At 38.5% G+C, this 72,089-nt stretch overlaps 3 protein-coding genes across 4 annotated transcripts; all 3 read right to left on the bottom strand.

Annotated features, from left to right (window-relative positions):
• Positions 1-15,990: 15,990 nt before the first annotated feature.
• Positions 15,991-16,819, bottom strand: LOC113355362 (histone H2A.1-like). The gene is made up of 2 exons (XM_026598198.1): positions 16,538-16,819; positions 15,991-16,407 (listed from the first exon to the last, which is right to left on the bottom strand). Exons 1-2 carry the CDS (start codon positions 16,736-16,738, stop codon positions 16,162-16,164), a joined length of 447 nt encoding a protein of 148 aa, XP_026453983.1. The 5' UTR covers positions 16,739-16,819; the 3' UTR covers positions 15,991-16,161.
• Positions 16,820-47,174: 30,355 nt separating this feature from the next.
• On the bottom strand, positions 47,175-47,992 carry LOC113355361 (probable histone H2A.1). The gene is made up of 2 exons (XM_026598197.1): positions 47,736-47,992; positions 47,175-47,591 (listed from the first exon to the last, which is right to left on the bottom strand). The coding sequence occupies exons 1-2, from the start codon at positions 47,934-47,936 to the stop codon at positions 47,349-47,351; spliced, it is 444 nt and encodes a 147-aa protein (XP_026453982.1). The 5' UTR covers positions 47,937-47,992; the 3' UTR covers positions 47,175-47,348.
• On the bottom strand, positions 47,175-53,893 carry LOC113355360 (probable histone H2A.1). Of its 2 annotated transcripts, XM_026598196.1 has the most exons (3): positions 53,609-53,893; positions 53,209-53,478; positions 47,175-47,321 (listed from the first exon to the last, which is right to left on the bottom strand). In XM_026598196.1, the coding sequence occupies exons 1-2, from the start codon at positions 53,807-53,809 to the stop codon at positions 53,236-53,238; spliced, it is 444 nt and encodes a 147-aa protein (XP_026453981.1). In that variant the 5' UTR covers positions 53,810-53,893; the 3' UTR covers positions 47,175-47,321; positions 53,209-53,235. The 2 variants fall into 2 exon arrangements, with proteins under 2 accessions (XP_026453981.1, XP_026453980.1); XM_026598195.1 differs by lacking the exon at positions 47,175-47,321 and having other exon boundaries at positions 53,033-53,478.
• Between the last annotated feature and the right edge of the window lie 18,196 nt (positions 53,894-72,089).

Raw genomic sequence — 72,089 nt, 5'->3', positions numbered from 1 at the left:
GACTGCCAAGAAAGGAAAAAGGGAATTTTGATGCGATTTGGGAAAGATTCAGTTACCCTTTTGTGTATAAATAGGATGCTTAGGTCCCCTAGAATAAGTACGGAGAGTTTGGGGTCGAGAGGAGAGCTCAGGAGGCGAGAATCAGAGATTACAGGAGGCCCGTCTCTGTTGCTGCTGCTACACGAAGATCCTGAAGAACACGAAGAACAGACTTCCACAGACAGTCGTTCTTCAACTGTGTCAAGGACAGACGCCTGTCATTCTTAAAACAACAGCAACAGACGCACTTATTTTCTATCGTTCTTCTCTGGACGCCTTCTGTGGGTCGCAGAATCACTGCTTTTATTATTTTCACTCTTTTAATCAACTTTTTGAGCAACAAACATGTATTTTGAGCAAGTGATTAATATGAGGAGCTAAACCCCATTACTGGGATGACGGAGGAAGCCCTATTTCACGCATGTGGTAATTCTAATAATTCTTTTATGACTATTTGCATTGATTTTTAATCGATTTATGATTTTTATTGAATGGGTGTGATTTCGTTTGATGGTGTATGCTTGGTCTATGTATTTTTGATACATCATGCTTTTGATTTACAATCATTACTTTTCAAAAATCTACTTTTTGGCAAAGAATAAGAGTCCATATTTTTAATATTTGATCTATAATTGATTGGAATTATTATTTGAATCATATGAATGGAATTTGGTGGAATCCTGAGTCTCAGTCTCTCTCGACATTGTGACAAACCTTTTGTATATATATTTTCTATTTTTATTTTAAGTCTAGAACCTAATCTTATCGAGTCCGAGTTGAACGAACTTTACTACTACTTTCAAAACTACATCAATTTTTGGCGCCGTCGACGCGGATTTGTATTAGGTTTTAGTTTTTAGATTTATTTTATTTATTTTAGAATTTTTGTTCTCTTTTACGCCTTTGGTATTTTTTGATTCTTTTCAGATTTCGAGCGAAGCTACAAGGAAAGAAAAAGTGTTATAAAAGGAAAGCATCGCCAAAGAATGAAAGAAAAGAGGAATCCGAAAGGAGTGAAGAAGAAGATTTTGTATATAGTTATTTTGTTTTATTTTTAGAAACTGTAAATAGGGTATTATTTTTGTAATTTTTCTTTTCCTTTTTGGGACATTTTTATTTTTTGACTTTTTGGACATTCTTGGACATTATTTTTAAACCCTAAGGAAGGATCAAAATTAAATATCAACTGTTTGCAGGGAAGGACGACAGTTACGATACTGTCTCGGCCCCTCGGGTTCGTACACTGACATCGGAGTCGGTGGCCTGAGTCGACTTCAACGGTTCATCGCCCGTCTGGTACGGGAGGTAAGACTCTATTCACCCACGAATTCCCTGTCTGTGGGTTTTATTTTGTGATAACTCACACCCCTGCAAAAGAATATCGAACTGATATCACAATAGCCAATACAACGAATATCCGACTGAGTTTCAAAATGGACGTTACAATTTTAACCATAGTGTGAATAGTGATTGGGAACATCAACCTTTTCAAGGTTACCGCTCATACCATGGTGAGCCCAATTACTATACACACACTGGTCATACGAGCAAGAAAATAAGGATTATTATAGTACTAGTTCCTCATCTTTGGACAATATAATGAAAATGTTGAAAACTAGTTCCTATTATGATCCTTCTGAACCTGTTCTTCCTCTAGAAGAGTCTCTCAAACAATTAACTGAGAATACAAATAGGTTTGTGTTAGAAATGAATTAAAAAAATGCACCCATGAGTGAACCTTCTATACACGATACCATAAGGAAGTCATGTGAGTCGATTCAAAAGCTTTTATTAGAGGCCCAGAACAGAACTGCTCAAGATAGTCTTAATTTCCAATATAGTGTTTCCAATAGTACCCTTGAAAATGAGGATAGTTATTTGCATAATCAAGATGCCGAGGTTAGAATTGGTAACACTACTTTTTTATATGAGGTTCAACCATTTTCATGTTATTATGATGATTATGATGAGGATAGTGCTGATGAAGAATTTGACACATATAGGCATAGTGATCAGGAATCTGTTACTCCAATTGAGCTTTACAATGATACTACTATTTCTAGTTCAAATCCAAATAATTTTAATAATAAATCACCTGTTCAAAAGGACGAGGATTTGACTAGAGATACCCCCGTTTTAGACGATGTAGTATTTCCTTTTGATTACGAAGCCGATAATGGTTTGGAGGAACGAGTTTATTCTGAGAAAAATATTGTAGAGTCTAGCGATTTAGAAACAATAGTCATAGACGAAGAAGATGAACTCGTAGAGCATTTAAACATGTGTGAGGAGGCATCACCTGAGTATAACCTAGAAGAAGCAATTGACCATTTTCATGATTCTGGTGATCTAGAAATTAGGGAAATTGTAGCTAGTCTATCTAGAGACACCCAAAACTCCAATTTTGGGGGTGATTATCATCCTCCATGTGCCTCAACCATTTTACAAGATTATCTTCACACACGTTTTCCTGAACCTAGTGATGTCCATAAGGAAGTTCAGTTGTTAGAAACCCATCCTCTGGTTGATGAGGTTAGACCAGGCTATGATACCAAGATCGACTTTGTTTTCCCACCAAATATTTTTCAACCAATTGTGGGAACGTATAAATTTCAGATGTGTCAATTATTTAGTTTTGAGACTAAACCTAATTACTTTAAGAGATTAGGGTCGATACATTTGCTTAAGATTGACCACCAGTTTCATCATGGTCGATTGTGTGAGTCAAACTGATTGACTTTAAGGATCCTCAAATATTCAGGTTATTATTATGTGCTTTTAAATTTTTACTTGAGTTTCTTCAGACTCTAATACCTGAACCGGATCTTAGCTTTGAGGAATTCCAACCCATGAAAATATTTTATTTGGACCCAGTTATAGAACCTGAACCTAAACCACAGCTAGATGTAGTTGTCTTAAACAGGAAACTAGACAAGGGTGTGCTTTATTTGTTTATTTTCTTGACAGGTTGCAGATTCCTTTTATTTGTGATAGCTCTATTTGGTTTTGATGACCCACAGAAATTTCGGCTATTACTTTATGATTCCATGAGGTGACTAATCCTTTCTTAGTCTGGCTGAAGACTTTAAACTTAACACTTCTTGGGAGGTAACCCAACATTCATGCAACACGGTAATATCTTTCCTTATCTCTTTTGCTTCAAATGGTAACAGTTTCTCCTTGTTCATGCTTTTAATTTCATCTTTAGAACATTGATGACAATGTTAGATTTAAGTTTGGGGGTATGGGAGAAACGTTTTAGTTGCAGTATGAATAAATAAACTCCAGAACCTAGAAATTTATGCCTATTGAGGATTGCACTAACTAATCTAAGTGGATGGAAGCATTTTGATCGTAGGAGTTGAGGAACCAATCTGATTAGATGGAAACATCTAGAAGAGTCTATTCATAAAAGCACAGAGCTCAGGTGTTAGAAATAACATGATAGTTTCACCATATCTCGTTGAGTCCTTTTCACTTCTATTTTTATTTTATTTTGTTTTTAAACTATGTACTCTAAGTGATTAGGTGGGGCTCACGATTCAAGTCGTTACCAATGCTAGGGTGAATTAGAGTGATTGAGATGCCATGAAAAAATGGTAGTTACCAAAAAGTTGAAAAAAAAAAATAAAAAATGAGACCAGACCATTTGACCAAAAGGAATAAATTCAATAAAGTCGACCACTGGTACCCTTGTATATGCCAGTTGTGTTGACCTAGAGTTAGGTTATCGACCTCTGGTTCCCTTGTATATATGCCAGTGTGTTGATATTAGTCAGACTAATATCTCAATCCATTAGGATTGGTTCATTTTGGCTGAGGCCTTCAGACAGATATGGGAAACGCCGTTCACTTAGTAAACATCAAAACCATCTATGTTTTTATATATCCATCTTCTTGATCTATCCATGTGATTAGTTTTGACTCCGGATATTGATGTCCATAGTGCGACTATCTGAGTAGAGCTCTGTCACTTTATATGAATTTTAGTATGCTTGAGTGCAAACTCGTGTACAGCAATTGGAATTTCGCATCAGGGTACTTCCTCCTGTAGTCAATAAGTATGCCAACCAAGGAGATTCTTTAGTGCCTTCCAAGGTTCTGCATAGATAGCTAAGGTCTGGAGTAAAGGTTTTGTGAGTATATCTCTTGTAAGCCCTCCGGAGAAAACACTCCGCCACTAGGGACACTTAGGGGTTTAAAGGCTTATTGCATACGCTAAATGATATCGACGATGCATGCGTCAGTGAGTTAGGATTATATTTTCTATTTGATTTGCTCGAGGACTAGCAAATAATAAGTTTGGGGATATTTGATAGGAACATTTTTGTGTCTTATATAATCTCAATTGTATATATTATTAGTGCTCGATTTTATATTTATTATGGCTTTTTATGTCCCTGTAGGTATTTTTGGAGAAATAAGCTTTTGCGGCGAAATTGGCTAAAAAAGTGGTTTTTGTGCTCGTCGGAGAAAATTACTATACGGACTCTCACTTTGGATAAGGGGTAACCTAATTACTAAGGGGTGACCCAATTCCAGGCATCTGCTAAAGGGAGAACAGCACAGGATAGGGGACACTCACCTTCTTCACGATTTGAATCAAAAAGAATTGGCGGGAAAAGATACCTCACGTCTGCAGATTTTGGACGTGAAGCTTTGGGCAGTTTTAAAGAGATTCAACACCGGAAATTGATTGGTCTAGACTTGATATGACTTAACAAGTTCATTAGAAGCAATTGGACCGATCAAATTGGGCTAGAATAGCCGGGAATTGGAATCAAAGTCAAATAAGGAAACACGGCTTCATGGGTTCAAAATCTGTTATTCAAGGAGATTAAAGGCAAGTAAACTCTTTCCAAAGATACATATATATCTAAGGAAGAGTTTGAGATAAGTGGGAAAGCTCAGAAACGCGTAAAACAAATTTGGGAAGCGATTATTGCCGTGACTGCCAAGAAAGGAAAAAGGGAATTTTGATGCGATTTGGGAAAGATTCAATGACCCTTTTGTGTATAAATAGGATGCTTAGGTCCCCTAGAAGAAGTACGGAGAGTTTGGGGTCGAGAGGAGAGCTCAGGAGGCGAGAATCAGAGATTACAGGAGGCCCGTCTCTGCTGCTGCTACACGAAGATCCTGAAGAACACGAAGAACAGACTTCCACAGACAGTCGTTCTTCAACTGTGACAAGGACAGACGCCTGTCAGTCTTAAAACAACAGCAACAGGCGCACTTATTTTCTATCGTTCTTCTCTAGACGCCTTCTGTGGGTCGCAGAATCACTGATTTTATTATTTTCACTCTTTTAATCAACTTTTTGAGCAACAAACATGTATTTTGAGCAAGCGATTAATATGAGGAGCTAAACCCCATTACTGGGATGACGGAGGAAGCCCTATTTCACGCATGTGGTAATTCTAATAATTCTTTTATGACTATTTGCATTGATTTTTAATCGATTTATGATTTTTATTGAATGGGTGTGATTTCATTTGATGGTGTATGCTTGGTCTATGTATTTTTGATACATCATGCTTTTGATTTACAATCATTACTTTTCAAAAATCTACTTTTTGGCAAAGAATAAGAGTCCATATTTTTAATATTTGATCTATAATTGATTGGAATTATTATTTGAATCACATGAATGGAATTTGGTGGAATCCTGAGTCTCAGTCTCTCTCGACATCGTGACAAACCTTTTGTATATATATTTTCTATTTTTATTTTAAGTCTAGAACCTAATCTTATCGAGTCCGAGTTGAACGAACTTTACTACCACTTTCAAAACTACATCATTCCCCCTAACCAGAGTAGGGGTGCCGATAGCACTACAGTGTAAAATAGAAAACAGGTAGCCCCTTAGCAGCTGGACGCCCCTTATCCAATCTGAGAGTCCAAATAGCAAATGTCTTCCGGGGGTGCCCCGGGCAACTTTTCGAGCCGAATTTTCCAAAAATGTTTATTAGCCAAAAATACCTACAAACACATAAAACACCATAATAAGTACGAAATCGAGTACCAACACTACAGAAAATTGAGGACTACTTAGATACAAAAATGTGTCTATCAACAACAAGGACAACTAGAATAAATCTAAAGATATCTTGTTAAAACTCCTTAAGGAATTTATGAGACACCTTAATTTAAGTTTTCTTTCTAGCCTAGATTTCGACGAACTAGTGTCGGTATACGATCGTGAACAGGAATCTATCAAACCTAGGGTTTATGATCAACAATCCTTGAATGACCTTATATCAAAAGAAAATGACCTTAAAATAGACAAGAATTATTGATTAACCTAGATTACAAGTTGTGTAACAATCAAAGAAGATTATTGCCAACTCGTGCTTTGTGATCCTCAAAACAAAGTCTTATTGTCTCACTCTTATTCACGAAGAACATAAGTAGTGAAAAATAACATTATGAAGGCTACACCAATTTTCCAATGGATGATATGTGGAGTTTACATGAACCCTTTATTTATTGTTAATGGTTGCTTGAGTCATAGTCAAGTTCGTAAGTTATTTTACTTTTTCGAGACTCTCCTTATTTTGAGAGTCTTTCCTAACTTACAACTATTGCATAAAATAATTAAATAAATAATTACTTTCACATAAATTGTATTTTTGTAAAATAAATTACAATTTAACTTAGGAAGGAGTTTAATACATCACACACACTTAAATATGGTAATCAATTGTGTGTTGAAGAATAGTGTCATCTTGCCTAGATAAGAAAACATCAAAAACTTGACCCAAAAAAGGGATCTAGTCATGTTTTCACGCTCAAGCCCGTGAACCGTTACATATAGTTCGTGGAATGTTTCTTATTCACAAATTGCAACATTTAATAACTGTTGTTTTAATAAGTCACTCATAACTATTGAGTGATTCTTGGCTTGTTGAATTCATATGCTCATTCACTACAATATGAGGCCCTTTCCGTGGATAAAGGTCGTTCTCACTAAAGTCGTGGCTCAAATATCCTCGAGTCCATACCTAAATTCATGTTTATTTTCATAGGAATTGCTCCATAGAGTGAGCACTTGTTTCGATAGATTAGAAAGGTAAAATTGAAGAAAAGTCCGAACGAAATCAGTCACCGCTTACCTTTGTTGATGAAGTCCTCGTTGGAGTTTTCGTTTGATCTTCAATCTTCTAGGGTTATTCAGTGATGTCTGATACCCAACTACGCACTTTTAATCCTAGTCCGAGCCTTGACTTTAGTAGACTATAAGTCGATATATAGTTAGTTCATCTAACATAAGCTCTTAATCAGGGACAGATGGGGAAGCGGTAAAAAGAGTTTCAAAATGCGGCTTTAGTTCCTCAGTTATTTGGGATTTTCATCGTCTTCCGGCTGCGGCTCATGAAAGTTAGCGAAGACCCACAAATCATAGTGGTCATGTCCCTTCTAGAAGTTTTTGAGGCTTTAATTGGAAAAAAAAAAAGGAAACACTTTTTCAAGATATCCCATTTTGGTTTAGTGGTCTAGTAAACAGTCTATCATATCTCTTTTTTTTCTTTTAAGTGTTTTTATATGAAAATACTTGGTATTCCTTCCACCTAGGTTGACAAAATTGTCTCTTGAGAGTGGTTTCGAGATTGCTTCTTGCATATCATACAAATATTCTAGTTCAAGGTATTTGTCATCTTCTCTTGTTGTGTACCATACGAATTGCTTTAAAATACCAAAGAGAATCTGTGAAACGCTAACTAAGTTGCAAAGAGATTATTGGTGGGGAAAGAATAAAAATGGAAAGAAGGGGATATACTTAAAAGCATTATGTATCCAAAAAATTGAAAATTTTAATCTTGCAATGATACCAAAAATGGGATGGAGATTGAAAGAAAAGCCAGACTCTCTTGGGGCAAAAATTCTAATGGCAAAATTTTATCCAAATTGTGATATACTTCATATAAACCCTAAAACAAAGATACAGATAGCTGGGTGTGGATAGGGATACATAGTGGAGTTGAGAAGATTAAGAAAAATTGTAGATGAGAAATGGAAAATGGAAAGCTAATTAATATCTGGGAGGATCAGTGGATACCAAATGCCATTGCTCCACTCCAAAATCCAAGCACGGGTACAACAAACTTGAAAAAGGTATGTCAGTTAATCAATAGAAACAAAGAATGGGATGAATACAAACTTAAAAATTGTTTTGATGAAGATACAGTTAATAAAATATCAGAAATATGTATTCCATCTAATGATTCTGAAGATACTGCTCATTGGAATCTAGAAAAGAAAGGTAAGTTTACAGTAAAATCCTTATACAATTCAATAAATAGAAGTAGTAATGATAGCAATACTGACTGGGGTAGGATATGGAGGTTAAAAGTAACACCATCCATAAAGCTTTTCACATGGAAAACAACTCAATCAATACTACCAACAGGTATGAGAGTGTCTGCTATCCTTCATAACATTGATACAAAGTGCAGTCTCTGTAATGAAGAACAAGAATCTTTGACTCATAGTTTGTTTTTCCAACCTATTCAACGTGGGGTACTTATCGAGGATTATTCTCCCAAGTTCCATGTCGCCAAACTCTTCATCGGGATCTTCTCTTGGAGCCGGTTTGAAAGATAGTTGCTTCCAATAAGGATCAATATCTTCAATCGGAATCGGAATCGGAGTTTTATACCTACCAAGCATATGACGACCTCGAAGTCCGATAGCCTTCATTATCCTACACTTACAAGGAGTGCTCGGTTTGTCATACTTTTAATACAACTTGAGATGATTCATCATAAAACGTATTGCCCAATGCGAGACATTGAAATGTATTCCAACAAGAAACCAATTATACTCCTTAAACTCCTTTAACTTCCGGAACCTACTTTCTTCGAATTGCTTTTTTATCTTGTTGATATCATTATTAGTGTACTCGTGGATAGCATGTTGCATCGTCACAATCCCATTTTGACTCGTGAAAATTAGACCTTTTAGTCTCCCATGAGATTGCTCTACCATACTTGTGGACTCAAATTTGAAATGTTTATAGTCGTAAGTAAAAGCATACACAAACCTCTCTTTGTGTGGTGTCAACCATTGTCTCTTGCAATATTACACTACTTTGGGGTAATTAATGCCCCAATCATCCTCGAACTCCTTCAAGTTTATCTCATATCTTGCCACACTCATCGACCAAACCAACTTATCCCACGCTTTTATGAATAACCCAAACTTGATCTCACCTTCTTTCCATTCTTCGTCTTATTTCTTCTTCTCTTCCTCTCTCTCCTCTTTAGTTAGTTTACTAAGACGTTCATCTTCCTCCTTTTCACGTTTAGTACCTTTCTTTGCCTTTGGATTTTGGATATGATTCCTACAATTCTTTCTAAGATTGCATTGTATATGCCAAGCGCAGAGCAAATTTTTTGCATTGGGAAAAACTATCCTCACGGCGTTCATTATTGCTTGCTCATTGTTTGTCACTACAACCCCGGGAGTTTCGTATTCGTGGTAGAGAAGCTTCAAAGTTTCCAATGCCAAAATATAGCTATCATCCTTCTCATGATCCATAAAACACAATGCCACCACGAACGATTTCTTATCCGAGGTTTGTCCTACAATGTTCAACAAAGGCATGTTGTACTTATTTATCTTATAAGTACAATCCATTATCAAAACTTGGTAAAAGCACCGCGCCAATTGAATCATATCGAGATGTGCAAGAAAAATACGATCCACCTTCCCCTCCGATGACTCATGGTATCTCACCGTGTAGTTGTATTTGTATGCCAACTATTGTGATTCTTCCATTACCATTCTTTCATCCCATTCAATTTTTTTGATAGTTTCTTTTGTTAGAGCATTGCTCGGTCGAACTCGCATGCGTTGCTATCTCAAGCATGTTTGTCAATGTTAGTGATCAAAACTATATGTCTTGATTTCTAGTTTACTTATGACTAAGTCTCAGTCTAGGATAGTTAGGTATAGTTGAGCTCCAGACTCCATGGCGATTATCTTACGAAGACGAAGAACTACTCAAGGAACCAGTGGAACTTCATCCGACCAAAAGGTATGTGGAGACTTGAACTCATCTGTCACTTAAAAGTTTATCTACTCTATCTCCTACTCTTGAGACAAAAGTCGAATAAGTATGATAGTTTTCATACATACACATTTGCTATTTAGAGCCGAGTTTACTCGCATATCTTTTTCTCGAAATATGTGTTGGTAAGCTTTTGCTTTAACCATTTTCATATTTACCCGTGACGAAAGTCATGATGACGTTTCAATCTTGAAAATAGCTTTGATGACGATAGTCGATTCTTTTTGTCTAACGACTATTATAACAATATAGAAGAATGTTTGAATGATTGAAATGTGGAGTTGAGATTACGTAACCAACTATGGATATAAGCATATAGTTTGTTCGCACATTAGTGTATAAATCCATGTGCTGGAAACCAAGTGTGTGCATATGTGTGCATGCGGTATTGGTGAAGGGGACAGGTTAGGTACGCGTACGCGTACGCGTACTGGCGGAAGTTTTCATACCAAAAATTTCTGCTGAGTTTGTAAGTTTGCAAACTAGTAAACCAGTCACCTTAGGTACGCATACCCGTACGCGTACCCACGGAAGTTTTCGAACCGAAAATTTCTGCTGAGTTTGTAAACTCAAATCCAGTAGCTAAGTTACGCATACCCGTACGCGTACCCAAGCTGGTTATTTCTCAAATCGGTAGTTTAATGAACTTAAACAATAAATCAATAAGGAATGCAATCTTTGCAAACCGTAGCTATATTGTTCATGAATTGATTCAAGTGAATCAAACCGATTTTATTTCAATTGTGTCTATGTATAAAGACCTAAGCAATTGAACAACTCTTGAACTAGTTCTTATGAGTCATTTGAACTAGTTATGAGAAAGATGAATACGGTTAATATGAAAGTGCTCATATGGATAACCATTGGTTAACTATTCGTGAACCAACCCAATGTACATTTTTAGGTACGGTTACTCAAACATAAATGAATACATTTCATTTGTGTGTGAGACAAGCTAAGTTTCGATCCAACGGTTGAAGGATATTAGCTTGGATAAGTCAGGTTTTTCATCTAACGGTGAATATTGAATGCTTTGTTACCAAGGTAACTAAGATTGCAAACCCTGATTTGAAACTATATAAGGGAGACGTCTAGCAACTGGAAAAACTAATCTCCACACCTCATGTATGATACTAGTTGGTTTTTCTAGAGTCGATTCTCCTTTAACCGTAGGTTTCTTATCGAGACCCTGTCGGTTAACGACTTAAAGACTTCGTTGGGATTGTGAATCCAGATGAAACTACTTCTCTTGTAGTTGAGCGATCTGATCTTCCATTTTCTATCGTACGAGTTCAATTGAAATAATTGACTTGAGATTATATCTCCGATAGGGCAAGATAAAAAGAAATCACAAACATCTTCGTCTCATCGTTTGTGATTCCACAATATCTAGTTTCGCTACCATACGATTTAGATTATTGTGAGGTGATTGATAATACTAGGCTGTTCTTCGGGAATATAAGTCTGGTTTATCAATTGGTTCTTATTCACCTTGATTTATTAAAAGACGGAACAAAACTCATAGGTTTATCTGTGGGAGACAGATTTATCTATCATCATAGACTTTTCTGTGTGATACAGATTTGTTTACTAAAGTCTTCGACTTTGGGTCGTAGAAACTCTTGGTTGTGGGTGAGATCAGCTAAGGGAATCAATATCCTGCTGGGATCATAGACGTAAGGAGCGCAATTGTACCTTGAGTCAGTGTGATATTGATTAGGGTCAACCACAGTCCAGCAAACCGAAGTTAGTTTGTAGTAGGCTAGTGTATGTAGCGGTTTAATACAGTGTGGTGTTCAATCTGGACTAGGTCCCGGGGTTTTTCTGCATTTGCGGTTTCCTCGTTAACAAAATTTATGGTGTCTGTGTTATTTTTATTCCGCATTATATTTTGTTATATAATTGAAATATCACAGGTTGTGAGTTGTATCGATCAATTGTGAAATCCAACCTTTGGTTGTTAATTGGAAATTGATTGATCCTTGGATATTGGTCTTTGGTACCATCCAAGTTTATATCTCTCTTGTATTTGATAAAGACTCGCAGATTTCTATTTGTTTGAGTATAAATCAATTCGATAGATAGAGATATTAACTCCTTGATATACTTTTTATTAAGATTGAGTCTGACTGTCTAGTTGATTCTCTTAAAAGTATATTCGTACAGATTGCTAATCGAAATATTGGATGTGGTTGTTAGACCCCCACTTTTTCAGCCTTGGCCTCATAAATTGTAGACAATGAAGAAAGGTTATGCGGATCGTCCCTCCTGTACTTACTAAGGAGCTTGCTTGGTTTAATTCCCCAACTTGTTCTTACTTGTTCGAACTTGTTCTTACTTGTTCGAACTTGTTCTTACTTGTTCGAACTCGTGTGGTTTCAACTTGGCAGTGCCCAACAAGACTTTCCGGATCTTTATGGTTATGCCAACCAACATCAATTATATTCGTTCTCCACATGTTATCGGTGTCTTTGTTCCTTCAAAAAATAATCTTGAATGGGCATCCACACTTCTTTGACTTCGTCTTGTGCACTCTAGTCGTCTTCTTATCATACACATAAACCTTTCTCTTGTGACTTGCATCCGCCGACCCACTACACTCGTATACCATTTCAAACCGCGAAGATTTTTGTTGGGTGTTTTTAACTAGAACACACATCTTCTCTTTTGCTTTCTCAATAACCCACTTGACCGCATCGTCTTTTTCCTACCATTCCAAATCATTAGCATAATGTGCGGAAGTATCAGGACCCCTAACATTGTGAGCTTGAGGCTGATCCGTTATCTGTACCAATGCAATCTACAAAACAACACAAGTTAGTTGATATGTACTACAATAGTCGGCAGGGTCGATATATAAAACAACACCGACTAAAGAACAGCCGACATAGTAGGAAAATCAAACAGTGCCGACCAAACTATAGTCGGCAGGGTCGACGTAACCACAACAATGCCGGCTTAAGCATGTTTCAAATCACGTCTTCTGTGTTGCAAAAAAAACTTGTAGTCTGCAGGGTTCAAATTTTCGACCTTGCCAACTAAACACTGCTCATGAAAAGTCGGAGCATTTAATATATACCATGCCGACGCTTACAGTCGGCAGGCTGGATAATCGTCGACCTTGCCGATACTGGGCAGCAAAAGTGAAAAAAAAAATCGATCATTTGCATAGAAAAATCACAATCTTCACCACGTAAGTTGTCCACCTGATTAGTTGCAGCTCATTTTTCTTCCTCTTGATCACTAAATTCTACGTTGGGCTCAAGACATTCATCACTTCCATACCCATCTTGAGTTTGAGGAAAATAAAAGTGAGGATCATGCATATAATCCATTTGATCACGATTTGGTAGATCATCATACAAGTACTTATCTGTAGGAGGAAAATTAGAATACTCCCCCACTTCAAAATCAGGATTTGAATCATTCATCTCACTCATATCACAAATTTCTCAAAACCCTAACTTTTCCCCCCCAAAACTTCCTCTACTACTCCATTCTCTTTCTTACTCTCAATTATTTCCAAATTCACTCATATAAATCAACTAACTAATCTAACTAATTTAACTAATCTAATCATTTCAATTAAATTAATGTTAATCATTGCAGAGGCAATTTAACCATTTAGAAAAAAACATGGTTAAGGGATGGCTTCTTTTACTTCACAATGACATAACTTATACCCCAATTAATCTGGGTATACCCCAATCAAGCCAGGAATATATAGTGGCTCGAAAGGATCCTATTAAAAGCAAAAGAACCTCCAAATTCCTAGTGACTATTTCTACAAAATCATATTCCAATGTACTACTGAGTACTGACTTGAACTGCAGGCTTCTCTGTACACACGTCTCTGGTTTCTATTGTGTGTAGATATTAAAGCTTAAAGTACTAAAGCATACAGTTTATAAATTGGTGAATTTTGATCCATTTGTTGTTACGGTCTGTAAAGTGGTGGCGTTCATCACATTGTTCTCTGACCTTTGTCAGTGATAAAATTAGGATTTCCTGGGGTCATTGGACTACTACCATTTCATAGATGCTGTTAGACCTAGTAGAGCCTTAATGTTAGAGTGACTGACGAGGTCACACAAAAGTGGGACTTAATCTTCGTATCTTTGGTAATAAGCTTCACCACTACCATAGTAACCATACACCTACAAAATCCATGGAGTTGTTTCTTTCTTGCCATCTTCACCGTAAAATGCAAGAACCTCATCTGCCATATCTTTATCAACTGCACCCCCACCATTGCTTTTGTTTTTCTCCATAAATTCATCAATAATTGTATCAATAAATCCTCCTGGCCTTAACTAGTCTCGTGCTAAGCCCTTGTGGATCAACCCAGTTTAGCTGAGGGAAGAAATCGGCAAGATTTGATGCACCCAACAGCTTTGGAAATTCTTGTAATATGGATATGAAGTAGTCCTTGTTGCATCAGACTACCCGAAGCAGCTTGGAAGGATATGTTCATTGAGACTTGAGAGTATGAAAACTGATTGTCCAACATTAACAAGTGACGCTGTGACGCGGTTTGACGTAATACTGTTTCAATTGTAGAATCAACTTCTTCCCTTGCAGCATTCATATGATCTGCAAATTATGTCCTTGATTGGTGGCAGGAAAATGAAGTTAAAAGTGGCCAAAGAATGTTATTGGTTTAACCCTGAAGTGAATGAAGTGGTGCTGCTACGGGTAATCCTGGAAATGGTAGATTTGGTTTCATCTGTCAGAACCGTGATTGTCAGGTTTTTGTTGTTGTCCCCGGGGAATTGGCCATTGATAATCACTTCAAGAGGGTGGTCATTAATTCAGATTCTAGTTCGGTTATTTTGGACTTTCAAAATAATAACTATTGTGGGATTTGGCTAGATGGAAAAGTATTTGCACTGTTGGAATATGTTAGATTTGCTCACTGCTTTAGAGAAGTGAACTTTTCTGCAGATTCCTTGACCAAACTGGGTTTCAGTTTATGCAGGGGTAACAGAGAAGGTCACTCTTGCAGGCCTGATTGGATGAACACAATTGAAATGCCTAATGAGGCCTATTGCAAATTTCTGCTGTTTTTTTTTTTTTTTTTGCTCTTTATGTTTTGCCTTTATTCATTTAACTGTTTAAGTTGTGTAAGTGGATTTACATTATAGGCTTTATAGCTGTTGTTTGAATAAAATCTATGATTGAGCAAAAAAAAAATCCCTTACATGAAGCATTCCATGATGCTGGAAGAAACCGATTAGATACCATGGACCTTTGCGTCAGACAATCCGAAAGCAGCTCGGAAGGTTACGTTCATTGAGAGTATAAACACCACTAGTTGGCCAACATTAACAGGTGACCGGCCCGGTTTGACGTAATACAGTTTCAATTTTGGAATCAACTACTTCCTTTGCAGCATTCCATCATTCTTCAAGTTTATACAAGAGTTTCATGACACTGAGTTTGCATAGCAGCCTCAAAAGCAGAGCGTCATTCACAGGTTAGGTACTTGATTGCACCATTTGCAGATCTGTCAGAGAAGATGTTGTACAAGCAATTTCAGATGTGGTAACAGATACCATAAAAGATTATCGATGCAAAGGCAAAGAATTCCACGACACCTCTTACCTAGATCAGCTAAACTTTTTTGAGAAAATGTCAATCCTAGTAAACTGGAGGAAGTCAAGGCACACCATTTTGATCCAGTATCATCAGCTTTAGACTGGGAGTTGGCTTTTAAGACAATGTTTTGTGGTACGGCTACTATAGATGCAGCTGTTGTTGAACAATATGAAGCTAAAATTAGGTGATGTTCATGTTATGTGCTGTGCACCAAGATGTAAAATTTCAAAATGCTTCTGTGAGATTAGATTGAAAAATAGGATTTCAAGCAATTGACAACTGAATCTAAATTTAAAGATTGATTCCATTGATTTGATATGAACATGAAAAACCCACTACAGAAAGAGATTACAAACCCTAAAATCTGAATCATTTAAATCAACAAAATGACTTCATAACCCCAAAAAGTTGAACCCTACATTTCATTACAGATTACTTTCTAGATCTAGAAGATCTTACTTCTTCTTTGGAGATTTAGCAGCAGTAGATTTTGATGGAGATTTTGGAGTACTGGCAGCCTCATCTTTCTTCTTTGGTAACAAAACAGAGTTGATGTTAGGAAGAACACCACCACTAGCAATAGTAACACCAGAAAGCAATTTCCCCAATTCCTGGTCATTCCTAATCGCCAACAACAAATGTCTTGGGATGATTCTTGATTTCTTGTTGTCTCTGGCAGCATTTCCAGCTAATTCCAATACCTAAAAACCCAATTCAAAAAACAAAAACCCAAATCAGAATCAGAATCAAATTCATTGAAAACCCAGATTCAGAATGAAGAAAAACAGTAAAATTAATAAAAACTAGGGCTTGTTTGTTTTATTTTTTTACCTCAGCAGCGAGATACTCAAGAACAGCAGCCAAGTAAACGGGAGCACCAGAACCGAGTCTTTGAGCATAACGACCCTTCTTTAAGAAACGAGTGATTCTTCCAACTGGGAATTGAAGTCCAGCTTTGGCTGATTTTGTTACTGCTTTCTTTCTATCACCACCTTTCCTTCCTCCCTTGCCAACCTTTGCTGTTCCTTCCATTGATAATAACTTAAAATGTTTCTAAAGAAAACTTGAATTCTGAGAATGAGCGAGGATTGCTGGGAATCGTTGAGAGATAGAATTGGATTCGTGAATGAAACTGTGCTTGTTTGCTGGTTATTTATATTGAACCAGCGATCCGTGTGTTTCATTATCAACCAATAAGATTACTCCAATTCGCAGGAAAATCTGACGGCTAAGAGATTAACACGTCATCGATCCGTATGCTTAAAAAGTTCTGGGTTACGAAGGCGGGAATGGATAAAATTTTGTTTTTAAATTTTAAACGTAATGAAAAGACGAAAGAATCCTTATTGTGGTGGTAACATGATATGGCTGAGCAGCCCAAGTTTGTGCCGCCTGCGTGTGGTGGTATCCGTATCCCGTGTTGTACAGCATTGTGTATTTTACATGTGGATGCCTAAAGTTTTCCTGGTAGAGCGAGATTTGGAATTAAAAAAAAAAAAGAAAAATGACCCAAAAATTATGAGGAAATACATGGGTCATGGGTGGAATACTTAACCTGGCATTTTTAGGGGCGACCTCAAAAGAATTAGGGGCGACACAAAAAGACAAAAAAGGTCACCCAAACGTAAATTTAAGCTACCCTTATCTTCGATTTTACAAAATGGCCGATATGCCCTTATATAATCGGTAGCAAACACAACAATCGGTAGTCAATATATACTAATTAGTCTCCGATTATTGTGTGCATATTTCGGCTAATATGCCATTCTATAATCGGTAGCTAAAATAACTTATAAACTTACCGATTATAAGTAGCCCCAGATTCAAACTTGGCCAAATTCCATAGGTTTTGAGGGTACACAGCCAACCATAACCATTTGGTTTCGTGTTTTGGATGTAGCCATAATCGTAAGATAAATTGGTTACAAACACTCCCGATTATGGGTTGCCCCAAAATGAGATTTTGCTTAAATCCTACATTTGATAATTTTTGAAATCTGTCATAATCGGTAGCTAATCTAACTTGTAAACTACCGATTATAAGTGGCCCCAGATTCAACCTTTGCCAAATTGCATAGGTTATGAGGGTACAGAGCCAACCATAACCATATGGTTTATGTTTTGGATGTAGCCATAATCGGAGGTCAAATAGGTTACAAAACCTCTCGATTATAGGTTGCCCCAAAATGAGTTTTTGCTTAAATCCTTTTTTTTTTCAAAATTTTGAAATCTTCCATAGTCGGTAGATGTTCAAACTTATAAACTTACGATTATAAGTGGCCCCAGATTCAACCTTGACAACCATAACCATTTGGTTTGTGTTTTGGATGTAGTTTATGAGTTAAATAAGCGGTAGTTTATTTGGTTAAATAAGCACCCAATTACCATAATCGTAAACTTTATGAGTTAATTTAATTTCCGAATATTATGTTTTTTGGATACAGAAAACAAAAGGACTTTCGATTGTTATAATCGAAAGCCAAAGAGTGATATATGTTTCTGATTATGGTGTTGTTTGGATACAGAAAACAAAGTTTTCTTCACATAAAATAATTGAAGGAAACATATAAAATAAACCTACCGAATTTTATAATCGGAAGTTGAAGAAGTTAACTTCGTTACCGAATATGGTGTTGTTTGGTTACAGAACACAAAGGACTTTAGAGTGTAATAATCGGAAGCTAAGGAATGATGTTAGTTCCCGATTATGGTGTTGTTTGGATACAGAAAACAAAATTTTCTTCACCTAGAACAATCGTAGGAACAATATAAACTAACCCTACCGATGACAATAATCGGCAGTTTAATAAGTTAACTTAGTTCCCGAATATGGTGTGGTTTGGTTACATATCAAAAATTATTTGTTCACAAAGCATAATCGGTAGGCAACGAAATTAACAATCTTCCGAATCTGATTTTTTTTTGCAAAATCCCCAGATTTGGTAGGTACATAATATAAATAGCTCCCGATTCTGACAATAAAATTGCAATATCCACAGAATCGGGAGCTACGTATATAAACTAATCTTCCAATTGTTTGTATAAAATTCAACAGTCTCTGCATGTGATTCGCGTGCGAGTCATCGTTAAATGCATAAATATAGCAATAAAACCATTCATAATTCATAAAACGAACCATTCACAAACCATAAACATAACGTACCAACTTATAATCCGACACAAACTTTAAAAACGACATAATCCGGCATAAACAAAGTTATCCATAAATTTAACGAAACACCGAGAGTTTAGTACATCGAGAGTTTAGTTGTTCCTATTTTCTTTGACTTTGCGACCTTTACTACCTCTACGACTTGGACCAACATCATCATTCGTTTCATCATTTGGGACATCAACTTGAGTGCTCGATGACGCCCGAGTTCTTTTGGTCACCTTCTTTGTAGGTTGCTTTCCTTTTTCCCCGAACTGAGATGCATAATCTTCATTTTCAACGTTTATCAATCAACTCTTAGTGCTTTTTTATCTTCTCAAGTGGCACGGGATCTCCGGCCTTTATGCAATTAGTGCACCATTTGGACAAACTCTTGAACCTGCTCATCTGTTTTAAAACATAGCATACCATCAAACGGTTATTACTCTATTTTGACCCATAATATTAAACTAAATTAACAAAACAATACATATCAATCTATCAAAACCCGCAGGTTTCTCTTTGAGGATACTCTTATACAATGGTGCGGGCTTTGCTTTAAGATCACAGATTACACGAAGATGAGAAACATTCTGGTGCCAATCCATATAGTTGGGAGCAGTTTCAAAATCTTGGTTGACTGGCCTTCCACCATCGATCAAGTAAACTGTCCTTTTATCCCAATGGAATTTACAGGATGGTTGACCCGAGTAAAACACCGTGATAGAATCTTTATCAGACTTGCATTGTTCCAGATCCAAAGAGAAATTTCCATGGATTACCTCCTTTGGTATACCTTGTACATAACCGTGTTGTCGCTTCACCCTTGAGGCATTGTACATCACATATCCTGTGGGGTGCCACAATGGTCCAAAATAAAGGGACAAATCGGACCGACCCGTGATATGTCCATTAGATAGGTCTTCCTTGTATGGATCAAAGCATACGTCTTGGGCTTGCAGTTCATCCAAAATCTCCCTCAAACGAATCAGTTGCTGCTCCTTTGTCCTAGAATGGTTGTCACCGAAGACGTACTTTGTTCCTCTAGGGTTACCTTTCGCCCACGCCGGGTTTTCAATGGCCAATCCCAAGATAGGAAAGTGGTCGTAGATCCATGTCTATATTGTCATTTTTGAAAGTATTAGGAAATTGATTCTTCAATGGTAAAAAATTTAAATATAACCAAGTATGTAGAGTTAATAAACAATACCCGTAGTAGACTCACGTTCCCGTCCACTTGGCCAATTACAAGCCTCGACGCCTTTCTCAACTCTTCCATCAACCACGCATGGTATGTCGTGCCCCAAGAGTACTCATGCACTTTATTTAGAGGATCCAGAAGTTGTAAAAAGCTGGCGTCGACCCGATTGCCACTGGTATTGGGGAAAATGACACATCCCAATACACATAGGAGATATGCGGTGGTCGCGTGGTTGACTTTCTCATCGGTTAAAGTTCCTTTCTCTTCTTTTTCTTTGGTGCCCTTGAACATATCCATCAGAGTACCCATGTTGAACTGTCTAATTCTATACTTCATGCATCTTTTGAAATCAGTTGTTGATGTTTCTTCATCCCAACCCAAACACTTCTTAGTTAGAGAATAAAGTTTGGCCCATTCCAACTGCTTTGTGAACTCAGCCATAACACCTTTGCCATGGAAAGGGAGTCCAACAATCTGCAAAACATCATCTGGGGTAATCTTCATCTCCCTAAACGGCATATGGAAGGTGTCGGTCTCAGGATAAAGTCTCTCCACAAACGCCGATATAGCCACCCGGTCATGTTCCAACATAGAGTTCTCGGCAGCATCAGCCAACCCCGAATTTACAATAATTGTTTTGAACCTTTCACATTCATCCTTCAAAGGCCAATCCAGCATTTTAGTTGGTGAGGCGGTCGGTTTGAGTACACGAACCACATCGGAACGATACTATTAAACACGGGACAAGTTAAATTTTTTTTGGAATAACCGAAAATTTTAACTTTGTAACTATTACGAAGAAAAAGAAAATGGATACGATTATTACCTCGGTTTCATATATTTCTTTGGCCCAGGAGTCTTTGTATCCAAATAAAAATTGTCCTCCATCCTCCAGCATCCCAAGGATTACACCTTCTGGGATATCCTGCACCTTCAGTCTTTGTGGGACAAGGTGTTGCGCTTTCTTTCGAGGAGGATTTTTCTTTTCGGCTTCTCCTTCTTCTTGCGCACCACTAGGTTGTCCTACTTCTGGTACTCTATCTTCGGGTGCTTCTAGTTGAATTTCTGCTTGTGATTGTGGAGCACTTGGTTGAACACCTTCTTGAACTGGTTGTGATTGAGGCACTTGATTGAACACCTTCTTGAACCGGTTCTGATTGAGGGGAACTTGGTTGAACACCTTCTTGACTTGCTTGTTGTGTTCCATCTTGAGAACTTGAAGCGGCTTTAGCAGTCCTAGCTCTCCTTGCACTAGCTGTCAGGTTCTGACGCATTTTCTTCCTTGCACTAGCTGAGACAATTGCATCTTCGACTTTTACCTCGCCTATCCCTAAACAACAAAAGAAAGTACAACAGGTTAGTAAACTATATAATCGTAAGTTAATATAAAACCAACATTCCCGAATATACATATTCGGTTGGTTGAGTTAACCATTAGCCTCCGATTATGTACAATCGAAAGTTTCAGTTCACCAAAAGCTACCGAATACGGATGATCGGAAAAAAAAGAAAAATTTTAGTGTTCAAATACGTTTATCTACACATAATAATCGGATGCTAAATTTCAACATAATCTTCCAAATACGAATAATCGAAAGTCGAAAAAAGTATACCCTTCTGAATGCATCACAATCGAAAGCCTCACAAAAATAATTTCTCCCGAATATGCATCACTTTGTGTCCAGAAATTACTAAAGTGGTTGAGCCTAAACAATCGGAACCAAATTACAAAACATATGACCCGATTATTGCGTCTCTAATACTTGTTCTTCCCTAGTATATTCGGAAGGCAAAAACACAATTAACTTCCGATTATGATCGATTTAGGCCTCAATAATGAAAGACGTTCTACAATCGGTAGGCAACCAAAATATTTACCACCCGAATATGACAAATATTCTTGTAAAATGAAGAATTCGACCATAATCGGAAGTTTAAAACAATAACTAACCTATCGAATCTGGGTAATAACCGAAAACCCTAAAAAAAAACTCATGGATTCGTCGAATTGAAGCAATATAAACCAAATTAATGGTAGAATCTTACCTAAGGCGCCATTTCAAGTTGTCTGAGAGTTTGGCTATCAGTGTCGCCTACATCAGGGACATCATCATCTTCATTTTCTTCCTGTTCTTCGCGTTCTTCAGTTACAATCTCTTTATTACGGGCATGCAGTCCAATATTTGGATCCACACCGCGCACTACGTTTTTGGTTCGATCTTTCTTACGTTCCTTATCTTTCATCTTTATAGAGAATAATCGACGATGATTCGATTCGAAGATTAATGATAACGATGTATTGAAGCGGAGTTCAACGAGGGGGAAGTTTTCCTCTCTGCAATCGGATGGGAAGAGGAGAAGAGAAGTTGAAGTTGAAAATAAATGAAATGAATTTAGGTTGACATTGGTTTTGTAGGTCAAACGGTTATTAATCGGTAGCTAATAACATCTCATTAGCTACCGATTATAAGTATCCCCAAATTACAGTTATTCAAAATTCTAAAAAAACAGAATTTCTCGAAAATAATAATCGTGAGTTTAGACATTTTTTTAACGTCTGATTACATGGCAAAATTCTAAAGATTTCTTATTTCTATACTTTAACAATCGGTAGTCTCGTGAGGTTCTTGGTCCTACCGATTGTGGTAAAATCCAGATACGCGTTTGGAAATCTCGATTTTTTCGAATTTGAGAACTAAAATAATCGGTAGGTAAGTAAGTTAATATGACGTCCGATTATAAAGTTGCCCCAAATTTCTTCTTCGCCGAAATCACCGATATTTGGAATTTAGGAACTACTATAATCAGATGTTAAATAACCTCTGATTATTCAGATGCCCAAAATTTTGTTTTTGTCGAAATTTCAATTTTTTCGAATTTGGGAACTAGAATAATCGGTAGGTTATGAAGTTATTTATGACCTTCACCTATCTACCGATTTCTAGCGACCACATCATTAAGAATACTAATAATTGGTAGGTTATACCACTACTGTAGCTACAGATTGTATGAGGATACAATGGTAATCTCCGCAAATTTGGACATCCCATAACGTTGTCTATGGGTTGGAAATAAAAAAAGTCGCCCCTAATTTTTTTGGGGTCGCCCCTAAAAATGCCAGGATACTTAATTGCGGAAATTGCACCTAAAACTGATGCAAAAAGCATTGTGTATTTTACATATAGTCTTTAATTCAGAGTTGAGAAAATCAAGTTCCCTTGTGTCTTAAACGACATAGAAGTAACATTTCACACGAAATTTATTTGTTTAGAGCACGTTTTGGCTTTTCTCCTATTGTCTAATGGCAGGTTAAACGGTGTTTCCTACTTTCACATGGTTGTCATTCTTGGGAATGAATGTCGTTGAACCATCAGCTTTGTGTTACAGTTCAGAAAAGTGATGCATGTACACTGCAATAAAAGACCTGTAAAGATAAATGAGTTCTTCGAGGGACTCAATCCTCCAACAACACAATTGTGTTTAATAGAATTCCATTTATGATTTATTCCTCCTACTTCTGAACTTATATAATCCAAATATAACAATAACTCCGCATATTTAGGTGCACTACTGACACGCTTGGTAGGCTTTTAAGAGTGTAAAATAAGAGCAAGAAAGAAGCCTACTTGTTATACCTGCAAGTGCACAGGGTCTGTTGTAGTAGATGTGTGCAAGTCAGGGTCGAACCACAGAGACTAGGTGTGTGTGATTGAAGGTTTCCTAGCTAAGCTAGATCTCTAAGTGTAGCAGTGGCAGTGAGCTAATGAAACAAAGGCAATGAGCCTAAGGCAGTGAAGTGACAGCAAAGAAGTAAAGGGAATCAAATAAAAACAAGAAACAGTAAAGGAAAGAGGGATTTTGGGTGAAGACTAGGGATTAGATTCCACCATTTCACCTAGACTAAGTTATCCTAGTTCCACATAAATCTTGTCCCTTGTATAGTTATCAGTGAGCTTCTTGGCTCAACTGACTAACTAGATGGCAGTGGAGGTTCTATGCATGTTGCTCATCAAAGGGTTGGGTTAGAAAGGAAGCTAAAGGCACTAAGATAATTCTAATCCTAGTAGTAGTTGGGGCTCTCACACTGCAACTACCCACAGAGAAGCCACTTAGGTGTTTTAACAACCTAAAGGATGTTCTAATCACAACTAAAGTATTCATCCTAAGTACTAATTGTCTGATTTAGAGTACAACTAGTCAGAGGATTCATAACAGACAATTAAGCATGAGCTGTAGCACAATCACATAGTGGTGTTCTAACTACAATGCATACATGATATGCACTGTGAGAGCAAAATGTAAAGTGCTTTGATTAAGACTATCCTAAACATTTTAAGCACAACAAGAATTATGTTTATAACTGAATGAAACTTAGCAATGGCTCAAAGGGTTTCCTCATCACCCTAGTTATGAGCTTAGAACATGGAAATTACACTTGAAACAACATTGCATTCAAACAAAACATGAACTGAAGATAACACAGTTGAGGAACTGGCTAGTCCAGTCCTCTTGGGTGAAGCTCTGGCTAGCCCAAGCATAAGTTTTACATACACCCAATGTTCTCAATTTATAGTACAATGTTTTCCCCCAAAATTTAGAAACCCTAAATTTTGAAACCCTAATTTTGGTTTTGGGAATTTTCAATTCAACTGACCCACTGTGATTTCTGCTTCGACCCATGCTCGTACTTCTCCTCCTCTGCTAATGCTGCTGCTCTTGTCGTCTCTGAATACTAGCTCGAGATGTTTTACAAATCCCACAACCTAGGGTTCAGAGAAATAGGTGCGAGTTTTGTAAAATGTCTAGGCTATTAGAGGGATGGATTTTGGGGGAAGGACTGAGCTGATGGAGGTGGTGGCAGTGATAGAAATGGTTGCGGCAGAGGAGACAGTGGAGGTGGTGGAGATGGAGACGGTGGAGCAGACATGGCAGTGTCTTCCATGGTCGGGGGAAGAGGAGAAATTTTGGGGAAGTGTATTTGGGGAAGAAGAGAGACTTGGCTTGTTTAGGTCGATGGGTTCGATGGATAGGGTGTTGAGCGGAAACATCTGAAGTTGATGCGCAGCGAGGAGATCCGTTGGATAATCACTTACTAATTGAATCGAACGGCACGATGTAAACAAGCTCTAAGCGACCGTTGGATTAAGTGATACAACGAAGCTGACGGCTCCAGATGGAGTTAGGTGCTGTAGTGTTAGACATGAACTTCAGATTTTGATGCACGGAGATGAAGCGACCGTTAGATGATGGATTGGATCCAATCTGACGGCTAAGGAGAGAGACGGTTTTGGGTATTGAATTTAGGCTTAAGAAATGGGTTTGGATTTATGAAACGGGTTTGGGCTTAGACAATCTTGAACCCACTTCTTCTTTAAGAACAATTCCTTCCTTTTTAATCCCATTTTCATCTTTGATTCTTCCATAACACATTATTCACTTCTTTTCCGCTAGAGTTTCCGTCGGCTTTTTCCCGTGTCTTTGCTCTTTTGGTTCCATAACTCATCTAGTCTTTATTTAGTACCTAAAAATGCAAAATTAATTAAGAAAAGTATTTATTCTTGAAAGCAACGAAAATACAGAATATGGGATAAAATGTAGAATTAATGCACAAAAGATGAGTTAAATGCCAAGAAAAATATATATAAATATGCACTTTTTAGCACTCATCAAATACCCCCAAACCTGAATTTTACTTGTCCTCAAGTAAAACAAAACTAAGGAAATCTTACCTATACCACTGTCGCTGGTATCTCGATTGCATTTAGCGAATGCAATAAGCCTTTTAAACCACTAAGTGTCCCTAGTGGACGAGTGAAGTCTCGTGAAGGTTTGCTTAGAACGTACCTACAAAGTTCTAGGACAAAATATAAGCTCAGATTCCATCAAATGTGACATGTGCAAGACAGTGTAAACTCACAGCAAAATGGAGATGTCAATCTAGCTATCTAAGGCACAATCCTAGCACTGATAACAAATAAAGACATGTGATAAGAGTGTAAAGTGTATCTACACATGTGTAAAGAAAGATCGGATGTTATGACTACTAATCACCAAGAGATAGTTTCTCAGGCTAAGAACCAAGGTCGAAATCTAGCTAGATGTCCGGACTTTACGAGAATTGTGAATGAGTTGGAGGTATTTCACAATTACTCGCGTTGTACATCAATGGCATACACCCTTCCTTGCTTATAAAACAAAAACACAAAAGATGACTCTTTACATGACTCTTATTTACATTGACTACTCTCTTTTATTTTTAGACAAGAGAGAATGGAATTGCTAAATACTTGATTTTTTTGAATTTTTTTTCTGATATTAATTTTTTTTTTTCTGAATATATACATTGTTTTTTTATTTTTTTTTTTATTTTTTTTTTTTTTGAAGAAGGAATTGATTTTTACATATGGTATCTCTTTTGATACATAACAAAAAGAAACAAAAAATTACATGACACTTTACAAGAGGTAGCCCTTTTTGATGCACCCAGTTAAATTCGATGGTTGTCTTTCTTAATGTAACCTCCACCTTCTATCCCAACCAACCAAAGAACAAGCTAGTCAAGTTTCGTTCAGTATTCTAAAGTGATTGGCAATCGTGACTTCCGATAGAACACCTCAAGGATGAGGCTATACATGTATTGGTAGATCGTGCGCGTGCAAGTTTCTTATCACTATGTGAATTGTGCTAGAATCAGGGGTGCCTAAATATCTAGACTAAGAATCCTAATAATTACATATTTGCACAAGAGTCAACATTTCAAGGTAAATGAGCTCCATTTTTATGTTTTTTTTTTTCAATTTTTCAATTTTTTATTTTGATTTTTTTCATTTTTTTCAAAAAGGAAGAGTTCAATTTTTTCAATATAGCATGAGTTCTTGTTTTCAATTATGGCATATTATCATGGTATCTACTTTATACCCCCAAACCTAAACTAAACATTGTCCTCAATGTTTCAAAAGATGAATAAAAAGAATTATAATACAACATATGAAGAGGATCATGTTGAGTAGAGAAAAAGGAAAGAGAATACCTGGATGTCGGCGAAAGCAAGATTAGAACTCCGTTATTCAAGGCAAAAATCCAACATATTTCAGCCGAGATCATATTGGATTAGCAAAATATATACAAAAGGAACAAAAGGGTTTTTAAAATTTTTATCTACTGGATTATATACAAAAAATTCACCATACACTAACAATCTAAAGAGTTGAGGATCAACCCAAAAGAAGAAGTGTATACATTTCAACAGCTTCACACAATAATAATATGATAGGCATGCAAGTGAAGCTGTGAAACAAAATGAGCTACCCCCAAACCTGGATTTTTCAACAGATAAAATTTTGGATACAAAATCTCGCAGTTTTGGGGGTTCATCATGCACAAGGTCTAGCTCGAAATGAAGTTTGCTAGGGACGGGCAAACATGCTAATTCCAACTGTGGCTCCTCAAAGATATTATACTTAGATGCAAAATAGTCCAAAAGGACTTGGGAAGCACACAGTTCCAAACCTAGGTTGGGAATTTTCAGAAAAGTTGGTTTGACAATATCGGTACAAACCAAATCTAGGTTGGGTGGAAGGCCATTAGATTGTGACTCAGGAAGGACGATAGGCACATCATTATTAATAAAATCAATATCTCCTAAGTCTTGTACAAGTGTCATAACATGCTCACATTCATCAAATAAATTAGCAATCCCACAATCATAATCAACATCATCAACAGATTTATTCTCATGCATCGGCAAATCAGGAGAAATATCACAATGTGACCTAGGTGGAGAATCAGACACATCAAATATATTTTCATGCATAATAACATTAGTGTCTACAGAAGATTCAACTATTCTTATGTCATGCTCATCTTCACAGAATAATTGTACGAATCCCATGTCAATATCAAAATCATATGAATTACAATGAGTATTAGAAAAAACAACATTCATGAAGGTCGAGGGCGAGAAGCCATATGTTATTGAACCAACAGGTTCCACAATATTTTCATGTTCTTCTAACATATCATCATAATCATCATCATGGTAGCATGCATATTGGTCATCATTAACAGTGGTGGTGTCATTAGTCAATTCATGTTCCTCTAAATTAGGTTCATATTCAACATCATTTACATGAATGGGACTAGACACTTCATTAGGGACAACATACATTTCCTCATGAATTTCCTCCTTTTGTAGGTGAAGAAAAATCTGATCTAAATATGCCTGAATTTGTGATGTAGATCTATCTAAGTTTTGCTCACTTAGTGCTTCTATGGTGGAGTCTAAATTCATGGGAGTACAAAATTCTTCATGTTCAAATTGTGGTGATTGGTACATGTGTGCATGGTCATTAGGGTTTATAAAAGATTGATCGCAACCCTCAAAGGTTTGATTATGGTCCCAATGACTACCAGCCTCACAATTTATGGGCATTTCATCCTTGGATTTTCTCTAGATTGCTTAAAATTATGCAAAATATGACAATTCTCAACAGGGTGGTCTAAACTACCACATGCGGGACATGCATAGATTTCAGGTTGCCTAAGAAAATTAGATGTGACAGATTCCTCATGTGATTGCATTTCTAAAGCTGCGATTCGAGCTTCTAATTGATCCACAAGAGATGCTTGTGTGAGTGAGGTATTAGAAAAATGTTCATTTTCACGTTGTGATGAATGATGCATGTGTGAATAGTCATTAGGGTTCATGTATTGAGGCTCGGGACTTTGAAAATGTCCATAATAATTCCTATAACTATTGACATCATGGTCTATGGGAGGTTCATAACGTGAAGTATGTCCATACGCAAGTTCTATAAGGGATTTGTTGTATTCCCCAATTGTAGACCAAGATCTAGACATGATTGGGCTCAAAAGCTAAGTAACTATGTTACAAAGCCCAAAATTTGGTTTTTAATGGGTTTGGATTTTTGGGAAAAAATTGGTTTTTATGGGTAACATTTGGTTTTGTCGGGTTTGAAAAAGAAAATGGTTTTTACTGGGTTTTAGAAAATTTGGACTTAATGGGAAAAGAAAACACTTTGGTTTATTGGGTTTTGAAAACTTTGGTTTTATGGGATAAAAGGCCAAGCCCACTGTTGGGTTTTGGAAAAATTGTTGTGAAACAGAGCCCAACTTTCGGCCTAGAGTTTGGGTACACGGCCCACTAACGACTTCAGCAAGCCCAGAAACTAACGAAGCCCAGCTGAGTTGGTAGGTTCAGTTAAACTTATTTAGGTTGTTTGTTGGGTTTTTGAAACCCAAAATTTTGATAGGGACAATCCCACAGTTAAGCTCAAATACAAACCCAAAAGTTAACTTAAATTACAAGCCCAACAAAAAAATGGAAAAAATTATTACAAGCCCACAAATTAAAAATGGAAGCCCACAGGTTGGGTTCTCTTAATGGGTTTAGGCTTACTTGCTTAAGCACAGCCCAGCTGCTCTGTTTTTAGTTGCACAGCCCAGTTGGGCCTTGTTCTTTTCCTTAGCTTGTGTAGCCCAGTTGTGTTTTGGTCTAGCTACAGCAGCAGCGGACAACAACACCAGATCAACTCAGCAACAGCAACAGGCTTGGCCTGGCAGGAAACAGCAGCAGCACCAGGTCAGTTTGTGGCCCTCACAGCAAGGTCACAGCAACAACAGCAGGGGAAACAGCTTCAGCAACAGCAACAGCATGGGCAACAGCATGGGCAACAGCTTCAGCAACAGCAGCTGTTGGCAGCAGCACCACAGGCAGCAGCAGGTAAAGCAGCAACAGGTCCTTGGCAAGCAACAGGTCAGTTGGAGAAGGCACCTGTTGCTCAACAGAGTTATCAGTTAAGAGCAAGCTACAAAGAACAGGAAAATTACACTAAATGCTCATGCAGGAATGCAATGCAAAGATGAATATGCAAGTTATGATGCAGGAATGTAAGCAAGAAAACAACTTCAACACAGCACCAGTCCCCGGCAGCGGCGCCAAAAACTTGGTAGGCTTTTAAGAGTGTAAAATAAGAGCAAGAAAGAAGCCTACTTGTTATACCTGCAAGTGCACATGGTCTGTTGTAGTAGATGTGTGCAAGTCAGGGTCGAACCACAGAGACTAGGTGTGTGTGATTGAAGGTTTCCTAGTTAAGCTAGATCTCTAAGTGTAGCAGTGGCAGTGAGCTAATGAAACAAAGGCAATGAGCCTAAGGCAGTGAAGTGACAGCAAAGAAGTAAAGGGAATCAAATAAAAACAAGAAACAGTAAAGGAAAGAGGGATTTTGGGTGAAGACTAGGGATTAGATTCCACCATTTCACCTAGACTAAGTTATCCTAGTTCCACATAAATCTTGTCCCTTGTATATTTATCAGTGAGCTTCTTGGCTCAACTGACTAACTAGATGGCAGTGGAGGTTCTATGCCTGCTGCTCATCAAAGGGTTGGGTTAGAAAGGAAGCTAAAGGCACTAAGATAATTCTAATCCTAGTAGTAGTTGGGGCTCTCACACTGCAACTACCCACAGAGAAGCCACTTAGGTGTTTTAACAACCTAAAGGATGTTCTAATCACAACTAAAGTATTCATCCTAAGTACTAATTGTCTGATTTAGAGTACAACTAGTCAGAGGATTCATAACAGACAATTAAGCATGAGCTGTAGCACAATCACATAGTGGTGTTCTAACTACAATGCATACATGATATGCACTGTGAGAGCAAAATGTAAAGTGCTTTGATTAAGACTATCCTAAACATTTCAAGCACAACAAGAATTATGTTTATAACTGAATGAAACTTAGCAATGGCTCAAAGGGTTTCCTCATCACCCTAGCTATGAGCTTAGAACATGGAAATTACACTTGAAACAACATTGCATTCAAACAAAACATGAACTTAAGATAACACAGTTGAGGAACTGGCTAGTCCTGTCCTCTTGGGTGAAGCTCTGGCTAGCCCAGGCATAAGTTTTACATACACCCAATGTTCTCAATTTATAGTACAATGTTTTCCCCCAAAATTTAGAAACCCTAAATTTTGAAACCCTAATTTTGATTTTGGGAATTTTCAATTCAACTGACCCAATGTGATTTCTGCTTCGACCCATGCTCGTACTTCTCCTCCTCTGCTAATGTTGTTGCTCTTGTCGTCTCTGAAATACTAGCTCGAGATGTTTTACAAATCCCACACCCTAGGGTTCAGAGAAAGAGGTGCGCGTTTTGTAAAATGTCTAGGCTAGTAGAGGGATGGGTTTAGGGGGAAGGACTGAGCTGATGGAGGTGGTGGCAGTGATAGAAATGGTTGCGGCAGAGGAGACAGTGGAGGTGGTGGAGATGGAGACGGTGGAGCAGACATGGCAGTGTCTGCCATGGTCGGGGGAAGAGGAGAAATTTTGGGGAAGTGTATTTGGGGAAGAAGAGAGACTTGGCTTGTTTAGGTCGATGGGTTCGATGGCTAGGGTGTTGAGCGGAAACATCTGAAGTTGATGCGCAGCGAGGAGATCCGTTGGATAATCACTTACTAATTGAATCGAACGGCACGATGTAAACAAGCTCTAAGCGACCGTTGGATTAAGTGATACAACGAAGCTGACGGCTCCAGATGGAGTTAGTTGCTGTAGTGTTAGACATGAACTTCAGATTTTGATGCACGGAGATGAAGCGACCGTTAGATGATGGATTGGATCCAATCTGACGGCTAAGGAGAGAGACGGTTTTGGGTATTGAATTTAGGCTTAAGAAATGGGTTTGGATTTAGGAAATGGGTTTGGGCTTAGACAATATTGAACCCACTTCTTCTTTAAGAACACTTCCTTCCTTTTTAAGCCCATTTTCATCTTTGATTCTTCCATAACACATTATTCACTTCTTTTCCGCTAGAGTTTCCGTCGGCTTTTTCCCGTGTCTTTGCTCTTTTGGTTTCATAACTCATCTAGTCTTTATTTAGTACCTAAAAATGCAAAATTAATTAAGAAAAGTATTTATTCTTGAAAGCAACGAAAATACAGAATATGGGATAAAATGTAGAATTAATGCACAAAAGATGAGTTAAATGCCAAGAAAAATATATATAAATATGCACTTGTAGCACTCATCAACGCTCCTAACGAATTGAAAACATGACCGAAAATTCAAACTATTATACTAACAACATAACTTATTCAAACTACAACTAAAAAAATCATAAAGTCGCACTCTTATCTTGAATGTAACAGCTCCCTCCTCCTTAAGAAAAACCATTATCCTCAAGTGTTATGTCAGGGTATTGTACCTTCAAAGTTTCATCTTCTTCCCATGTAGCTTCACTTGGTGACAGTCACTGCCAATAAATAAGGACCTCTTGTTTTTCTTCCTTACACATCGATCTAGAATCACCTGACTTCGTCATCCATATTGGTGATGGGTAATTCAGGCTGCACACTAATATTCTTACCAATCTTCTGCTCGGGGAGCGATACATGAAAAACGGAATGAATTTGCGAGCTTGTCGGCAGGTAAAGTATGTAAGCAACAGAACCAATGCGTTGTAAAACCTTGAAAGGACCGTAGTACCTTGCTGACAGTTTCACACTCTTCCTCAATGCAACAGACAGTTTCACCTACAGAAAATTCTCTCTCCTTGTGCTTTGAATCATACACTTTCTTCATTCTTGCTTGAGCTTCTTTAATCTTTTCTCTAACTTCCCTGACTATGGAGTCCCTAGCCAAGAGCTCTTGCTCCACAGACTCTAGCTTAGCAGTTCCATTAATATACGTCGAGAGAACGAGGTTGGCGACCATAATCCACCTCAACTAGTGTGCAACCAATTGTAGTATGCCAACTTGTGTTATAAGAATATTCTGCCCAGGTTAACCACTTTACCTACTGTTTAGGTTGAGAACTGGTAAAACATCATAAATACATTTCAACTGTGTGATTAACCACTTAACTTTGTTCGTCTTTCTGCGGATGACAGGCTGAGATGAAGTTGAATGTAGTACCATTCAGCTGAAATAACTCTCCATAAAGCACTTGTAAAGGCTGGATCTCTATCGCATACAATTGAACGTGGCAATCCATGCAAACGATATATATTATCGAAGAAAATTCTAACTATCCCAACGGCTGTATAGGGATGGGAGATGGCAGTAAAATGCACATACTTTGACAACCGATCAATAACGACAAAAATAGTTGTCTTACCGCTTGATGCTGGCAACCCATCTATGAAGTCCATAGATATGTCCTCTCGTATTTGACAAGGAATAGGTAGAGGTTGGAGAAGTCCGGAAGGTGCAAGTTGCTCCGTTTTATGATGTTGACAAGTATCACAGTTCTTTATGAAGTCTTTGATCCTTGTCCTCATTCCCGTCCAATAAAAATTTGAACGAATTCTCTAAAAAGTTTTGACAAAACCTTCATGAGTGCTGCCATGAAACTGATCTACTATATCCATAATGAGCGGTTAGTTTTCAGCTAAATAAATTATATCCTTAAAGAATAAAACACCATCCACTAATTTCCAGGGACCAATTGCTTCACCTTCTTGAACTAGCTGAACAAGTATTTTAAGGGAAGGATCTGACCTGGTTTCATCTTTCACAACCTCAATCCAGTTAGGTGATGGAAGGGATATGGCATAACTGGCTCCGTCATCTAGTTGACTCCTCCGAGAATGTGCATCTGCGACAATGTTTTCTTTCCCCTTTTCGTATAAAATGGAAAAGTCATACTCTATTAACTTGTAAAGCCGCTTCTGTTGAGCTGGTGTAGTAATCTTTCAGGACCAGAGATGCTTTAAGCTTTGATGATCAGTCATTACAGTGAAATGTCTTCCCAATAGGTGAGGCCGCCACTTTGAACTGCCAACAACACCAAAGCAAGAATCTCTTTTTCATATGTGGACAACAAGAATTTCTAACCATGTAAAGCATGGTTATAGAAAGATATATTGGTTTGTTCTGCCTCGAAACATCTCCAACTCTCGAACCCAAAGCGTCACAATCCATAATGAACCCTTTTGAAAAGTTTGGAAGCGAAAGAACTAGTGCACATATCATAGCCTCCTTGAGTTTCTGAAATGCCTCTTCAGCTAGCAAACTCCCTTGAAACGAATCTTTCTTAAGCATATTCGTAAGTGCAGCTGCAATTTTACTGTAATTCTGGATAAATTTACGGTAATAATCGGTTAAACCCAAGAACCCTTGTAATGCTTTAAGTGATTCCGGCTTCGGTCATTGTTGCATTGCTTCAGTTTTTTCCGAGTTTACTGCTACACTTGCACTTGATATTACATGACCTAGGTACTTGACTCCCCTTTGCGCAAATTCACATTTCTCATATTTAACATACAGTTGGTGAGATTCTAATATAAAAAATATGATTTCTAAATGATCCAAATGTTCAGACCATGACCTATTGTATATATTAAGATGTCATCGAAAAAGACCAAAATAAACTTCCTTAAATGAGCTTTGAATGCCTCATTCATAAGTGCTTGGAATGTTGAAGGCACGTTTGTGAGACCGAAAGGCATCACTAAGAACTCGTAGTACCCATTATGAATTCTAAACGTCGTCTTTTCCACGTCATTAGGATGCATCCTCACTTGATGATAACCGGAACGCAGATCCAACTTCGTAAAAAATTGAGTGTCATTTAATTCATCCAAAAGCTCGTCAATCACTGGTATAGGAAATTTATCCTTAACTATGATATGATTTAGAGCCCTATAGTCGAAAAACATCCGCCAAGAACCATCATGCTTCTTAACTAAGATCACTGGTGATGAGTACGGGATGTTACTCAAACGTATAACCCCCGTAGACAACATTTCATCAACTAACTTCTCTATCTCAGCTTTCTGGAAATAAGGGTAACGATATGGTCTGGTGGAGACAGGTTCATGCCCATGGTACAGTTGGATTTTATGATCTTGATCACGTCTCGGGGGAAGTCTTTGAGGCTTGGTCAACACTATCTGATATTTAGCAAGAATCTCCCACACTTGCGTATTAAGATGATGAGAAGAGTTATTTGAAGAAGCCGTCAATGAGTATAAGCAAAAATATTCCTTCCTTCTTCTTCCTTGCAGGTTGTTGTAGTTTATCCTCGTTAACCACCACATTTTCCGGTGATGATAACCCTTGCAGAAATACCTCTTTTCCATCCACATTAGTTCTCATATGCAGTTTAGAAAAATCACATACAATAGGTCCTAGTGTACTCAACCATTGAGTTCCCAAGACAACATCACAACCCTCTGGAGGTAATTAAAACATAAAAATCAACTAGCATAGGAAATCCTTGTAAGCTTAACCGGGTTTGGAAACACTTACCAGAACTGATTAGCTTCTCACCTGATGCCACCATTACTTCCAATCGACACATGATGCAATCCCACCTTCTGCGCTACCCTTTTACTCATAAAATTGTGAGTACTTCCAGAATCTATGAGTACCGTGATAGCCTTATTACTGATACTTCCTTGCACTCGCATGGTCTGAGGAGCACGAGTTCCAATAATTGCGTGCAAAGATATTTCAGGCGTCTCATTATTTTGGTCGACAACATCATCAACTTCGATCTCCATTTCGACATCATCACCACTGTCTTCATTACAAGCTTGAATCATGAATAATTTCTTGCCTCGGTGACCAGGCCCAAATTTATCATAGCACCTTAAATAAAATCCTTTTATTCTTCGCTCATTAAGATCATCAATAGTCATTCTCTTCACATGGGTGCTGACTGAATTTTGGGTAGTGGAATGACGAGGTACTTGACTGATTTTTGAAGAACTAGGTGTGTGTTTCTTATATGATTCATCTCTAGCCATTAGAGACGTGCTAGACCAATGACATATGCAAGGGTAGTGGGCTTGTTTTCTTTCACATCAATACGAATATTAGGAAACAAACCATTGGTAAACATACTTAACTATTGACTTTGTAGTATTGGCCCTGCCTTAGCCAACAATTTTTCAAACTTGATGCGGAAGTCCTGAATGGTGGTGGTCTGGCTCATATTTGACAATTCCCCTAAGAAATCCATGTACTGATTTAGACCAAATCTTGCATACAAGTTCTCCTTATACTCATCCCAAGAAATATAGATCATCTCTTGTTTCAATAGCTGGTACCAAGACTGTGCATCTCCTTCGAGATGGAAACCCGCCAAAGGAATTTGATCTACTAATGAAGTTTAAACCATTGATCTGCCTTACAAATATATATAGTTGGATCTTCTCCAATCACAAAACGAGGAAAATCTAGTTTTACTCGTGCAGGTCCTAGAGCTTCAGAAACAAAAGTTTTATGAATTTTACCTCCATCATTTGGTCGACCACCTGATGTGCGTTTTTCACTTGTAGAACCTCCAGCCTTCTGATTAGTCTGTAGTTCCATAAACTTTTGAAACTGTTCAATCAACACATTTAACTTATTTGCAATTGAGTTTTGCCCTTGTTCCATAAAAGTTTGAAATGGTATCTCATGCTCATTTGATGAGTTCTTTGATTCATCACTTGGACACATGCCTGGCTCTGATTATACCAAATGTTACGATCCAGAGAAGTGATACCCATATACTGCAATAAAAAACTTGTGAACTAAAATCTAAGAGATCTGGTAATTAAAAGTAAAGATAAATGAGTTCTTGGAGGGACTCAATCCTCCAACAACACAACTGTGTTTAATATAATCTCATTGATAATTTATTCCTCCTACTCCTAAACTTATATAGCCCAAATATAATAATAACTCTGCACATTCAGGTGCACTACTGACACGCTCCTAACGAATTGAAAACATGACTGGCAAATTCAAAATACTACTAACAACATGACTTATCAAACTACAGCTAAGAAAACCATAAATTCATACCCTTATCTTGACTGTAACACTTTGACTAATTCCCTTTTAACTTGAATTAAGGCTTCTGCTTTGCCAATTTTGCTGATAATCTTCATCTAACAGTTTTCGTGTCTTTGTAATAATTACTTGGTCTTTTCTTCCTTCTCCCTTTTCTACACTTCTTAACTTTTAGAACGACGACAATAGATCTTAGGATCAACCCAACTTTATCCCCATTCTCAGAAGGTGGAAACAAATTTTTGTATTGTTGTCAAGAGTAACATGTATACCTCAAGGAAAATGTAGAAAGTTGTCTCAGGTCAGACTGAAGTAAATTCAGTCCCAACTCTCTAAGCTCCGGGAATTTAATGAAAGGTCGAACCTGAATGAAATTCCGAGAATCACAGTTGGCATATATTTTTATGAAAAGCCATACTAGAAGGCTAGAAGACTATTATTGTACCGGATCAATGAGCATTCAATTACTTACCTTGTCAGCCCCTTTTCTTCTAATACGCGAGCAAGACCTTGCCAGTTGCCACCATAACTGATCAGTTGCTGCAAATTTTGGAAATCTCCAAATAAATATCACATCAAAACTTGTCTACTCAAATTTAAAAGTATAAAGTTTTGCTGGCGAAGGATAATATTTACATCCAAAATGTTTCAAGTCTCAATATAAACAAGAGGGAAAATCAAGAGTCATGTACTACATGTTCTCAAGGTACTGACCAATGTCTTGAACTCAATCTCAGATAACATAACATGTCGTGAACATCCATTTAATAAATGTGACTCAAAAAGACCTTGAAATATAAACAATCCTTTACAATAATCTGGCATCAATATACAACTATACATAAGCGTTACATAGGTAGTGTAGGAATCATCTCGTATAAACTAAGGATCCTGGGAACAAGACCCAAAATAAATTAAAAAACGGATAAAAAGGGGTTTCCAAGCGCACACTAAAACAACATCTGGCGCCACAACCGACTCTGACATGTTTCTTACAAGATAGCAGAAGTTTGTGTTTATGTCATATGACTCGCATCAATGATCAACTAACTTAAAAACTACATGGTGCTTTTTGTTTGTATGAATAATAAGATATATATAGTAACAAAACCCAGAGGGAAAATCAAGAGTCGGGAACTACCTGTTACCTTATTGCGCTGACCAATATCCTGAAGTCCAGCTTAACTGTGGGTCTCCATCGACATATTTCATCATCATAAGAGCCATCCCCATACCTTATATGTTCCTAAATTCAATAGATCTCAATCTCAGATGACATGTCATGAACATTCACTTATAATAAATATAACTCAAAAATACCCTAAGATATAAAACAATCATTTGTAATAATTTTGCAAGAATAATATATATGTCATCAATGTACAACCATACATAAGTAATTACATGGTACTCTACGGATCTTTTCTTATGAAATGAAGGATTCTGCGTAAATGATGTTGGTTGCAATAATAAAAACAATGAAAAGTCGAATAAATAAAAGTTATTGATACTTAGTTCCTTTTTAATGGAAGTGATGGATTTGACGATACGAGCGAGTCTTGAGATCTCCGCAACAGTAACATGGTAAAACTTTGAAAAACAGAGTGAGTCACGTGTTCGACACGCTGTCCTTAAGACATTAGCACCCGGATACACCCACAAGTGATGATATAGCCCTCACAGGATGGATATTTCCAGGATAAAACACCCTATACACCTACTACTAGCATATGTAGTAGATGCTCAACTTGAGCTTGGCAACTCCGGAAAAAATCCTTAAGGAAAATCGCGAACGCTTAAGAAAACGATATAAAATATTTTCCCTTTGGGGGTCTCTCTAAAATATAGAGAAACCCCTTTACCATAGATTTTACAAAAGTAGAGAAATTGTTTATATAATGGAATAACCTCCTGGGAAGCCAACTTAGTATGGCGATCTCTTGACACAATTTCCACCTTTTTGAAAGCTGTGGCAGGTTTGGAGCAACCTGATTGGTCAATAAAAGTAGGGGGCCGGCCAAGCACGGACGTGGCCACCCTTTTGGTGCACGTGGCAGGTTTAATGCGACCTGATTGGTCGATGGGGAATAGGGACGACAAGTATGGTCCCAGCCACAACTCATGGAAGCGTGGTAGGTTTTAAGCGATATGATTGGTCGACAAAGGAATTAAGGCCGGTTGGGTAGCATAGGGCGTGGCCAAATGGCGTCGGCTGGCCTAGGCATGGCCACGCTTCCTTCGTTGTTGCTCCTACTCCGCTGTTCTGTTTATTATTTGCTTTCTGACTGAGTATTTTGTGCAAGGGCCTTAACCTTGGTACTTGGAGGTCCGTGATTCTCTGCTGCGAGTGAACACAAATCCGTCATGTTATACCAATATTAAGGGTTCTTTCGGGGAACATAAGCACAAGAAAAGTACTCAGCAGGCTCCAGCGTTTGTGAGTAATGCAGCTAGGAGCTTATACACTCATTAGGCTCTATACTAGTGAATAATTCATCTAGGAGCTTGAGTTTCAATATAATATGAACAAAGACATAGGCACTCATCAGATTTTGATATATTCTCCAAATTCCCTGCGAAATAGAGACATATCAATATCTACTACATCTGATGCCGGGTTAGGTAGATAGACTTTTACAAATTTAGCCCAGAACTAAAAACCACCATCAACAGTCTTCTAAAAAGCATCTTAAGCACTCGACCCCATCTCGTACTTTATCTAACGCAATACTCTCAAATTCCATAATGAATGAGCAATATATGTCTGTTTGGAAATCATCCAAAAATAAACCCTCCTGCTAGAGTGTAAACATATTCACTCGTAGACTTAGACTCCTCTGAGTCAACTATCCAGTTCGCATCACAAAGTCCCTATGAGTCGACAAAGGTTGGATTATACTAATTGATGATCTAAACGCACAACCTGTATTATTTCAATTATAAAGATAAATCAATATAATGCGGAAACTGAAATAACACAGACACCAGAAATTTTGTTAACGAGGAAACCGCAAATGCAGAAAAACCCCGGGACCTAGTCCAGATTGAACACACACTGTATTAAGCCGCTACAGACACTAGCCTACTCCAAGCTAACTTCGGACTGGACTGTAGTTGAACCCCAATCAGTATCCCACTGATCCAATGTACAGTTGTAATCCCTACGCCTCTGATCCCAGCAGGATACTGCGCACTTGATTACCTTAGCTGATCTCACCTACAACTAAGAGTTGTTACGGCCCAAAATCGCAGGCTTTGACAATAAACAAATTTGTCTCACACAGACAAGTCTATCAAAGGATCAATCTGTCTCCCACCGAAAATTCCTAAAGTTTTTGTTCCGTCTTTTGATAATAATCAAGGTGAACAGGAACCAATTGATAATCCGGTCTTATATTCCCGAAGAACATCCTAGATTAATCAATCACCTCGCAACAATCTTAATTGTATGGTAGCGAAACAAGATGTTGTGGAATCAAAAACAATGAGACGAAGATGTTTGGGATTAATTTTTATATCTTGCCTATCGGAGATATCAAATCTCAATCCAATCAATCTGATTGTACTCGTACGATAGAAGATGCAAGAGCAGGTCACACAACTACGATAAAAGTAGTATTGGTCTGGTTTCACAATCCCAATGAAGTCTTTAAGTCGTTAACCTGGTTTTAGAAGAAGAAAATCAAAGGTTAAAGGAGAACCGACTCTAGTACGCAAACTAGTATCACACGTAAGGTGTGGGGATTAGTTTTGCACAATACTAGATGTCTCCTTTATATAGTCTTTCAAATCAGGGTTTCGCCTTGGTAACAAAGCAATCAATATGCACCGTTAGATGAAAACCTGATTTAGATTCAAGCCAATATTTCTCAACCGTTAGATCGAAAACTTAGCTTGTTATACATAAATGAACTGCACGCTTCTAGGTTCCCAAACGTGTACATTGTTGGTTCAACAATAGTTAACCAAAAGGTTAGCCATATGAGCATTTCATATCAACCATGTTCTTCTTCACCATAACTAGTTCAAATGACTCAAATGAACTAGTTAGAGAGTTGTTCAATTGCAAGGAAATCTTATGTAACTACACAAGACACAATTGAAGCAAAGATGATTTGATTCACTTGAATCGCTTCATGAACTTTTATAGCCACGGTTTGCAAACTGCATTCCTTAGTCTTTTTAAAGTTTAAGTTCAGAAATCATCTTCAGATATATAACCTTCTTAAGTTCGCACACTAGGTTCGCGGACTTAAGCAAACGGCAGAGTTTACAAACTCCAGCAGAAAATCTCGGCAAGAGACCTTCCGCCGGTTCGCAGACCGGGTTCGCGGACTGGTACTCACGCAACTAGTTTTTCAACTCCAGCAGAATTTCTCTGGATGAGAAGTTCGACAGTTCGCGGACTGAGTTCGCGGACTTGGCAACAAGCCATTCTTCTGATTTCTCTTGATCAACAAAGTTCGCAAACTTTGGTTCAAGGAATAGGACTTATACATAAATGTGATTCCGCAACAATGCTTATATCCATCATTGGTTATGTAATCTAAACTCTCGTTTCAATCATTGAAACATTCTTACAGGACGTTATATAGTTGTTACACTATTTCTCGTCAAAGCAATTTCCAAAGTGATTGAAACATTCATGACTTTGGTCACTAGGTAAAGATAAACTTGGTCGAAGCGAAAATCTTACCAGCACATATTTCGAGATGTAGATAGGTGAGGTATACTGGGCTCGAAATACCAAATGTGTATAATCTAAGTCTCTATATATAGCATACGACTTTTTGTCTCAAGAAGTAGGAGATGGAGTAGATAGACTTTTGAGTGACAGATAAGTTCAAGTCTTCGCATACCTATTTGTCGAGAAGTTCCACCGGTTCCTTGAGTATTTCTTCTATTGTATGATGAATCGCCATTGACAAACATGCTTGAGATAGCAACGCATGCGAGTTCGACCGAGCAATACTCTAACAGAAATCTACACCTTCTTTTAGTTTATAGCCTTTAGCTATCAACCTAGCCTCATATTTCCACAGTTCCATCTACCTTGTGTTTCCTCTCAAGTTTGGTTCTGACGGACTGAGTCCATTTCATTATATGAAGCTTCTTACCAGAATGGGATTTCAGTAGATGTTATGGCTTCTTTACGAGTCTGGAGCTCGGACTAAGCTAGGCATATTATGAAGTCGGGTCTATAAGAAGTCTTAGTTCTAATGCTTTTACTTCTCCTATGATCAACTCTACTTCATCTTCCTAAGAAGAGACAGGTTTCAAAATAAACATGTTCAAAGAATTCAACATCCCTAGATTCCATAAAAGTATTCACACCAATGTCAGAAAAAGCAGAACTCATAACCAAAAAACTATATGCAATAGGGTACTCAGGATATCTTATCTAAACATCCCCACACTTTAACGTATCCATAAGAAGGTTGTTTATCTTTCCTTAATCATATGGATTTCTATCTGATCCTTTAAAGGTTACTCTATTCAGGATATAACAAAATTTGAGGACGACCTCCCCCATAAGTTGGCGGTTAATCCTTTAATCAACATGTCATAAATCATCTCCTTAATGATTATGTTCTTAAATTCAACTATACCATTATACTATGGTGAATAAGGAGGTGCGATCTCATGAATAATGCCATTTAACAAGTAAAAGTCTCATATATGAATTTCATACTTGCCATCACGTTCAAACCTAACCCTTTCAGTGGTAACATATACTTCGCTTTCAGTTTCAAGTTTATATTATTAAGGCTTCTAAGGCATCATCCTTACCCCTAAGTAAGTGTACAAGATAGTACCTATGAAAGTTATAAACCACCTTTTACCACCTTAGTTTGGGTTGATTTCATGTCAACTAGGTCTAACTGAATTAATTCTAAGGGCTAAGAATTACTCTGAACAATTTTTCTAAAAGGTTTTATAACATATTTTGATTCTACGAAGATTTAACTTTTGTGTTCAATATCCAAAATAAATTTGGGTATGCAGCCTACGCTCTCAAGTTTATGCATTGACTTATAAGTTTACGGTTCCATGTCTACCATGCAAAACATTCAATCACACAAAAGAAAACACAAGAATTAACTACTTCATCATATTTTTTTCGTTAAGCTTATATAGACCCTAAGTCTTATAACCGTTTCCTTAAAAATCATTGCCCTTAGGTAAGACAAGTTTTCCAGATTCAGTTAATATCTTAGGTCTTTTACCATCTTCAACAAAACAAGATACAAGATTCTTGCATACACTCGAAACGTGAAAAATTCATTCAATGTGAGAATATTACAGATATGAGCTTCTGCTCGACCTTTCCCTTTTATGCAACCTCTGTCGCAGATGAGTTACTCATGTAGATTTTCTCGACATCCCCTATCCTCTAATAGGAGGTGAACATGTCTTTGTTTCAACAAACATGCTTAGTGGCTGCAGAGTCCACCCACCAATCTCTCACATTGGTTATTAAAATAACTTCTGACATCATGCCACTGAACTCGTCCTAGTTTGCTTCAACTAAATTAGCATTAACTTTCTTCTGTTTATTAAGGTTTTTATGTCCCACAATTTAATGTCGCATGTCATGGAATTTTACAAACATAACAATTATCCTTGATTAAAGTAATGTCAGATTCAGGTTTACGGAACATACCTTTCTTATGAAGACTACGCTTAGATTTGTGTCTGACTTCTCACCTTTGCCAGCTTTAGAAGGTTTATTTTCATCCACATGTGCTTATTAGCCACGTCCCTTGCAGATGACTCATTTATTCACAAACCACAATTCCGAATCGGAAAGCAAATATGAGTTTTGAAGATAACATCTATATCTACAAACTTAATTTGAATCACCATTTCAAAAAACTCATGGTTACCCCATATTAACAACAAATTTCTGCTCGTCAGAATTTTTCAGTAATGTTTCTCCGTTTTGTAAAATATCAAAAAAAATACTTTTACAACCACATAAAATTTCTGAAAATTTATGTGGTACATTAGGTCAAAAGGGTTCATCGAAATTCCTTCTAGGTTAATAGATAAATTCGAAGCTCTACAGCTGACCAAAATTTCGTTTTTTTTGTTTTTCACTCCACTATTAACATCCATGATTATTACAAACTCTAATGTCTTTAGATTGTTGGGTACAATAATAAAAAACAATGAAAAGTCAAATAAATAAAAGTTATTGATACTTAGCTCCCTTGTAATGGAAGTGATGGATTTGACGAACGAGCGCGCCCCGAGATCTCCGCAACAATAACATGGTAAAACATTGAAAAACAGAGTGAGTCACGTGTTCGACACGTTGTTCTTAAGACATTAGCGCCCAGATACACCCAAAAGTGATGTTATAGCCCTCACAGGACGTATATCTCCAGGATAAAACACCCTACTACACCTACTAATAGCATATGTAGTAGATGCTCAACTTGAGCTTGGCAACTGCAAAAAAACTTAAGGAAAATCGTGAACGCTTAAGAAAACAATATAAAATATTTTCCCTTTTGGGATCTCTCTAAAATATAGAGAAACCCTTTTCTCATAGATTTTACAAAAGTAGAGAAATTGTGTGTATAATTGAATAATATTGTACAACTTAAGAAGAGGAACTCCCTGTTGTAGGGTTAAAAATTTCATTCACAAAAAAAAAAACAATAAATTATTATTTTTCCTAAAAACTTTCAGCATATTTATCAACAATATTATTGGATAATGAATATTACATGAAACTAGTTGGAAGCCTAACAAGCTAAGCTTCAACGACGTACCAGCCAAGGGAGCCGAAGCGGATACGTGGTTGATTATGTCGCAAGGGGGTAAGCTAACACTATTTTCCATGTCAAATACTGCAATATTGCAGCCATCGGGGATTCGAACCTCAGACCTCCTGGAACGCATCAACCTTTGAGGAACGGGATGACCAGTTGAGCTAGATACCCGTTTATTAATTGTTTTTATTAATTGTTTTTTTATTAATTGTTTACCAACAAATGAAACCCAAAATAAATAAATGAAATAGATAAAAAGGGTTTCCAAGCACATTCTAAAATTGCATCCGTTACAACCGACTCTAAACTGTTTCTTACATGATAATGGGAGTTCGTGTTCGGGTCATATTACATCAACGATAAACTAACTTTAGTGTAAATTCAAATTTCAAACTACTTGGTGCTTTTTGTTTGTCTGAATTACAAAAAGAATGTTGTTCATAGTAACATGTTAAAATCCTTATGCAAGCATATATTGGAAATATTAACAACAATTGAAAAAATACTGAGAATAATATTTAGCTCGAACCAATGGTTGATTTAGGATGCAACAGCAAATTGTCGCAGAATAATAGAGGCAAGTATGATATACGCTGTCCTAAAGACAATACCGCTGGCTACTACTCCTGTAGAGAGATGCTATAGCTTCATCGACGAGATGCCTCCAGGATACAACTATCGTTAGCGTTTTAACAAAACTTAAAACAGAGAAAACTTGATAGTAAAATTGTTTACAAAAAAACAGAGGAAGAGTAGAAGAGAGATGTTTCTCTGTTGTGTCAAATAAGCTGAAGACTCCTCTCTTACATAGTGTTCAAGACGTTACAAACGAGAGGAAAAAACATGCAAAGAAACCATGCGTACTGGTAATGTTTTTATTAAAAAACAGTGCAAGACAAGGGCAGTCATGAAACAGAGTGAAGATGCTTTTTTTTGTCAAAACAAAAAATCTGAGTGAGATACACGTTTAAAAATTTCAGCAAAAAGATAGGTCTGTGCACTCACACCCGATCCGACGGCGTGAAGCACCGCACGTACAGAAAAGGCAACATTACCCTAGTTTAGGTCTTCTCCCCCACACAAAAGTGAGTTGATCCAAAACGCCATGCCTTTTAACCAATTTTATGGTATTTAAGTCTAAAACTTTTTAGATTTTAATCTATGTGGGACTATTATTTTATCTATTCAATTGAAAAAACAATTAGTGGTCAATAAGTCTAGGATCAAATCATAGTCCGTGCATATTTGGTTTTAAAACAAATCTCGTATTTTCTAACAGCATATATTGATACAGTCAAACTGCTGAAAAAAGATCAACTCATTGAGATGCAAGCATCTGCAATAAAATATCTGTCTCGTACTGTTTCATAGGTGTTGTTAGATTTAGTCTCGTGCTAAGCCCTTGTGGATCAATCTAGTCTAACTGAGGGAGGCAATCGGCTAGATTTAATGCACCCAACAGCTTTGGAAATTCTTGTAATATGGATATGAAGTAGTCCTTGTTGCCATGAAACTTTGCATCAGACAACACGAAAGCAGCTTGGAAGGTTACGTTCATTGAGAGTATGAACACTAATTGGCCAACATTAACAGGTGACGCGGTTTGACACAATACAGTTCAATTGTAAAATCAACTTCTTCCCTTATAGTGCAAATTCTTACGTCGATTGGTGGCAGGAAATTGAAGGTTAAAGTTCCCATAGAATGTTATTGGTTCAATCCTGAAGTGAATGAGGAGTTATTGTGCTGCTATTGGTAATCCTGGAAATGATGGATTTGGTTTTATCTGTCAAAACCGTGATTGTCAGGCTTTTGGTGCTGTTCTGCTTTGGAGTAGGCCGTTGGTATCACTTCAAGAAGGTGGTTATTAATTCAGATTCTAGTTCAGTTATTTTGGACTTTCAAAATAATAACTATTGTGGGAGTTGTCTAGATGGCGAAGGATTTGCATTGTGTTGGAATATGTTAGATTTGCTCACTGCCGTAGAGAAGTGAACTTTTCTGCAGATTCCTTCGCCAAATGTGGTTCCAGGTTAATGCAGTTGTAATAGAGAATTTCTTTTTTTTGCTCTTTACGTTTTGCCTTCATTCATTTAGCTGTTTCAGCTGTGTAAGTGGCTGTACATTATAGGCTTTATAACTGTTCCCTTACAGGCAGCACTCCATGATTCTGGAAGAAACCAGTTTCAATTTTAGAATCAACTTCTTGCCTAAAGTTTATGAGAAAATGCCAATCTAGTAAACTGAATGGAAGCACACCATTTTTATCCAGTATCATCATCAGCTTTAGCTCGGAAGTTAGTTTTCAAGCCGACGTTTTGGTATGACTACTACATATGCAGGTGTTGTTAAGAAAATTAAGCTAAGCTAGACCTTCTTGGGCAAAAGTTCTTGATTTACAGAAGAGGCACCAAAAATTTCCAAAATCTAAAATTTCAAAATTGTAACTTTGTTATTAGTATGTTTATGAATGCTTCTGTGAGATTTGATTCAAAAATAGGATTTCAAGCAATTGAATACTGAATCTGAATTTAAAGATTGATGATTCCATTGATTTGATATGAACATGAAAACCCACTACAGAAAGAGATTACAAACCCTAAAATCTGAATCATTAAAATCAACAAAATGATTTCATAACCCCAAAAAGTTGAACCCTACATTTCATTACAGATTACTTTCTAGATCTAGAAGATCTTACTACTTCTTTGGAGATTTAGCAGCAGTAGATTTTGATGGAGATTTTGGAGTACCGGCAGCCTCATCCTTCTTCTTTGGTAACAAAACAGAGTTGATGTTGGGAAGAACACCACCACTAGCAATAGTAACACCAGAAAGCAATTTCCCCAATTCCTGGTCATTCCTAATCGCCAACAACAAATGTCTTGGGATGATTCTTGATTTCTTGTTGTCTCTGGCAGCATTTCCAGCTAATTCCAATACCTAAAAACCCAATTCAAAAAACAATTACACACAAATCAGAATCAAAATAAAAATCAAAATCAAATTCATTGAAAACCCAGATTCAGAATGAAGAAAAACAGTAAAATTAATAAAAACTAGGGCTTGTTTGTTTGATTTTTTTACCTCTGCAGCGAGATACTCAAGAACAGCAGCCAAGTAAACGGGAGCACCAGAACCGAGTCTTTGAGCATAACGACCCTTCTTTAAGAAACGAGTGATTCTTCCAACTGGGAATTGAAGTCCAGCTTTGGCTGATTTTGTTACTGCTTTCTTTCTATCACCACCTTTCCTTCCTCCCTTGCCAACCTTTGCTGTTCCTTCCATTATCACTTAAAAAGTTTCTGAAAATCGCTATGAATCGTTTGAGAGATGAAGATAAGATTTGTGAATCAAAATGTTCTTGGTTGCTGGTTATTTATACTGAACTAGCGATCCGTATGCTTTATTATTAACCAATAAGATTTCTTCCACTTTCAGAAAAATCAGACGGTAAGAGATTAAGACACGTCACCGATCCGTATGTTTCTTCTGTCAAAAATGAACAAAAATGAAATTTTGTTCCTACATTTTAAATATTTTTAAAAGACAAAAGAATCCTTATTTTGGTGGTAACAATTACATGATATTGCTGAGCGAATGAGCGGCCAAGTTTGTGCAGCCTGTGTGTCGTGGTAACATGTTATGGATGTTGTGGAGAACCACCAGAATCAGCAAAGATATTAGAACTTTGCGAGAAATATATAAGTGTGATATCCCGTGTTGCACCTAGAACTTTGGTCTTTGGGAGAAATATAGCATGCTGGGAGAAACTTACATAAATGCACTGTGTATTTTACATGAAGCCATTAGATGTCTTCCGGGTTGAGCGCAGATCGAAAGAAATACTCCCTCCATTTTTAAAGGATAGGCTGGTTATAAAATCGAGACAGAATTGATCCCAAAAGGTAGAAATTGACAGAAATATGTCAAGTGTGATACGCGGAAATTGCATCTAAAATTGATACATAAAAAACATTGTGTATTTTACATGTAGTCCTATAGGAATAAGATTTTACAAGAAACTCATTTGTTTAGAGCACGCCTTGGCTTGTAGCAAAATCGTGGCTTTACTCTAGTTACCAACACCCGGTTAAAATTTGAACCTATGCGTATATGGTTCTTGATTTGTATTCTTGGTAAATGCCGAATCGTCAATCAAGCAGACAGATTATACCTAGTTTAATTGGGAGCCATAACTTCTAATTAGGGGCCATGGAATTTTGCCCCCCAAATTTTTGATGGGTGTAAAAATCAGAAGATGAATATACTATTTTACCCTTGATTAATTTTTTTTTCAAGTAACGACCCTTCACCGACATTAACGATAGTTTAGGGTCGTCATATACATCATGATCAAAACAATAACGACTCTAAACTGTCATACACTAACGACTCTTTTTAGAGATTAACGACATTTCTAAAACATTAACGACTGTTTAAGTCGTCAAATGCGTAACCAAAACAGTAACGACCCTTCCAAAAGGTCGTCAAGGAATTGATCATTTTTATGACGACCCAAAACTGTCGTACATTTCCGCCATTAATGAATCTTCGACAGTTTAGAGTCGTAACTTAAACAGTCTAAACATTAACGACTGTTGAGGGTCTCGTCAATGAAAATTTTTAATACCCTAACAATTTTTCATAACCTGGAAAAGTTGCAGGTTTGAGTCGTCATTTTTGGTGTCAATAAATTGACGACTTTCTAGAGTCGTTGGGGTATACATCCCTCGACATTGACGACTCTTCCTCTGTGCTGTGACATACATCCAATCCATGGGAGAATTTAAGATAATCTTACCATCAACACAATCATCTTTGTTGCTTGAACCTTCCCCAACATCATTTCCCCTACTTGAATTACTCACTTCTAAAAACCCTAAATTTTCCTCTAAAACCTCCTCTTCTTCTTCTCAACTCAAACAACAACAACAACAAAAAAAGATAAAAAAAAATATATTGATTCTAAAATCTGAGTTTAATCTAACATAATCTAACCAGACTAATTAACTTAACTTAATTAAATTTTAATATTAATCATTTAAAGGCAGTTTAGTCATTTAAAAATATTTTGGTTAAAGGGTGACTCAATTTGAGTTTTAATGATCATTTTTGTCCTCTAGTGGGAGGCCCCTAATTGTTTTTTGGGGCCCCAATTAAACTAGGAGATTATACATTTCCAATATTTTTTGCCCTGTTCAGAAACTTACAACTGTGCATTTCAGTCATATCAGTGAAAGAAAATGTTACAGACCTTCTTTTGGCATGAGAATATCCTACACAATTTGCCAACTCATAAATTGAGACATGAATAGGACAGCAGTATATAGTGGTGAGAACCAAACAACACCAACATGAGATAAATTGGGATTGAACGCAGCCCGATGGAGCGTCAGATAACACAAACACAAAATCAAACACTAATACATGTTGGGAACCAGAATACACGGAATATCATGGTGTGAACATATGAAAAACGACACAAAGATTTATATCGACATTAAGGCAATCAAACTGGAAGGACTGGAGCTGCAACTCACATTTGTCATCCTTTCTAGCCAGATTCAGGCTAGTTTTAGTGCAAGCACCAGTCAAAGTACTTCTGCCTCACAAGATGATCTTTCTATAAACTGCAAACTGAAGCAGCCTTAGGATCCGGTTCACATATTCTGTCAACTAGAACGGCGGCATGATTACCCATTCATTCCGGCACATTGATTAGTTCTTTCAAGCCTCCTGCAGCTTCTCGATTTTCCCTTTCATAACAGTTAAGAGTCTGGTTAAGCAATGCATTTTTGTCTGATAGGTTAAAGTGTAGGCTCAAAACTGTTTCACATCTTTCAGCATGAAGACACTTTTATCTGTTGCATTGAACTCAGAAGCCAAGGGATCCGACAGGAGCTTTACAAGCAGCTTGCAGGAGGCTCTCTTACGCATCAGTGTACTCCAACTGAATAGCCTAATCTTTCCCAAGTAAAAAAGGTATCAAAATGCTTTGCGAGGTCCTTCTCCTGTTGTTGTCTCTCCCTCCTCTTTTCTGCACTTCACTTTTCCCTCTTATGTGAATTTGGAGATAACCGCAGTGCGCTCACAGCCTCATTATGCATGTTGAGGCAGAAGGCAATCTTCGAGTTGAAAGCAGATTGAGGTTCATTTGTGGAATATACATCCCCAGTGTCCTTTGATACCTTCCATCCATTTGCATGGTCCAAAGTTGCATCTAAGGCGCCATCACGGATTGCCTTGGCTACAATGCTCTCGACTGCAACCTGAAAACCAAAAGAAAATTTGAAGATCTCTTATCACAATCCCTAAATAATATAAACAGTAACATTTAATCTGATCGATTGTTTCCTACTAGACTAGTAAAAGGGCTCACATGAAGCAATAACTCAGCACCCATCTAACTGAGTCAGCGAGTAGAAGAATAGGCAACTACTCATTTGGTGCAAGTTTGAACAGTCAGATTCACATTTGTATGCTCAAAGTATGGCCTCAAAACTGTTCTCATGCCTTTCTCCATGAAGACACCTGTCTCTGGTGTATCTCCAAGTAGCAGCCAAACTATGATGCCCCATTTGTTGTATTGAACTCGGAAGCCAAGGGCTCAAACAGGAGCTTCATGAGCAGCTTGCAGGAGGATCTCTTTCACATCTGTGTACTCTATCTGAATAGTCCTAATTTTCCAAAGTAAAAAAAGGTATGAACAGCACTGCATAAAGAAAGTACAGTAGAATAACCGGACAACAAGTGCCCAAAAACTTACTAAACCAGCGTTACACTATGTTGATTTTAATGTGATCTCAGGATCCCAGAATTTGATGCATTTCATTATTGGTTAAACCTTAGCCTTCCTAAATGGGATCTTCTCTGTATACTTATAACCCATTATGATAATTTCACAAGCATAAAAAGATAATGCACAACTGAATAGTTACAGATCAACAGGCATCATGCTTAACCATTCAGAAGAGAATTACCATAGTATCGGATACAAAACTTATGCTTGTTAGACTCTCAGCTCGTTTATCATCATAACTTAACCATAACTATGATATAAACATCTATTGCTGTGAACATAATTACTCCTGGACCCTGGTATTATACAAGTGAACTTAACAAACAGTGTCCAAAAATACACACGGTCTATACTCCCTACTTTCACTTCTGGACTATGTGAGCTGAAGAACAAGTCACTTATACTACTAATTGGATGCGTCTAGTTCAGAGTGTAAGCATATCTCAAGTTTACCTGCAATTTTAATGGTACATTCCAAGATTATTTCCATTATTTTTTTAAAGTCTTCTGATAAAGACGTAAACCTTCTCCAATCATCAAGCATAACATTCAGGCCGTGAAGTTTGTTATCCAAACCGTATCAGCAATTGTGCAAGCTTCATTCGAAATTCCTTCTATACAGCTATGGATGATCCATCAGAAGAACAAGTATCTTGTATTATATTGGATACGTCTAATTCAGAGAGTAAGAATGTCTTAACATTTACCTGTAATTTTTGTGGTACCTTCTTCAAATTTATGATCCAAACCGTAACAGCAGTTGTCCAAACTACGTTCGAAATTCCTACTTGGTTCACATAAACCTCTAAAGTGTGATGTATTCATAGACCTCATCTTCAATCCAATTCTTCGGAAATATTTATCATTCTTGATTATATTAAGGATCTCTTGGTGCTGAAAACAAAGTTACCCAGATTGACTGCACTCTCCCCACTAGGCTTAAAAACTTGAAGATTCTCTCCAACATACAGGTCCTTTACAAATTCCATAGGATCTTTCACTTCCGCCCTTCTTTCTACTTGGCTCCTTTCAATTACATGCCATGTATATCCTGCAACACATTAAAACAGTAATGATATTAGTACACAAAAGACATCAAATAGTAAATGTACAACCAGAAAATTGAATAGGCCTTTTATCAACAAATGTTAGCCGAAATAGCAGCACAATCTAAGCAAACCATATTTTTATCAATGTAGTATAACAAAGGCAAGCATCATTACAGCATCACATGTTATAATATCCACCTAAATCTATCTTTCAACGGTTAATTGATTGCTCCAAAACTTCATTCTAAGAAAAATTAATGCATATCCATCATTTTATTGCATGTCAAAACTCATGTCAATGTATCAAGGAATTCAAACTTCCATCAACAGGTAATTGAAGGACCAAAAGTTAATGCTGAACCTCTCAATCAAGAGAAACGAATTAATAAATATGGTAAACCAATAATTCTGCAATCAGCATCACTCGTGAATTTCATAATCACGTTCATTTCGATACAGATGAAAAACTTAAGGAGAGAAAATGCCGAGGGATTCTGTGAGATTTGATTGAAAAATGGGATTTCAAGCAAATTGAAAACTGAATCTGGATTTAAAGATTAATTCCATTGATTTGATATGAACATGAAAACCCACTACAGAAAGAGATTACAAACCCTAAAATCTGAACCATAATCATTAAATCAACAATCAACAAACTGATTTTATAACCCAAAAGTTGAACCCCCTACCCCCTAAATTTTCATTACAGATTACTTTCTAGATCTAGAAGATCTTACTACTTCTTTGGAGATTTAGCAGCAGTAGATTTTGATGGAGATTTTGGAGTACTGGCAGCCTCATCCTTCTTCTTTGGTAACAAAACAGAGTTGATGTTGGGAAGAACACCACCACTAGCAATAGTAACACCAGAAAGCAATTTCCCCAATTCCTGGTCATTCCTAATTGCCAACAACAAATGTCTTGGGATGATTCTTGATTTCTTGTTGTCTCTGGCAGCATTTCCAGCTAATTCCAATACCTAAAAACCCCATTTCAAAAAACAAAAACCCAAATCAGAATCAAAATCAAATTCATTGAAAACCCAGATTCAGAATGAAGAAAAACAGTAAAATTAATAAAAACTAGGGCTTGTTTGTTTGATTTTTTACCTCAGCAGCGAGATACTCAAGAACAGCAGCCAAGTAAACGGGAGCACCAGAACCGAGTCTTTGAGCATAACGACCCTTCTTTAAGAAACGAGTGATTCTTCCAACTGGGAATTGGAGTCCAGCTTTGGCTGATTTTGTTACTGCTTTCTTTCTATCACCACCTTTCCTTCCTCCCTTGCCAACCTTTGCTGTTCCTTCCATTGATAATAACTTAAAATGTTTCTGAAAACTGGAAGAAAACTTGAGTTCTGAAAATGAGAATGAGAATTGAGAGATAGAATAAGATTTGTGAATGAAAATGTCCTTGTTTGCTGGTTATTTATATTGAAACCGCGATCCGTATGTTTCATTATTAACCAATAAGATTTGTTTTATAATTGCTCCACTTCAGAAACATCTGACGGTAAGAGATTGAGACACGTCACCGATCCGTATGCTTCTCCTGTCAAAAAACTTTATAGAAAATTGGGCGAAGCGGGAACGAAATTTACATTTTAAATATTTTGAAAGGACAAAAGAATCCTTATTTGGGTGGTAACAATTACATGGATTACATGCATATTGCTGAGCGGCCAAGTTTGTGCAGCCTGCGTGTGGTGGTAACATGTTATGGATGTTCAGGAGAACCACCAGAATCAGCTAAGATATTAGAATTTTGGGAGAAACATACGAGTGGTGCCATCCCGTGTTGAAGAAATCGCAACTAGAATTGGGAGAAATATGAGAAACTTACATATATTCGTTATGTATCCTGGCCTAAACCAAGAAATGGCCGTTCCACGCTTGCTTCGGTCACAAAGTGAAGGAGAAGGGTTGGTCTTAGGGAGGGAAGCGAAGGAAGTGTTGAGGCCAGAATAGTTGGTTCTGAAAGTGTGGGTGTTTTGCGACTTGTATCAGAAAGTTGAACTGGCGAGCTGAATGGAAAGCTACCAGGTGATTTCTGGATGTGTATTGTTATCCTGACCAAAAACTCGTTGTTTGGTGGAAATAGGTGAAACCTATTTATACAAGTCGTAATAAAACGTACCCTGGCCTCGTAAGAAGTGGAAGCGGTTGAGTGGTGGAAAAGTGGTAACGGGTAACGCCTGGAATTGATGTTTACTTAATGAAGATGCGTTTCACCACTTATTTCTTGTCATTACTAACCGCCTCACTCTTATGACACTTTGTTGTAACGGGCGTATTGCACGCCGCACGTTGTAAACCGCAAAACCAATACCCTGATGAGCATCCCCCAGTTTGTGACATGTTTTGAAGTCTCGAGAGTTTTCGTGGAAAACATGTAGCACTTTGCTACGTGTGGCAAGTTAAAATTGAGAGGCTTGTCGTAGGTAAATAGCATATGTGATGCTAGGCTCGTTTTGGCTAGTAGCTCTGGCATGGTGGCATGCCAGTGACCGTGGCATAGCGACGTGCTAGTAGCTGTGGCATGGTGGCATGCCAGTGGTCGTGGCATAGCGATGTGCTAGTAACCGTGACATGGTGGCATGCCAGTGGCCGTGGCATAGCGACGTGCTAGTAGCCGTGGCACGATGGTCTGCCAGTGGTCGTGGTGTTGTAAGTGGCGCTGGCATGCGGGTCTGGGAAGCGTGTCTGGCATGTGCGTCTGGTAAGCGCGTCTGGCATGTGCGTCTGGCATGTGCGTCTGGCATGTGCGTCTAACATGCGCGTCTGGCATGCGCGTCTGGCATGCGCGCCTGGCATGCGCGTCTGGCATGCGCGTCTGGCAAGCGCGCCTGGCATGCGCGTCCGGCAAGCGCGTCTGGCAAGCGCGTCCGGCAAGCGCGTCTGGCAAGCGCGTCCGGCATGCGCGTCTGGCAAGCGCGCCCGGCATGCGCGTCTGGCAAGCGCGTCCGGCAAGCGCGTCCGGCATGCGCGTCCGGTAAGCGCATCTGACATGCATGTGCGACATGCTGGCGTTTTTTGGGAAGCTGGCGCGTTTTTGGGAAGCTGGCGTGTTTTGGGAAGCCAATTTAGTATGGCGACCTTTTTGAGGTCGTGACAGGCTTGAAGCAACCTGATTGGTCGACGGGAAGAGGGCCGACATGCTAGGGCGCGGCCGCACTTTTAGCGCGCTGTGGCGGATTTGGTTGCCTAGATTTTTTAAGCATGGTTTCGACCAACGGGGTCCAGTATACTGCGCGGGGCGCGAAACCCGAATTTGCAAATGAGTTGGGTTTATGAGATCTTTGCGAGTTATCACAATAACTAGCTGGATTTTGTATGCTGCCACACAAAATCTTTATCTACAGAATGCAATGTGCTTTATGTCTGAGCATTACGTGCAATGGCCTTAACTTTGGTACTTGGAGGTTCATGCTACTCCGCTGCGAGTGAACATAAATCCGTCATGCCATACCGATTAAGGGTTCTGCTGGGGAACATGTTAGAGCACTGCTCGGTTAAACTTGCATGCATTGCTATCTCAAGCATGTTTGTCAATGTTAGTGATCAGAACTATAAGTCTTGATTTCTAGTCTCTTATAGCTAAGTCTCGGACTAGGATAGTAAGTGTAGTTGAGCTCAAGGACTTCATGGTGATTCATCATACAAGTAGAAGATATACTCAAGGAACCGGTGGAACTTCTCGAAAAAAAGGTATGTGGAGACTTGGACTTATCTGTCACTCAAAAGTCTATCTATTCTATCTCCCACTCTTTTAGACAAAAGTCGTATGATATATATATAGACTAAATCATACATATTTGGTATTTCGAGCCGAGTATACATCGCCTATCTATATCTCGAAATATGTGTTGGTAAGCTTTTCGCTTCGACCAAGTTTATCTTTACCTAGTGACGAAAGTCATGAATGTTTCAATCACTTTGGAAATTGCTTTGACGAGAAATAGTGTAACAACTATATAACGTCCTGTAATAATGTTTCAATGATTGGAATGAGAGTTTAGATTACATAACCAATGGATTCCTTAAATCGAAGTTTTCGAACTTTGTTGATCAAGAGAACCAGAAATATGGAAAGTGCCAAGTCCGCGAACTCAGTCCGCGAACTGCCGATGTTCTCAAACCCGAGAATTTTTGCTGGAGTTGACAAACTACTTGCGTGAGCCAAGTCCGCGAACCGGCGTATTTCTCGAACCCGAGAATTTCTGCTGGAGTTTGTAAACTATATCCGGTGTCTTAAGTCCGTGAACCTAGTCTGCGAACTTGAGAAGGTTATATATCTAAAGATGATTTCTGAACTTAATCTTAAAGACTAAGGAATGCATTTGCAAACTGTGACTATTAAAGTTCATGAACCGATTCGAGTGAATCAAATTATCTTTGCTTCAATTGTGTCTTGTGTAGTTATATAAGATTTCCTTGCAATTGAACAACTCTCTTAACTAGTTCATTTGAGTCAATTGAACTAGTTATGGTGAAGAAGAACATGGTTGGTATGAAACGCTCATATGGTTAACCTCTTTGGGTAGACTATTGTTGAACCAACAATGTACACGTTTGGGTACGGTTAACATACCTAGAAGCGTACAGTCATTTGTGTATGACAAGCTAAGTTTTCGATCTAACGGTTGATAAATATTAGCTTGAATCTAAATCAGGTTTTCATCTAACGGTGAATGTTGATTGCTTTGTAACTAAGGCAAAACCCTGATTTGAAAGGCTATATAAAGGAGACATCTAGTATTGTGCAAAACTAATCCCCACACCTTACGTGTGATACTATTTTGCGTGCTAGAGTCGATTCTCCTTTAACCTTTGGTTTTCTTCTTCTAAAACCAGGTTAACGACTTAAAGACTTCATTGGGATTGTGAAGCCAGACCGATACTACTTTTATCGTAGTTGTATGATCTAATCTTGCATCTTCTATCATAACAGTACAATCATATTGATTGGCTTGAGATCGTGAGAGTTCTTCATAGGCAAGATATAAAAAGTAATCACAAACACCTTCGTCCCATCGTTTGTGATTCCACGACATCTTGTTTCGCTACATACAATTAAGATTGTTGTGAGGTGATTGATTAATCTAGGTTGTTCTTCGGGAATATAAGACCGGATTATCAATTGGTTACTGTTCACCTTGATTATTATCAAAAGACGGAACAAAAACTTTTAGGGTTTTTCTGTGGGAGACAGATTGATCCTTTGATAGACTTGTCTATGTGAGACAAATTTGTTTACTGTTAAAGCCTACGATTTTGGGTCGTAGCAACTCTTAGTTGTGGGTGAGATCATCTAAGGGAATCAAGTGCACAGTATCCTGCTGGGATCAGAGGCTTAGGAAGTACAACTGTACCTTGGATCAGTGGGAGACTGATTGGGGTTCAACTATAGTCCAGTCTGAAGTTAGCTTGGAGGAGGCTAGTGTCTGTAGCAGCCTAATACATTGTGTATTCAATCTGGACTAGGTCCTGGGGTTTTTCTACTTTTACGGTTTCCTCGTTAACAAAATTCTGGTGTCTGTGTTATTTCTATTTTCGGATTATATTTGTTTATATAATTGAAATAATACAGGTTGTGCGTTTGAATCAATCAATTGGAATCCGACTTTTGGTTGCTGATTGATCTTTGGACATTGGTCTTTGGTACCGTCCAGGTTATTCCTTATAGACTCGCTGATTTCTATTAGCTCGAGTGAATCAAAACAAGAGAGAGATATTAACTCCTTGAGATACTTTTACCTAGATTGAGTCTGGATGTCTAGTTGATTCTCTATAAAGTGTTTCGGAGTTAGTCCATACAGATTGCTAAGCAAAATATTGGGTGGTGTTGTTAGACCCCGCTTTTTCAATTGGTATCAGACCAGGCAAACACGTTCAAGACCTTACAAGTCTGTGTTTGTAGCGATCTGACTCTATGGACAACTGTGCTATCTCAGTAAACGTACCACCAGTCTTTGATGGCTCAAACTACTCAGGGTGGAAAGTTGTTATGTGTGCTTATCTTCAAGCTTGTGATTTTCAAACCTGGGTACGTATTGTTAAAGGTTATGATCCTCCGGTTAATACAAAAGGCGATGTATTTATACCTAAGGTTGTTGGTAGTTATAGTCCTGAAGAATCTCTTGCTGCAATGCAAAACTCTAACGGATTAAATGCTATCAGACAGGCCGTTACCCCAGACCTTCAGCACTATGTGTCTACATGCACTAAGTCTAAAATGCCTCAGATATCTTATAAATTGTATTTGAAGATAAAAGATACGTTTCTAAGAAGCATGCCATCAATGGAGGAAATAACCTCAACACCCCCTGCATGAATACCTCTCTTGAACAGGTGATAATTCATGATCCAAATTCTGTTCAAACCTTTGCATTCAACACTGTCTCCGAGACAAGTAAATCCTCTAACTTGTCTTGGGCTGATGAGTGATGTTCTAATGATAATAGGTTTGATAAACCATTGTTCACAAAAAGGACTGTCAATTGTTGCTACTAAAGATTCTATGAAATAAAATTCTCTAAGTGTCAACGCTTTGAATGCGTCTATTGGATGTGATGAAACCGCAGCTCTCGCGGAGATACCTCCACGTACTCAAGGTATGTTTCAGAAGTTGAGTCTGACACAAAGATTTTTGAATTCTTGAATAAAGAGGTTCTTCAAGAAAATCTTCAATTAAAAGCTTCATTGAAGAAACTAGAATCTTTAATCCAGGTAAAAGATCTTGAGATATATTGTCTTAATGATCAATTCACCATAACCGTTGTTCTAAAGGAAAAAGAAATTAATACTCTCAAAGATGATCTTCAACGATTGTCTGGAAGTTCTGATAAAATCTCAGCAATATTTTTTGGTCAGAAATCCTTTGAAAATACCAATGGTTTAGGTTTTAAAAGCAAGTCTACAGGTATTGTCAATCATGGTCCAAAGTGTCATGGGAAATCAAAGGTTGGCAGTTGTGATAAATAGAAGGCACTTCAACAAGACAAGGAATCATCGATTTGTTCGTTTTGTGGAAATGAAAATCATGCTCAAAGCACGTGTTGGAAGTTCAAGAGGAGCAACAAAAGAATGTCCAGACTGCAAAAGAGCATGCAAAAGATGAATCTGGAAAATCAACAAAAGTCTTATAAAAGCAATGCTTCCAGAATCAGAAGAGGAAGGAAACCTGTTTATACAACAATCCTTGGTAAACAAGGGGAGCGTCTGGCTCACATTGTCTCTATCTAACTCCAGAGACGTTCGCATCCTCATCCTTAACTTGAGAAAATGAGGCTTTGTGTTTGTGTGGCTCAAGTATTGTACCTATTTTTGTTAAGAAAATATTCTCCTAACAATATAGATTGTGGACATTTAAACTGTGGAAGACTGTGTCAAGGATCTCTAGGGTTTGACACTTATAAATCTTCTCATATTCTTTTTCCATCTCATACGTTCTCATGGCTCATGTAACCAGAGGCACTTCCAAAAGTGATGCAGTAGAAGCAGTCAACATATATTTGTGCAAAGGAATCACTTCCTCGAGGATGATAAAGAAGAAGTCAACAATCTATGAAAAAGGTTCTTCCTCTAACTGTCTCTTTTCTGTGTATCATAATAATCATTTGAGAGACATGGTGAAAGCTTTCATCAACAAGCAAAGTGATCTAAAATCTCGAATCATTTCCTCTTTGTAAGAGATAACTCACTATGAACAAAGGTTGTTTCTAACCAAGAATACTCCGCGTGATCTAAAAAGAGAACTTAGTGAGTTAACTGACATTTCTGAAGATCTAGAGGAATTGAACGATCCCATTATCAATGGATTTTTCAATAATGAGAAGGAGTTTTCTGTAGATGCCTTGAGGAAAATCTACAATGCCTAGTAACTCTTCTTTTGGCTTAGTTGGAAGAATAACTAGTGCTTTGAATAGCGATGTGACTACACATAGCTATTATTTTCATCTTCTTGTTTTTAGGTACTTTGGTTTAAAATTCTAAAACTATTTGGAGGATGATGTTTTGCAATATTTTTGATTTTGTTATATTGCAACTTGTTATGGGATATTTGTGTTTACGTCCGTGAACTTTGTTGTCCCACATTTTTGTCAAAAGTAAAGTCGTTCACGATCGGTATTCATGTATTGGTTTAAGAATGAATAAACTTTTTGACATATACAAAAGTTAAGCCTATATTGTCAACCTTTGACGGAAGATAGGTTAAAAAATTTTGTATCCAAGGATTATTGCTATTGTATATGCTTGTGCAAAATAATGAATCCTTGTGTATTCCACGGTATAGATCTTCATTGATCCATCTTTTTGTATTACCGTAAGGCTCCGTGATGTGTCTTATGTTGAGCACGATACAACTAAGTTGATTATTTTTGATTAGCTTGGTTGGTTGTTCCGTGAGGTACGATATGTTGAGCATTTAGAACTAAATTAATCATCTCCTTGGTTATTTAGTTATTACTCCACAAGTTCTCTTGTGTTGAGTACATGAACGATTAAGACAATCACTCTCTTGTATGATTAACTTAGTCGTTGCTCCGTAAGTTTACTCATGTTGAGCACAATGAATTAAATTGATCACTTTTGTGGTTAATTTGATTATGTATTCCGATTAGATTATTCATGGGTTTACTTATGAATAATTTGATTGAGTGTTGGATATAAAAATCATTCTCATGGTTTTGGTGTCCAATAAAATCCTTCGTTTCTCTTGAAATTAAGGTCGCTCGTTGTTGTTCCCTTGGTAATGACATCAAATGGGGGAGAGTTCTTTTGAACTTGTGCTTAATGGTCATATCTTGAGGGGTGTGCGGCTGTGGAATTTTAGATGGGTTATCTTGTATCTTTAAACTCCTTGATGAATGTTTTTAGCTTCGGCTATATGATTGCATCTAAATAAGATGATGTGTGTTTCTTTCTCTCAGTCATGAAATGTCTCTTACGGAAATTTCATTATGATCCCGTTCTTGTACCTTTGCCAATTTTATTGACAAAAAAGGGGAGAATTAATATGTAGTTCACACTACAAATGCATATGGTTCTCGGATAATTGCGTAAGGGGGAGTGATTTTCATGTGAGATGGAGTATTGACTAAGGGGGAGTGATACATATCACCATAGTATTATTGTTGAAGTTGTGATACGATTGGACTTTGACACTGTATAATAATAGTATGACACTGTATAACAATGATCGAGACCGATGTTTTCTCATTGTTATAGCTACGAATCTTCAACAACGGTAATCCTAAACTTACAACCTTTGGGATCATTGGAGTACTTGGAAGTGATGAAGATTTCGAGGAATGTTGAAGATTAGACATGTGGAATGGGAGATACTAAAGTTTCATTATCTTTTTTGTATTTCATATGTATTGATAGTTTTGTCACTAAAATTGACAAAGGGGGAGATTGTTAGAGCACTGCTCGGTCAAACTCGCATGCGTTGTTATCTTAAGCATGTTTGTCAATGTTAGTGATCAAAACTATAAGTCTTGATTTCTAGTCTCTTATAGCTAAGTCTCAGACTAGGATAGTAAGTGTAGTTGAGCTCAAGGACTTCATGGCGATTCATCATACAAGTAGAAGATCTACTCAAGGAACCGGTGGAACTTCTCGACAAAAAAGTATGTGGAAACTTGAACTTATCTGTCACTCAAAAGTCTATCTATTTTATCTCCTACTCTTTGAGACAAAAGTCGTATGCTATATATATAGACTAGATCATACACATTTGGTATTTCGAGCCGAATATACATCGCCTATCTATATCTCGAAATATGTGTTGGTAAGCTTTTCGCTTCGACCAAGTTTATCTTTACCTAGTGACGAAAGTCATGAATGTTTCAATCACTTTGAAAATTGCTTTGACGAGAAATAGTGTAACAACTATATAACGTCCTCTGAGAATGTTTCAATGACTGGAATGAGAGTTTAGATTACATAACCAATGGATTCCTTGAACCGAAGTTTTCGAACTTTGTTGATCAAGAGAACCGGAAGTATGGCAAGTGCCAAGTCCGCGAACTGCCGAAGTTTTCAAACCCGAGAATTTTTGCTGGAGTTAACAAACTACTTGTGTGAGCCAAGTCATCGAACCCAGTCCGCGAACCGGCGTAGTTCTCAAACCCGAGAATTTTTGCTGGAGTTTGTAAACTCTATCCGGTGTCTTAAGTCCGCGAACCTAGTTTGCGAACTTGAGAAGGTTATATATCTAAAGATGATTTCTGAACTTAATCTTAAAAGACTAAGGAATGCATTTGCAAACCGTGGCTATTAAAGTTCATGAACCGATTCGAGTGAATCAAATCATCTCTGCTTCAATTGTGTCTTGTGTAGTTACATAAGATTTCCTTGCAATTGAACAACTCTCTTAACTAGTTCATTTGAGTCAATTGAACTAGTTATGGTGAAGAAGAACATGGTTGGTATGAAACACTCATATGGTTAACCTCTTTGGGTAGACTATTGTTGAACCAACAATGTACACGTTTGGGTACGGTTAACATACCTAGAAGCGTACAGTCATTTGTGTATGACAAGCTAAGTTTTCGATCTAACGGTTGAGAAATATTAGCTTGAATCTAAATCAGGTTTTCATCTAACGGTGAATATTGATTGCTTTGTAACTAAGGCAAAACCCTGATTTGAAAGGTTATATAAAGGAGACATCTAGTATTGTGCAAAACTAATCCCCACACCTTTCGTGTGATACTATTTTGCGTGCTAGAGTCGATTCTCCTTTAACCTTTGGTTTTCTTCTTCTAAAACCAGGTTAACGACTTAAAGACTTCTTTGGGATTGTGAAGCCAGACCGATACTATTTTTATCGTATTTGTGTGATCTGATCTTGCATATTCTATCGTAACAGTACAATCATATTATTTGGCTTGAGATCGTGAGAGTTCTCCGATAGGCAAGATATAAAAAGTAATCACAAACACCTTCGTCTCATTGTTTGTGATTCCATGACATCTTGTTTCGCTACCATACGATTAAGATTGTTGTGAGGTGATTGATTGATCTAGGTTGTTCTTCGAGAATATAATACCGGATTATCAATTGGTTCCTGTTCACCTTGATTATTATCAAAATACGGAACGAAAACTTTTAGGGTTTTTATGTGGGAGACAAATTGATCCTTTGATAGACTTGTCTGTGTGTGACAGATTTGTTTATTGTTTTGAAGCCTGCGATTTTGGGTCGTAGAAACTCTTAGTTGTGGGAGAGATCAGCTAAGGAAATCAAGTGCGCAGTATCCTGTTGGGATCAGAGGCGTAGGGAGTACAACTGTACCTTGGATCAGTGGGAGACTGATTGGGGTTCAACTATAGTCCAGTCCGAAGTTAGCTTGGAGTAGGCTAGTGTCTGTAGCGGCTTAATACAGTGTGTATTCAATTTGGACTAGGTCCCGGGGTTTTTCTGCATTTGCGGTTTCCTTGTTAAAAAAATTCTGGTGTCTGTGCTATTTCTATTTCTGCATTATATTTGTTTATATAATTGAAATAATACAGGTTGTGCGTTTGAATTAATCAATTGGAAATCTGACCTTTGGTTGTTGATTGATATTGAATGATCCTTGGACATTGGTCTTTGGTACCGTCCAAGTTATTCCTTGTGTTTGATCATAGACTCGTTGTTTTCTATTAGCTTGAGTGAATCAAAACAAGAGAGAGATGTTAACTCCTTGAGATACTTTTACCTAGATTGAATCTGACTGTCTAGTTGATTCTCTAGAAAGTGTTTCGGAGTTAGTCCATACAGATTGCTAAGCGAAATATTGGGTGGTGTTGTTAGACCCCCGCTTTTTCAGAACATAGCACAGGAAAGTACTCAGTGAGTCTAGTATTGGCGAGGTGCCGAAATTTACAGAGTGTTACGGATGAAAGCGTATTGAGCGTCTCAATAAATATGTCGGTGGAGAGGTTAGTACTCGCAGCATCACTTCCTTGCAAAGTGACGTCACATCTGATGCAAGGTTTTACAATTTTAACCCTAAGCTAAAAACCACCATCAACATTAAGTCCCCTGCTTAGCACGTAACATTGACATTGTTGCGGGGTAAGCACGAGATGGTCACATGCAAGAATAAATCTGAGAGAGCAATACGTGAAGAGATCGCCAAGGGAATTCACCTAATGTTTAGTGGAAGGCATAAGAAATCTGTGATCCTTGTGCTGGCGGATTTTGCATAGATTCGTCTTGGCATTGGCATCGGTGCTAGCTTGACTTGGGCGCGACTTGGCTTAGTTTGGGCGCGACTTGGCTTGGCGCGGTTTGGACGCGGCTTGGCGCGGCTTGGACGCGGCTTGGATGCGGTCTGGCTTGCGCGCGGGGATGGCTTGGCTTGGAGCCATTGGCTTAGCTTGGCGCAGAGATAACTTGGACGCGGAGATGTTGGCTCGGCTTGGGCGCGGAGACGTTGGCTCGGCTTGTCTTGGTCGCCCTCTTGCGTGGTTAACGCCTCCGTGGAAGGAGAACACATTCCAGGTACGCGTCTGTGCCAGGGTTCCGAGCTGGAAAATATATTCCTCCCTTGAATGTTTGACCTTTTTTCGTTTATTTGGGTTTCGACAATTGTGGCTGATTTTTCGGCTGTCATGTAGGCTGACCGCGTTTTTCCAGCATCCGTTTCTTTCTAGGTTTCCGCAGTATATATGCTGGTGAAACTATATCATCCTTCCCAGTTCACGGCAAAGATTTCTCCTGTTGAACCCATATTTCTTTCATCATGTCGAGCAGAAGTGAATCGTCCTCGAGCCAGCCTGATTCTTCAGTTAAGCGCGGACGTTCTTGCTCCTGCGACAATTCCCCCATCCGAATTATCCGAGTCAAGAAGATCATACCGGTATGCTTTCGTTAACCAATAGATATTTGTTTATTATTGCTGGCGAGTGACGAAAGGAGATTTTCTTTTGCGCAGAAATATCTAACTGGGACATGTGTGGCTATCGTTGATGATGATGATCTGACCTCCCCCCTTTCTTCGAAACCGAGCACACCAACCGCTGCTGATTTGGGCATCTCTTGCTATGAATATCCCAGTGCAAGCTTGTCATTTGAAATCCGCATGAAGTGTTTGTCTTCTAGCTACCGAAGCGTCGGTAAATTCCTGGTGCAAAAGGAATTCGTGAATCTGTATACGAAAATATGGAGAAAATATGGCCATATTGCCACCAGGAACGTGGTGAAGCATTGTTCGTCGGCTTTGGTTACCACAATGAATTTTCTCCTGCCTATGATCGTTGAAATGGAGGGCACATCCATCCGCTACGTCACGAAATCAACTATTGAAAGGTGGGAAAACATGGTGTCTACCTGTGAATCTCTTGAGTTCAATGTAAGTTGGTTGCGGCATCGCCTTGACATTATGAAGGTTGACAGAGCCGGTATTCTTGCCAACGTCGTTCCTGCCACAAAAGCTGTTTTGGAAGAGGAGAAGGCTCTGGCAGTGGAATATCAAAAGGTGGGAAAGGCTATCCAGGACTTGAAGAGTAGAACTGAAAGGTATCAAAACATGTTGAAGATGATGCTTTCAAGGAATTATAATCTATTGGATGGGCTCTTCTGAGTTATGTAGTTGTGAGACATCTGGTTTTCTTTCTAGTCTCGAACATATACATTTTTTTTGGTACTGGTTTTGGAGAAATAAGATAATTTTCATTGATATGCTTTGACTAAAATGAAGTTTTAATAACTGGGATGTGAAGGAAACAGAAAAATTCCTGGCTAGCCGTGCCATGAGATGGCGATGGGTGAGGTAATAGTTAGGCGTAGTATGCCTTGAGCCATTTTCCATTGATGATTGTTTCCAATTTGCCTCCATCTTCCTTGATGACTTTGTAGTATCCACAATTGTACACTTTGGTGACTACATACGGCCCTTCCCATTTTGGGGAGAATTTTGGTGCGGTCATGTCGTGTTGAATGTGTTTGGCAGTCTTCAACACCAAATCTCCTGCTTGAAAAACTCGAGGTTTCACTGCTTTGTCATACGCTTGGGAAACTCTACTTCTGTATGCTTACACATGATCCTCTGCTTTAGCTCTCCTGGAATCTAAAGTGTCTAGCTCCGTTACCCTGGCATTCAATGTTTCGGCTTCATTCCATTGGACTCCACTTGCCTCGGCAATCCTTGCCGACGGGATTTTAATTTCCGCTGGGAGAATGGCGTCCGCGCCGTAGACGAGAGAGTAAGGGGAGGCGCCAGTAGAGCTCCTTGGTGGTGTCTGATATGCCCAAAGCGCCATGGGTAACTGTTCATGCCACGTTCGAGGGTTATCGTGCACTGTCCGGCTGAGGATTCGAACAAGAGTCTTGTTGGTGCTTTCAGCCTGCCTATTCCCTTGGGGTAGTAAATGGTGGAGAAAACTTGTTTAATTCCATATTATTCAAGTAACTCCCGCACTTGTTTGTTGGCGAACGGAGTGCCGTTTTCGGTGATGATGTGTTTAGGCACACCAAAACGGTGAATGATATATTCCTCGATGAACGCTGCAATTGTGGCTCCAGTAGTCCCTCGTAAAGGAATGGCTTCGACCCATTTGGTGAAATACTCTGTTGCGGTTATTATGTACTCGTGTTGTTTTTATGATGACGGGTTGATCTTCCCGATGATGTCGAGTCCCCAGCTATAAAACGACCACGGACTACTTATCGAATGCAGCGGAGTAGAGGGTGCGTGTATAAGATTCCCATGAATTTGACATTTGTAGTATCTTTGAACAAAAGCAGCCGCGTCGTCTTCCATGGTCGGCCAGCAGTATCGCTCGTGTATTTGGAGAAACAACTTCCTTTTCCCTTGGTGCTCGCCTTCGTGCATTTATTTCAACATGATTAGGATTTTTGCCTCGCCCAGGCATCGTAATAAGTCTCCCCCAAAGCTTTTACGATACAGGATTCCTTCGTGAAGTATGAATCTTTTAGATCTTTGATGTACCCTGGTTGCATCTCTCTTGCTGTCAGGAAGTACGCCGTCGCGAAGATAACTGATGTACGGCTTCTGCCAGTCCCCAGCGTGGTTAATATTGAAAACTTCCAGTTGATGCGGTGGTGCTTGGCAATTGGAACAAGATCCTTGGAGCAAACGAGATTGAGTCTCAATTTCTGGCCAGTAGTAGCCAAGGCGTTACAGACGAAGATAAAGTGTTACTACCAGCATTTGCCCACAAACTTCGTTATGAATATGGTTAAGTTGCTGCTGCGCCTCTTCATCTCCTAGGAATCTTGATAGGGAACCATCTGGGTTTCGATGATACAACATCCCGTGAAGCATGAAGAAGTTTTGTAAGGTTTTGAGGCTGATTTTCCCTTGAAAAAGCGAGCTGTTAAGTTCTTGAATAATCGGCGTTCTCCAGTCGTTGGCTTCAGTCTCCTTGGATCGTGAAAGCCATGTCGATGCCATGGTTCTTCTCTTCACTGTCAGGGTTTCTTCCATCCCTCTAACTGCAACTTTGATGCTAATGCGGCTAGGCAATCAACATGTCTGTTGTTACTACGGCCAATATGCGTTATGGTTGCGTCAGCGAAGTAATTTAGCAGCTTTTGCGCTTCGGATCTATACGGGGCCAGCATTACCTTTTTCAGCGCGTATACTCCATTCATCTGGTTAACCAGCAACTTAGAATCACCCCTTATTTCCAGACGTGTAGCTCCAGCTTGCTTGGATAATGATAACCCTATGAGAAAAGCTTCATATTCTGCTGAATCGTTGGTGCAGCGAAAGTCTAGCTTGAAGGAATGCGAGAAAACTTCACCGATTGGGGATACTAGAACCACGCCTGCTCCTCCTGTATTATTGCTAGGGGTGGCGGAGCCATCGAATAATAGTATCCATGCCTCTTCCTTGGTGAAAGAGACTTCCGGAAACTCTCCAGGAAGGTCTTCGTGCAGTGCTGTGGTACCTTCCCCCGGGAAAGCTGCGAGTAAATCTGCGACCGCTTGTCCCTTGATAGCTTTTGAGGAAGCGCACGTTATATCAAACTCTGACATTTGGAGGAGTCATTTGGCTGGCATTCCTATCAGGGCCGGTTTTGAAAGAAAGAACTTCACAGGATCGGACCTGGATATCAGCACCACTTTATTTGAAAGCAAATAATGCCTGAACTTCTGAATGGAATGAATCAGAGCTAGGCACGCTTTTTCTGCTTTAGGGTATCTGAGTTCAGCATCTCTCAAAGTCCGACTGAAGTAATATATAGGGTGCTCAATTCCTTCCTCATCTTCTTGTGCGAGGAGGGCTCCGACAGCAGTATCACTAAAAGCAATGTAGAGACATAACGAGCTTCCTTGTACAGGAGACTTCATGACGGCTGAAGATGACAGTATCTATTGAATCTTCTGAAAAGCCTCTTGTTGCAACGGCGTCCAAACAAAACTTGCCCCTTTCTTCAGCAAGGGAGTGAACGAGGCAACCAATTGAGCTAAACCTGATATGAAACGCCGGATGTAGTTTACCCTACCCATGAAGCTCCGGAGTTCTTTCACAGTTCGTGGAGGTGGCATCATGAGGATGGCTTGGGTTTTGGCTGGGTCGACTTTGATTCCCTCGGCGGTCACTTGGAAACCTAGAAATTTTCCCTAAGAGACGCCAAAGGCACATTTCAAAGGATTCATCTTTAGCTTGTATTCACGGCACCTTTCAAACACCTGCCGCAACACTTCTGTATGGGCTGCTCGAGTTTTGGATTTAACCACTATGTCATCCACGTAGTCCTCAACTTGTGTATGCATCATATCATGGAAAATTGCTGTCATGGCGCGCTGGTAGGTGGCGCCAGCATTTTTTAAACCGAAAGGCATCACGGTATATTAAAAGTTTCCGAGAGGAGTACGAAAGGCCGTCTTACTTGCGTCGTGCTCGTACATCTTTATTTGATTGTAGCCACTGTACCAGTCCATGAAAGAGAACATGCCATGTCCACTGGTGGCGTCTACCAGCATATCGATGTTAGGGAGAGGAAAATCGTCCTTGGGGCAGCATTTGTTCAGATCCCTAAAATCAACGCAGCACCTGATTTGGCCACTCTTCTTTTTTACTGGAACCGCATTGGCTAACCAGGTAGGATGGTGAATGGGTTTGATGAAACCAGCGGCTAATAGTTTTTGAACTTCAATTTTGATATGTTCTTCTATATCATGTCTGAATTTCCTTGGGGTTTGTTTGACTGGCTTGGATCCGGGTATTACATATAGATGATGTGTGACCAGTTTCTCGTCCAGGCCAGGCATCTCCTCGTACGTCCACCCGAATATATCTCGATATTCCTTAAGAAGGTTCACAAGTTTTCCACATTCGTCGGCGCATAGAGTTGAACTGATTGAGATAGGCCGTGAAGATTCCTCGCTTCCGATGTTGACGACTTCGGGTTCGTCTGTGGTGGAGTTGGTTCCGTCCTGCAGTTGTTGTGGTGCATATGGCACCTCCTCTTGTGGCTCACTGTTGTGATTGCATTCCATTGGGCGGAGAGACTGGGTGGTAGTCTCCTCTGCTAATTGCTAACAGCGACGCCGATATATGGTTTTCCCTTTTCGTCACGACTTGCGATAAAAGCCCGCTCCCGCTTGGTATGAGTGTGATTTATGCTTTCACTTGATGAGGGGAGATTGGCGTGTTTTTCTTTTGGAGGGAGAACATGAGGTCGGGTCTCTTGGTACAATGATGTGAGTCTGTCATTTTCTTCGATTGATGTCCATGTCGGGAGCGGAGTGCAGTGGAATCTTCCTGACGAGTCCCGCGAATTTTCCCTTGGTTCGGATATCTCCATACTGCAGATTGGAGTATAAGAAGATAACGATGCGGGGATACGAATAACTTCTTCATTCAACATGGTCTTCAGACACTGGTGATATGTTGAAGGAATGATCATGTTATCGTGGAGCCACGGTCTCCCCAGTATCATGTGGTAGTCTAGCTCCTTTTCAATTACCTCGAACTTTACCTTTGACTGGATTGGCCTATCGACAGATTCAGGTTGATGTATCCATACGTGTTGGTTAGGTTGCCTTCGAAATCCGTCATCATGGTAGACTGACGTATGATTTTGCTTGACCGCACCTTGGCTATCCTGAGAGTTCTGAGAGTAACAACGTTGGAGGACGCCCCCGTATCGACGAGGGCCCTTTTGAACTCCGAATCTTTGATGCGAGCAGTGACGTGTAGGGCCCGGTTATGCCCTTCTTCTGCCATCATGTCGTCCTCAGTAAATGTAATATTGTTGGCGGACATCTCTGATCTTGGAGTCTTTGATCGCGGGGGAACCAAACATGCGTCCAAGGCTATTTGATTGATAGCAGCAAATGTTTATGCTCGCTGGTTTTTTGAAAGGTGTAAAAGTTCACATAAATTTTCCACCGACGCAGCTGCTTCCTGGTCTACCGGTTTCTGATTGGTGGTGAAGCTGTTAACCTGAGAGTGATCATCCGAGACGTCAGTCCCCAGTCTTTGAGTTTCCGGGGTGGGTGAATCATTCGGATTCGATGTCAGGCCGATAAAAAATTTGAGTATGTTGTTGATTGCATCCTTCATCGGGTCTATGTTTCTTCCATGGATCTTCTGGACTTGTGCCAATTCAGCCAACTTCAGAATTTCTCCATTGGTTGCGTCATTAGGTGTCGTGTTGGGAGGAAGAGCGTTGCCATTCCCCGGAGCCTGAGTGGAGTTTGATATTGTGGACACATCTCCAAGATCGACCATCTTCTGAAAATTGAATCGAAAAGTGAAATTGGGAATTGAAAATTAATATTGTAACCGAGAGATTAATCTCCCACTGTGGTCGCTAATTGTTTGTGGGTGAAAACCGTTTCTGCTGATTTCGGTAATTTCGTGTGAGTGCGGGTGAGAAACAAATCTAAACCCAAAACAATGTACTGCACGTGAGTACTTTTGATTCGAGAGATCAATCTGTACAATCCTGGCTTAAACCAAGAAATGGTCGTTCCAGGCTTGCTTCGGTCACAAAGTGAAGGAGAAGGGTTGGTCTTAGGGAGGGAAGCGAAGGAAGTGTTGAGGCCAGAATAGCTGATTCTGTAAGTGTGGGTGTTTTGCGACTTGTATCCGAAAGTTGAACTGGCGAGCTGAATGGAAAGCTACCAGGTGATTTCTGGATGTGTATTGTTCTCCTGACCAAAAACTTGTTGTTTGGTGGAAATAGGTGAAACCTATTTATATAAGTCGTAATAAAACGTACCCTGGCCTCGTAAGAAGTGGAAGCGGTTGAGTGGTGGAAAAGTGGTAACGGGTAACGCATGGAATTGATGTTTTCATAATGAAGATGCGTTTCACCACTTATTTCTTGCCATTACTAACCACCTCACTCTTATGACACTTTCTTGTAACGGGCGTATTGCACGCCGCACGTTGTAAACCGCCAGACCAATATCTCACGCCGCACGCTGTAAACCGCCAGACCAATACCCTGATGAGTATCCCCAAGTTTGTGACATGTTTTGATGTCTCGAGAGTTTTCGTGGAAAACATGTAGCACTTTGCTACGTGTGACAAGTTAAAATTGAGAGGCTTGCCATAGGTAAATAACGTATGTGATGTTAGGCTTGTTTTGGCTAGTAGTTGTGGCATGGTGGC

Source organism: Papaver somniferum, chromosome 3 (genome assembly GCF_003573695.1).
Source record: "Papaver somniferum cultivar HN1 chromosome 3, ASM357369v1, whole genome shotgun sequence".
In the NCBI taxonomy this organism is placed as follows: Eukaryota; Viridiplantae; Streptophyta; class Magnoliopsida; order Ranunculales; family Papaveraceae; genus Papaver; species Papaver somniferum.
Note: the sequence above shows the minus strand (reverse complement) of the source record. Positions and strands in the feature narration are given on the sequence as shown.

Bases quoted from the DNA above. Each gene is read 5' to 3' on its own strand.
- LOC113355362 (XM_026598198.1), bottom strand. From the start codon at position 16,738: ATGGAAGGAACAGCAAAGGTTGGCAAGGGAGGAAGGAAAGGTGGTGAT. The intron at 16,408-16,537 runs GTAAAAAAATAA...TTGGGTTTTTAG, and splicing joins TTGAGTATCTCGCTGCTGAG to GTATTGGAATTAGCTGGAAA.
- LOC113355361 (XM_026598197.1), bottom strand. From the start codon at position 47,936: ATGGAAGGAACAGCAAAGGTTGGCAAGGGAGGAAGGAAAGGTGGTGAT. The intron at 47,592-47,735 runs GTAAAAAAATCA...TTGGGTTTTTAG, and splicing joins TTGAGTATCTCGCTGCAGAG to GTATTGGAATTAGCTGGAAA.
- LOC113355360 (XM_026598196.1), bottom strand. From the start codon at position 53,809: ATGGAAGGAACAGCAAAGGTTGGCAAGGGAGGAAGGAAAGGTGGTGAT. The intron at 53,479-53,608 runs GTAAAAAATCAA...TGGGGTTTTTAG, and splicing joins TTGAGTATCTCGCTGCTGAG to GTATTGGAATTAGCTGGAAA.